This window comes from Lethenteron reissneri, unplaced genomic scaffold (assembly GCF_015708825.2).
Source record: "Lethenteron reissneri isolate LAM-NWPU_2019-01 unplaced genomic scaffold, ASM1570882v1 scaffold_1587, whole genome shotgun sequence".
NCBI classification, from domain to species: domain Eukaryota; kingdom Metazoa; phylum Chordata; class Hyperoartia; order Petromyzontiformes; family Petromyzontidae; genus Lethenteron; species Lethenteron reissneri.
The window spans coordinates 287-70,628 of NW_026891319.1; the positions used below are offsets into that span (position 1 = coordinate 287).

General features: G+C 52.1%; 4 protein-coding genes and 1 pseudogene across 6 annotated transcripts; 3 read left to right on the forward strand and 2 right to left on the reverse strand.

The window, feature by feature from the left end:
- The first annotated feature begins 3,932 nt into the window (after positions 1-3,932).
- On the forward strand, positions 3,933-11,667 carry LOC133362715 (inward rectifier potassium channel 13-like; annotated as a pseudogene).
- Positions 11,668-17,498: 5,831 nt separating this feature from the next.
- Positions 17,499-25,278, reverse strand: LOC133362718 (uncharacterized). Its single transcript, XM_061581645.1, has 3 exons — positions 25,260-25,278; positions 21,923-22,311; positions 17,499-20,372 (listed from the first exon to the last, which is right to left on the reverse strand). Exons 2-3 carry the CDS (start codon positions 22,234-22,236, stop codon positions 19,466-19,468), a joined length of 1,221 nt encoding a protein of 406 aa, XP_061437629.1. The 5' UTR covers positions 22,237-22,311; positions 25,260-25,278; the 3' UTR covers positions 17,499-19,465.
- Positions 25,279-28,142: 2,864 nt separating this feature from the next.
- On the forward strand, positions 28,143-43,985 carry LOC133362714 (uncharacterized). 2 transcript variants are annotated; one of them, XM_061581638.1, is made up of 8 exons: positions 28,143-28,785; positions 29,297-29,438; positions 30,250-30,437; positions 31,563-32,140; positions 32,470-32,632; positions 41,307-41,458; positions 41,751-41,817; positions 42,896-42,959. In XM_061581638.1, exons 1-8 carry the CDS (start codon positions 28,710-28,712, stop codon positions 42,922-42,924), a joined length of 1,395 nt encoding a protein of 464 aa, XP_061437622.1. In that variant the 5' UTR covers positions 28,143-28,709; the 3' UTR covers positions 42,925-42,959. The 2 variants fall into 2 exon arrangements, with proteins under 2 accessions (XP_061437622.1, XP_061437621.1); XM_061581637.1 differs by having other exon boundaries at positions 28,145-28,785; positions 41,307-41,501; positions 42,896-43,985.
- A 3,841-nt stretch (positions 43,986-47,826) lies between these two features.
- On the reverse strand, positions 47,827-53,036 carry LOC133362711 (RNA-binding protein 47-like). Its single transcript, XM_061581634.1, has 3 exons — positions 52,462-53,036; positions 49,196-50,021; positions 47,827-48,825 (listed from the first exon to the last, which is right to left on the reverse strand). Exons 2-3 carry the CDS (start codon positions 49,865-49,867, stop codon positions 48,184-48,186), a joined length of 1,314 nt encoding a protein of 437 aa, XP_061437618.1. The 5' UTR covers positions 49,868-50,021; positions 52,462-53,036; the 3' UTR covers positions 47,827-48,183.
- A 106-nt stretch (positions 53,037-53,142) lies between these two features.
- Positions 53,143-57,597, forward strand: LOC133362712 (zinc finger protein OZF-like). 2 transcript variants are annotated; one of them, XM_061581635.1, is made up of 3 exons: positions 53,143-53,247; positions 53,565-53,631; positions 54,308-57,597. In XM_061581635.1, exon 3 carries the CDS (start codon positions 54,348-54,350, stop codon positions 55,647-55,649), a length of 1,302 nt encoding a protein of 433 aa, XP_061437619.1. In that variant the 5' UTR covers positions 53,143-53,247; positions 53,565-53,631; positions 54,308-54,347; the 3' UTR covers positions 55,650-57,597. The 2 variants fall into 2 exon arrangements, with proteins under 2 accessions (XP_061437619.1, XP_061437620.1); XM_061581636.1 differs by having other exon boundaries at positions 54,338-57,597.
- Positions 57,598-70,342: the final 12,745 nt, after the last annotated feature.

Below are 70,342 nucleotides of genomic sequence, written 5' to 3' on the forward strand. Positions count from 1 at the left end.
CCATTCACCCTCTCATTGTGTGCCATAACAGCCCGTGTGATGAACTTGGTAAACTTTTTCACTATATCATGCATATCTATGAATAAGTATAGACGTGTAAGTCACGTGTGACTGTGTATATATGCATTCCGCTGTGCCTCGATACTGACGTGTAGATGGTGTGGATATTCTTTTTTTCTGTCTGCAGCTGTCGCTTCCTCTGTAGAATTGGTCTGATGGAGCAAAGGCACTCGGCGCAGCTCGGTGCGACAAGGCATCAATGCGACCGGTGTGCATACAGCACGGATCATACTGGACATTTGACACGGCACCAGAGAACTCACACAGGAGAGAAACCCTTCAAGTGCAGTGTGTGTGGGGAGGGCGTTTGCACAGTCATCAAATCTTGTAATACACCAGAGAACTCACACGGGAGAGAAACCCTTCAAGTGCAGTGTGTGTGGGAGGGCGTTTGCACAGTCATCTGATCTTGTAATACACCAGAGAACTCACACGGGAGAGAAACCATTCAGGTGCACTCCGTGTGGGAAGGCGTTTGCACAGTCATCTACTCTTGTAAAACACCAGAGAACACACACGGGAGAGGAACCCTTCAAATGCAGTGTGTGTGGGAAGGCGTTTGCACATTCATCTGCTCTTGTAGAACACCAGAGACACACACGGGAGAGAAACCCTTCAAGGTGCACTGTGTGTGGAAGGCGTTTGCACGTTCATCTGCTCTTGTAGAACACCAGAGAACACACACGGGAGAGAAACCCTTCAAGTGCACTGGTGTGGGAAGGCGTTTGCACAGTCATCAAATCTTCATACACACCAGAGAAGACCAAGCATCAGAAGATCCACCAGGAGTGGAGTCTGAAATCAGCTTGTGAAAGTCAACGTGCTGCAATGAGCCATCTGTCATCAAACAAGAACCGGAAGAAAATCCCAGCTTGGACACTTTTAGAGAAAGCAAGGTGGAATATGAAGAGGTGAAGGTGAAATGTGAAGAAGTGATGGTGAAGAGCGAAGAGTGAAGGTAAAATGTGAAGATGAAGATTCAACTTAAAATGGGGACCTTCACATCGATGGAGGCAATGTGAAGCAGGAGGATAATTCTGACTGTGAGGCAGAGCGAGGCAACTCCCAGCAGTTTGTGGAAGTGGAGGTGTGGGGTGGACTTCCTCCGAGACAACACGAAGTCAAATGGAGACCCGGTAGATGTTTAAGCCAGAGACAATGTCGCTCCAATAGATGCACCTTTGTCACAGGCCTTTAATGACAAGAATGTGAAGTTGAACACTCAGTTTCCTAGGTTCAACCGCAGGGTAAGAGCGGCCAGTCTTTGTGGACCTGTGTCTTGGTAGATCTCTAACCAGGAGCGAGAGCCAATAAGCTCCCAAGCATTCACTATGTTCTCATCATAATTGCATTTACATGGTGCTTGCTTAAACGCCTCTGGCAACTCGGAGTTTTAAATCGTATCTCGTCTCAAACACTCGAAACATCCCCAAGTGGCAGCTGCCCCTGTGGCACAAGGTGGTGGCCCTGCACCGGCCTGCGTGTGGACAAGAGCCTGTCTGGGGGGCGATGGTTGATGTGGCATCTCAGTTGTGGAGTTTGTAGGTAATGTTTAGAATTTGCTACATTTTTACCCAGATGCCAGCATGCAATGGCCGACTCGTTTTGAATGGTGCATTAGTATGTTGTACATACACTGTTAAGCAGACGGTGCGTATTTTTTAAATTAGCTTCTTGTTAATAGGATGTAAACTATAAAGCATATTTCAGTGCAGTCATTCAATTTTGTTCTTATGCCTGTCAATATTTAGACTGAATACTTGTCTGATGGTGGTGCGTACATGTAACCTTTTGTCTATAAGGGTCAAACATTGAATAAGTGATGTTATGACACAGTGTGTGTTTTGCAAGTAACCTGTACAGATAACTCAGGTGAGGACTCATTGTGCTGTGATACAGGTCAAAGGGTATTTTTGTGTTTTCAGGAAGCATCTCCCTCTGGAGCAGCAACTCATTGTCTTTGAAATAGCGAGCACGCTCGGATCATTCATCAGTTACAAGGCATACACTTAAAAGTTACACGTAGAGGAGATAGATTCTCTACAACACCGAATTATAATTTGTATATGTGTTGACGTAGATTTTGTCGAATTAGAATAAGAAATGCTCCTTGCTGATTAACGTCTGGATGTTCACAACCATGGGGTTGAAGCAAGCCTGACCGCCTGCAGCCCCCTCACGACCATTCACGGCCTTGGGCCAGGAAGTCACGAAAAAATTGCACACGAACGACGCATCCACGCAAACTCCCGATGCTCCGTTTTAAAGTTTGAAAATGAAACAACTTTGAATTGTATTTATGTTTTGAATTTGATGATTGTGTTTATTCATAAAAGCTTGTTATTTTACATCTGGAAGACTTCATTGAAAACGACATTTAGTGTGAATTTTCTCTCGTCGTGAAGTAGATGGCCTTGCCGGGGTTCTGTTTGATGCGGACTTTCAACTGGTTGGGGTCGCGGGGTTGAGATGAGGCGACACAGAGCTGCTGGCCGTGCCAGAAGACCGCCGTCTGCAGATCGATTCCAACGCGATCGAACGTCTGTCCCTGCGCCTCCGTCGTTCATGCAGGGGGCGCGTAGGTTTGCATCGCCCCCTGCATGAAAGCGATGGAAAGTGCAGCGTTCGTCACAGATAAATGAAGTCGTGTGCTTGTATATTTACGTATAAATTGTACACCACAACCGGTCCACAGTTGACTTGCACTGAATGCTGCAGTAATTATATTTTGTGTAAAACATTCCTTTGTTTCGCGGAGACACTGTTAGATGAAAGACGTCTTGTCTGCTGATCTTGTTCATATCTGTGTACATCGATATCCCACACTGCTTGCACTACACACCACACAGGGAATAGAAACTAGAACGACTTCCGGGGATGGGCAAAGATCGAGGAATCTCTGTCAATGGAGCGAGTTCAGTGTGTTCGATTCAACATCTCTCAGTCCCTCTGTGTCTCTGTTCGCCTCTGTGTGTCTCTCTCTGCCTCTCTCTGTGTCTATGTCGTCTCTCTGTCTCTGTGTTCCTCTTGTCTGTGTCTGTCCGCCTGTCTTGTCTGTCTGTGTGTGTCTGTCTATCAGCGTCTGTCCCACCGCAGTCAACGACTGTCAGTAGCAGCAGGCGCCCGTTCAACTCCCACGACTACACGCCACTCAAACTTGCTCCCAACACACAGACTGTAGGGGCAAGTGCTGTTAGCGAGCACCTATTAAGGGTGGGACGGCACACGAGGGGGTGGGTGGCCAGCACCACGCCCGGCCGCCTTGTCTCCCCAGTGCTGGCGATGTTGACACACCGCACCGGGTACTCGTTTGAGGCTGAGTCGACGTAGGGGAGGCTCAGGACCGGCTCAGAAAGTGGCCACTGGCGGCGTTGGCCACGAGCGGGAATGGAACTCGGCTGGTCGGTGCGGAGCGCAGCGCTCACCACGTCACTGCCAACAACGACAAACTTGAACTCTGACCCCGCTCTCTGACGTCACCGCGCAGCGTGACCTCATCGGCGACAAACGCCAGGGGGCGGTGTGCCTCGCAAGTGACGTCATGTCACCCACTCCCGACCGCGAAGCTCTTGGGCGTGACGTCACCTCCATCCCAGTGCCAATCCTTATTTGGGCAAAGCCACGCCCGGTGACTGGGGGCTCATTAACATAATTTATTTAAGTTACAGAGCCGCTCGTTGCGGGAGGGGAGTATTCACTTTAAGATGTTTCTAGTGCGTGTTCATGTTTCCTGTTTGTTGCCGTTGCACCCGATTCAAGAGCCGAATGGCTCCCGGGGCGACACCGAAAACTTGAACTTGAATCCCGGAAGTGACGTCACGGCCTGTGCCGCGTGACGTCACGAGGCAGCAGCAGCAGCTGCTCCTGCCGCCTCGTGTGAACTGCAACCCGAGGTGAGAAATTCTCATCGCGGTTGTGGTGGTTGTGGTTGTTGTGGTGGTGGTTGTGGTGGTGATGGTGGTGGGGGTGGTGGTTGTGGTGGTGGTGGTTGTTGTGGTGGTGGTTGTGGTGGTGGTTGTGGTGGTGGTTGTGATGGTGGTGGTTGTGGTGGTGGTTGTAGTGGTGGTGGGTGTTGTGGTGGTGGTTGTGGTGGTTGATTGGATGGGGGTGGTGGTTGTGGTGGTGATGGTTGTGTGGTGGTTGTTTGTGGTGGTGGTTGTGGTGGGTTGTGGTGGTGGTGGTTGTGGTGGTGGTTGTGATGGTGGTGGTTGTGGTGGTGGTTGTAGTGGTGGTGGTGTTGTGGTGGTGGTTGTGGTTGTGGTGGATGGTGGTTGTGATGGTGGTGGTTGTGGTGGTGATGGTGATGGGGTGGGGGTGGTGGTTGTGGTGGTGATGGTTGTTGTGGTGGTGGTGGTGGTTGTGGTGGTGGTTGTGGTGATGGTGGGGGTTGTGGTGATGGTGGGGGTGGTGGTGGTGGTTGTGGTGGTGGTGATGGTGGTGGTTGGTTTGGGTTGTGGTGGTTGTGATGGTGTTGTGATGGTGGTGGTTGTGGTGGTTGTGGTGGTGGTGGTTGTGGTGGTTGTGGTGGTGATGGTGGTGGTTTGTGGTGGTTGATGATGGTGGTGGTTGTGGTTGTGATGGTGGTGTGGTGGTTGTGATGATGGTGGTTGTGGATGGGTTGTGATGGTGGTGTTGTGGTGGTGGTTGTGATGGTGGTGGTTGTTTGGTGGTTGTTGTGATGGTTGTGATGGTTGTGATGGTGTGTGGTGGTGGTGGTTGTGGTGGTGGTTGTGATGGTGGTTGTGGTGGTGGTTGTGATGGTGGTTGTGGTTGGTAGTGGTGGTGGTGGTGGTTGTTGTGGTGGTGGTTGTGGTGGTTGTGGTGGGGATGATGGGGGTGGTGGTGGTGGTTGTTGTGGTGGTGGGTTGGGTGGTGGTGGTTGTGGGACCTTGTCTGTGTCTACCTTCATAGTGCTGCTACTCGCTACTAACAGCACTTGCCCCTGCGTCTGTAGAGGCTACACGGGGGATCTTTGTCTGTGTCTACCTTCATAGGTGCTGCTGCTACTCGCTACCATCACCACAACCATCATCACCACCACCCATCATCACCATCATTATCACCATCACCATCATCACCATATCGTCACCATCATCACCATCGCCACCATTACCACCATCATCACCATCATCACCATCGTCACCATCATCACCATCATCACCATCATCATCACCATCGTCACCACCAGGGTACCATCTCCACCACCAGGGTACAATCACCATCGCCACCAGGGTACATCGCCATCATCACCATCATCACCATCATCACCACCAGGGTACAATCACCATCATCACCATCGCCACCATCACCACCATCACCACCATCGCCACCAGGGTACAATCACCATCACCACCATCATTACCATCATCATCATCACCATCGCCACGAGGGTACAATCACCATCGTCACCATCATCGTCACCATCACCATCGTCACCATCACCATCGTCACCATCATCACCATCGCCACCAGGGTACAATCACCATCGTCACCATCATCGTCACCATCACCACCATCATCACCATCATCATCGCCACCAGGGTACAATCACCATCATCACCATCATCGTCACCATCACCACCATCGCCACCAGGATACATCGCCATCGTCACCATCATCGTCACCATCACCACCATCGCCCACCATCATCACCATAGTCAACATCACCATCATCACCATCATCGTCACCATCATCACCATAGTCAACATCACCATCATCACCATCATCGTCACCATCATCACTAATCATCGTCGATGTGTCTCTGTGTCTCTCCCCGTGTCTCTGTGTCTCAGCGTGTCTTTGTGTGTATCTGTGTCTCTCCGTGTCTGTGTGTCTCTGTGTCGCAGCGTGTCTCCCCGTGTCTCTGTGTCTCTGTGTCTCTGTGTCACACCGTGTCTCTGTGTCTCAGCGTGTCTCCCCGTGTCTCTGTGTCTCAGCGTGTCTCCCCGTGTCTAAATTCCTCTTGATATGCAGATTCCTTTGTCAAGGCGCCCCTTCCCCCCTCCAACCCAGCTTAAATATACGCTGCCAAGCCTGGTGGTGTTTCATTCAGACGCCGTCTTCCCGACAGACCTGTTCTTCACCTGAGGACGGCTGCTTGCGTTGTGGCCGAAACGTCGTGAGAATTGTATTTTATTATGTTAAATTTGTCGCCAGGGCGTGCAACCCAGACGGGGCACTGACACCACAGCGAGCCAGACTCGCAGTGCAGGCAAAGCCGAGAAGACCCCCGACCCGGATGAGAAGCAGCGAGTCGGTGACTCGACCCAGTCGCCTGCGGCGCCTGTGTCCCTGGCCGTGGAGGCCGGCCCCGGCTCCCCCCTCCCCAGGCGGACACCGGCCCCACGGCGTCCCCGGGGGGGGCGGCGGCGGCCGTCTGATCGGCCGGGACGGCTCGAGCCGCCGGCGCTGGGCTCCGCGGGGTCCCCGCGCCGCGCTGCGCCGCCTCGGCGACCTGTGGACGTGGCTGCTGGAGCTGCGCTGGGGGCTGGTGCTGCTCGCGTTCGCCGCCAGCTTCACGCTCTCGTGGCTCCTGTTCGGCCTCGCCTGGTACGCGCTGGCGCTGCTGCACGGCGACCTGGGCCCCCCGCCCCCCTCGGGCGCCGTGTGCGTGCGGCGGCTCACGGGGCTGCTCGCCGCATTCTCGTTCGCCCTGGAGACGCAGCTGACCGTGGGCTACGGGGCCATGCACCCCGACCCCGAGGCGTGCCCCGCGGCCGCCGCGCTGCTGGGCACGCACATGGTGCTGGGACTCATGCTGGACGCGTTCATGACCGGTGAGAGAGGCAGTGTGTGTTAGTGTGTGTTAGTGTGTGTGTGTGTTAGTGTGTGTGTGTGTGTTAGTGTGTGTGTGTTAGTGTGTGTTAGTGTGTGTGTTAGTGTGTTAGTGTGTGTTAGAGTGTGTTAGTGTGTGTTAGTGTGTGTTAGTGTGTGTGTTAGTGTGTGTTAGTGTGTGTGTTAGAGACAGTGTGTGTGTGTTAGTGTGTGTGTGTTAGTGTGTGTGTTAGTGTGTGAGAGACAGTGCGTGTGTGTGTTAGTGTGTGTGTGTTCGAGACAGTGTGTGTGTGTTAGAGATAGTGTGTAAACACCACCACCACCACACCACGTGTGTAAACACCACCACCACCACACCACGTGTGTGAACATCACCACCACCACTCCACGTGTGTGAACATCGCCACCACACCACGTGTGTGAACATCACCACCACCACTCCACGTGTGTGAATATCGCCACCGAGGAGACGGAGGCTGACGGGTGTGGTGCTGGCCATCCATCCCTTCGTGCTCCTCCTTCGTATGTGCTCGCAAACAGCACTCGCCCCACAAGTTGACTACGGTTACACCGAGGACATTTGTCTCAGCGTGCGTGTGAGCGAGTGAGACGCGGCGGTGTGAGCGGGAGGAGGGAGTGTGGCACAGACAGAGTTGCCGTCGTTTTGCTGCCCATACTCCGCTACCGTGGTGGTTTTACTGCCACCGCGACCCGCACCGTTGGGGGTTGCGTGGCTATAATCGCACTCCTCCGTGGCTTCCGAATTCCAGCGTCCATCGCAGGCACGGGCTCCCACAGTCTCTCGCACGCTCCCTCACATTCGCGCGGGATGCAGTCCTCTGATGAAGCTTTCCTGCCAACGTTCAAAGCGCTCCTCTGTCAGCCGTGTGTGTGGCCCCGTGGAGCGGGGGGCGGCTGCTGAGCCGATCCCAGCGGGACTCCTTGCGCGCACGTTGCCACTCGGGACCTCTCCTGGAGATGAGCGGCACAGTTGATGTGAGGGTTGGCCAGAAATGAGCATCTTGACCTCAAGCTTCCGTGACTGTAGCAATTAATAAGCTTGGGTCTACGGGACGTTTCATCTTGTGTTGCGATCGAAGCGTCGTCGTTTTTTGTTGTTTTTTGTTATTTTCTTTGAGCCTATCTACGTGACTTTACCCATTGACCCAAGAATATCAATGAGCACGATGTGATTTGAAGCTTTCGTGACTGCTGGAATCCACACCCCTTTGGTTCTTTCGGTAAAGTCAACACAAGCGGCCGTCCTCGGGCGGGAAACATATAATCCAGCAGTGGATCTGAGCTAGTTCACGTTGATTACCACGAGTGACCCGACCAGCAATGGCCGCCCATTGTAATCTGCGTGCATTCGTTACTTTCCCCTCTTCGCACGCGAAGGGCTCGCGGCGTGTGACGTCGTCGCATCTATCCCTCCAAGGAACGAAACGGGACGGATTTCTCGACAAATCTTGGCCGTCCACTCGACGACGCTAGTTTGTAATTACTGGCGAAGCGTCACACTCCCCTTGTAAATGTTGTGGCTTTGCTCTCCTCCTCCCCGTGGATTCGGCGTCCGGAGCAGCCCCCCCCCCCCCCCCCCCGCCCGTGGCTAGAGCCGTGCCCGGACACGTGGGGGGCTCCTCTGAGTTTCCGCGCCACGTGGCCGCCGGATTCATGGGGGTTGGCGGGGGGGGGAAGTAAAACGCCCGTTTCAATGCTAGTGATGCGAGGATAGACGCAGGTCACCTACAACGCGCACAACAGGCACTCGGCCTCTGTGCATTAGGCAGAAACCGTCCACGGTTCCTGTAGAACTGCTTTGTGGTCCGCTTTTCTTAGGGTCACTATCAGAATACATTTGGATAAACCTCATCAAGAGGTCACCGTCTCCCAAGTTTGTGAGCGACCTACGACGGGAGTGCGAGTCCCCAACGGCTTCTCGGTCTCGTGGTTTGGCACCGAGAGCGCCCTCGGGGGTAGTGGTCAAGTTGTGACGTTTGACAAGTGAAACTAAGCGGTGCTCGCGAGAGTGGAGATGATGAGAAATGGAGCGGAGACGAAAGCTTCAGGTCGGTGTTGAGCACAATCGCAGTTTGGCTTCATTGGGTGAATGCGGCCCCCCTCAGCCCAACATCCCGACGTAGCGGGACCCTCCCGGGTCTCTTGGGACGCGCTGTGCGCGCGACAATTATTAATTGACCCCGGCGGCCGAGCCGCCCCCGTGCCGCCCCCAGGAGCGTTCGTGGCCAAGATGGCGCGGCCCAAGCCGCACACGGGCACCATCCGCTTCAGCGACGTGGCGGTGGTGTGTTGGGGGGGCCGCGGCGGGGAGCGACGCCGCCGCCGCCCTCGCGTTCCGCGTCGCCAACCTGCGCCCGTCGGCGCTGCTGGACGTGGCCGTGTCGGCCGTGCTCTACCGCTCGCGGCCGGGCCGGCCTCTCCGCCAGAGCGCCGTCGACTTCTGGCCGGACCAGCTGGGGGCCCGGCCCTGGCCCTACTTCCTCTTCCCGCTGACCTTCCACCACGAGCTGGGCCCCGACAGCCCCCTGCTGCCACTGCTGCTGCGAGAGCCGAGGTGGCCGGACGAGCACGTGGAGCTCGCCGTGTTCCTGCAGGCCACCTGCGAGGGCTCGGGCACCGTCTGCCGTCAGAGGACCTCGTACCTGAGGTCGGAGGTCCTGGCCGGTCGGCTGTTTGCGCCGATCGACGTCGATGTGGAGCGCGGCGTCGTGGACCTGTCTTTGTTCGACGTGACGGTGGCGGAGGTGGAGAGTGGTGTGTAGTGGATGCTCGCGGAGTCTCGGCGACGACACGAGTCGACGCGGTATAAAGGGGGACTGGCACCGCTTGATCCGGCTACGAATCCAATCGCCTCCGCCATCGCCATCATCGGTGCGAGGAGTCGCCTCTCATCGTTGACAAGGCAGCTTCGCTACTGCGCGCAGAATAGCAGCACGTGGCACAGTGAAATCACTCGGGGATGTTAAGAGCAAAGTTCAAAATTACTCCAGCGGTTGTCTGCTAATGAACTGGCCCAAAGCGAAGCACTAACTGCGTACAAGTGGCATTTGCTGTGTACCTTGTGTGTTGCTTAAATGAATGTGATCTGTAGGTTTCGTCGCGACTGACCGAGTGCCCACATGCGATCGTGGCACCTGTGGCTCGCCCTGAAATGCAATTAAAGTCTCGAGTGTTGTCCAGTCCAACCTTGCTGCTTCCTCGCGTCGTGCAGAGCCACCTTGCTGCCAATCCACTCTCGAGCGGGGGATCTTCAGCCACATTTTCCAGAGCCACGTAAAAGAAAGCTGACATGTGCTGGCGGGTCATGTAACATGTGTGTGCTTGTGACCACTAATCTGTATGTCTATAGCTCTCCAAACTCTACCGCTTATTCATCTCTCATCTCACTGGCCTGTGTCTTGTCTCCAGGTCTCTCATCTCACTAATCTACCACTTCATGTTTTGGTGGACAGGGTCCTTTTGTTGATGGCACACGAGCCATCAACAAACTATACACTACACTATACACTACACTATACACTACACTATACACTACAATACACTACTATACATTACCATACATTACTATACACTACACTATACACTACTATACACTACTATACACTACACTATACACTACTATACACTACACTATACACTACACTACTATACACTACACTATACACTACACTATACACTACACTATACACTACACCAGCGGTCGGGAACCTATGGCTCGCGAGCCATATATGGCTCTTCCGGTGACGGCATATGGCTCCCAGACAATTTTGAGTTGAAAAAAATAATAATAATTTTAAAAAATCAGTTTGGAACTGATTTTTAAATACTTGTGATATTGCTTAATAATACTGTGTCATTTTAAAGTAAACAGAAATTAGTTTTGAAGATAAATTTCACGGGTCACGGGCCCTGTGACCCGTGACCCGTGGGTCGGGTCGGGAACCAATGGCTCGCGAGCATGTGACGGGTTATTGTAAAGGTGTAGAAATCCATTTGATCAGATAGCCAACTAGTTTATCCGCTTCAACCCTTGTAACGGAAAAGATGGCGAAAATAAAAAAGACAATGATTACCGTGCATTCCAGGCTGCGTGGGCAGAGGAATTTGCATTTGTGGAGAGAGCAGGATCTGCGGTATGTCTAATATGCAATGATAAAATTGCATTGATGAAACGGTCAAATATAAAGCGGCACTTCGATACGCACCATGCTTCATTTGCATCGAAATATCCAGCGGGGGACAGCAGGAAAAAGGCATGCGAAGAGCTACAGCGGAGAGTGCAGACGAGTCAGCAGCAACTACGTGTGTGGACCAAGCAAGGTGACGGGAATTCCGCTAGCTTTGCGGGTGCTTTGGCAATAGTAAGGAATGGAAAGCCATTCACAGATGGCGAGTATGCCAAAACATTCATGCTTGATGTGGCCAATGAACTGTTTGATGACTTCCCAAATAAAGACAAGATAATCAAACGAATAAAAGACATGCCTCTGTCAGCAAGAACTGTTCACGATCGTAGCATCATGATGGCAAATCAAGTCGAGGAAACACAAATTAAGGACATAAACGCCGGGACATACTTTTCTCTCGCGTTAGATGAGTCAACAGACGTTAGCCATCTATCTGAGTTCAGTATAATTGCCAGGTATGCTGCAGGTGACACACTGCGTGAGGAAAGCTTGGCTGTTTTGCCAATGAAAGGGACAACAAGAGGAGAGGATTTATTCACGTCTTTCATGGAGTTTGCTAAATAAAAAAAACTACCGATGGATAAACTTATTTCTGTCTGTACTGATGGTGCACCCTGTATGTTGGGGAAGAACAAAGGATTTGTAGCGATTCTCCGTGAACATGAAAAGAGAGCCATCCTAAGTTTGATTTTAAGAATATCTTTTAACTGTTGAATTCCTATTGGGAAATAATTTGCCTAGTTCCTTTCCTGTTTGAGCAAGCGTATTAATAAAGATGTCGATACGAGTGTAATAATCCTTCTGAGACGGCTTCGGAATCGGTCCTCTTTATTTTCACCACAATACACTTTACTCACACACGCTCCGTTGCTGGCAGACAACAGAGAGCGGGCAGACTTCACACCAGTTCCCACCGCGCACGTGGCACCCAGAGCCCCCGTACGCGCGTGGCATCTCGCTCTGCTCGTTCCCCAGTCTGCTCTCGATCGTTCTCTCTCACTCCCTCTTAATCCCTCCGTCACGTGGTCCCCCCGGCCAATCCTTCATGGACAGCCTCGACCATTCTCGATGGTTCCCTGTCAATCCCGGGACCACGCCTCTCATCCGGCTTCCCATTAGCTGGGGCCCCGAATGGCTGGGCCAATCACTCCTGATGACATGCCGTGATCACGCCGGGGCCATGCTCCCTATCTCAACCCTTATTGGCTACAAAGCAGGATTGGCAAGCCAATCCCCACGTGAACCCTCTATGGCTGTTATTACACGAGTATTAACGTGAGTTTTCTTGCAAATTAATAAAGACCTGATTTGTTTTTAAAGATGACTGATCGTACGTTATTGCTACCATGTTTCCTTTAAAAAACACGGACGAGTTGACATACACACACGAGTGTGCATCCAAACACGACTGTATATACAGCGGTGTGCATTTACACACGAGTGTGCATGTGTTTCTACGAGTTTTAACGTTAATATACTTGCAGAACAATAAAGACCTGACATGTTAAAGATGACTAATCGTCCCTTATTGCTACAATGTTCATAGCGAACACGTGTGGAGGCGAGTTTCAGGTGAAGCATCTCCATCACACAAGTTTACCCTTACCTGGCAGCATCGTGGCAGTCCGCTGGTCACACTCATGACGTCACACTCACGAGCTGTAGGGGCCAGTGAGACTTCCCAAATCTGACTGTTGACTGATGAAGCTAGTTTTAATTACAGACGAAAGGTCGTACTCACATTGTAAATGTTGTGGCTTGGCTCTCCAACACACCGGTGTGCTGTACTAGTGACTAATATGCATGTTCTGTTTACGTGACAACCCTAACTAGTTGGCTTTGTCGGGTGGTAGTGGGTTTCAACGACACATTTGTATATTTAAGCGATCTAACCCAAAAAACCTTTAATATGGACATTATAATAAACCACGCTTACAAGCTAAACCATTCAGATGATTATTCAAAGTTCATGGCAGAGTTTTTTAATATAAAACACTCGTTTTCTAGAAGCACCCCGCTCAACACGATTGTCATTAAATATATTTATAAAACAAAGTCAGTACAGTATAAACTTGCACATTTTATTCCAAATCAAGCTCGAGATCACCAATTTTTGATATTTCAGGCTCTATGTCGCTTTATAATCCTCTAAACTTGCAGCAGTTTAGAGGACATTGGGGGGTGGTATGTACATGTTGTTAGTTTGCACATTTACAATGGCCTGTAAACTGTGATCAATTTATCGACTATGAATATAAGTATAAAATGTTGCAATGCTGATGGAGATATTCTAAGAGGTGCTTTATAGCGTGGTGACTTGATTTTATGGATATTTTTAAGGACTCTTGTTGATGGTGTGTCTAAACAACGAAGGTTATTTGTTATATTCGATCAATTAAAACGGTTACAATTGCTCTGGATACCCATCTGGATGGTATAGTTTGTAAGTGTTGTTTATTATTATAACCATCATCAGTCTATAGCAGTGTGTATTTACACTGATGTGTATGTACAGTGATGTGTGTGTTTTTATTTACCACGTGTTCTCACGGTAAGTGCATTGAATGTGGAGGGGTTACCAGCCCATCGCAACAGTCCGGAGACCTCGTGGGCCTCTGTGATGTCTATGAGCCTTCCCTCTCGGACATTGCTCACATTGACCACAGCTTTACCGCCCTGCACCGCTGATGAGGTAGGGGGTTGTTTTTACAGAACTTTACTCGTGGGCAGGGGAATGCCAAACAACAGGGAGTGTGATAATTGGTTCTTTACCCTTCTATCTGGCAACAAAACTGACACCTTTTTGCAAGGAGTCATGTTTGCATAGACCGCAATACCTGCAGTCATAAATACAAACAAAAGACATAACTCTGATAATGTGCACTGTCCTTGAAGTTGATTGGTCCACACCCGAGACAGCTTTCCTTCGAGCCTAGTCTCATATGGGTTGGACCAGATGACGCCAAAAGGCGCCTTTTGGCGTCATCTGGTCCAACCCATATGAGACTAGGCTCGAAGGAAAGCTGTCTCGGGTGTGGACCAATCAACTTCAAGGACAGTGCACATTATCAGAGTTATGTCTTTTGTTTGTATTTATGACTGCAGGTATTGCGGTCTATGCAAACATGACTCCTTGCAAAAAGGTGTCAGTTTTGTTGCCAGATAGAAGGGTAAAGAACCAATTATCATATTTTTACTGGCAAATGAGGTCCCCATAGTGTAGAAACAGGGAGTGTGGCTCTTCCTTTGAACAAAATAATGAAGGGGCCAACCGTGGCGGTGAGCTGTAGGAAGCTGTATGCCCCACGCGTGGAGTGGTGATTGTTCCTGCCTGCACTGAAGGTGAACATCAGTGTCGGGATGCGGGCAAGGCCGATTAGTCATATGCCTTTCATAATATCCAATATTAGAACCATACTGCTCGAATGAATACATTTTGTATGCATATATATATACGAACTGCGGGCTGTGGGATTTGAATTGCATTATAATCACTCGTATCACATTGCGGTCGTTATTAGATTCACACAATCCACTGCTGGATCTGCCCTCTCAATGGATTCGAGAGTAGGATGGCGACAGCGCCGCAGCTGGATGCAGTCCCAGATCGCTCTCACAGTTTATCAACCGTCACCACACCTCGTACCTTACCCACGTCCTTCTTCACTCACCACCGCTCTTCTTACTTTCATCTTCCATCATATAATTTATTTTATTATTTCATTATTACTTTGGCGTCGCCCGAGTTTTGGGTGGCGGCAGATCCCTGCACCAAACCCGGCCGGCCTGCGTGTTCACTGCACACGCCCCGCGGCGCTACAACAGCTGACAAATGCCGGCTGCGGCAGTGTCACACAACCCGCCTAAACAGCCGCATCGCACAGAAGATTGTATAATAACAAATAGTATAAAAGTGTAATGTTTAATATAATGTATAAGGTAATATATAGTATCATAATTGTATAGTGAATATACAGCAGTATGGTATACAGTAGGGTGGGTAGAATAATACATAGTGTAATATTATAATGTATAGTCTAAGGTATAGGGTGGTGTATAGTTATACAGCATATTATTTAATGTTGGGTTTGTCTATGGCAGTATATAGTACGGGGTAGACTCGTGTGATGTAAGAGAAAAAAGTGTAGCTGGAGGCATATTCTGTTTTTTGCGACGTAAAATTGTAATGTATGAATTTCTGTTAGTAGCTCAGCTTATTGGAGAGTATATTTAGTATACTAATGATACTGATGTAGTTCATATTTTAGTTTTTTACGTGGTGGTTTAGTTACTGCAGCTCCATACTATTAACATTCCTTCCCTTTATGAATGCTAACCCTACTCCCTCCCTTTGATGCTGCTAATCCTGCATAATGCACGGGCATAATATGACTTTGAAACCCCCCGCCCACCTCCTACGCATTCCACAAGTAGTGACTAATCACCTAATTGCATTTCAACATAATACGTATGTACATCTCACTGCATCCAAATCCTTTGTTCTCGCCTTGGCCTATCATGGACTTTGTCTTCAATTGTAATTTTTACATTAACAATCCGCATATCTAGCAACATAATACGTATGTACATCTCACTGCATAATTGTACACTTCCGTTTGAATAAGGATGTGCATCTCCATGCATTATTCCGTGCTTCGAGTTAATTTGCTAATATTCACCCCCCAATGTCCTCTAAACTGCTGCAAGTTTAGAGGATTATAAAGCGACATACAGTCTGAAATATAAAAATTGGTGATCTCGAGCTTGATTGGAATAAGATGTGCAAGTTTATACTGTACTGACTTTGTTTTATAAATATATTTAATGACAATCGTGTTGAGCGGGGTGCTTCTAGAAAACGAGTGTTTTATATTATAATTTCTGCCATGAACTTTGAATGCTCATCTGAATGGTTTAGCTTGTAAGCTTGGTTTATTATCATGTCCATATTAAAGTTTTTTTGGGTTCGATCGCTTAAATATATAAATGTGTCGTTGAAACCCGCCACACCCGACAAAGCGAACTAGTAAGGATTGTCACGTAAACAGAACAAGCAAATGTTTCACGAGTACAGCACACCGGTGTGTTGGAGAGCCAAGCCACAACATTTACAATCTGAGTACGACGTTTCGCCTGTAATTAAAACTAGCTTCATCAGTCGACAATCAGATTTGGGAAGTCTCACTGTTTCGTTGCTTATATTGAAGCATAGATGTGTTGACCACGCAGCTGCGCTCTATTGAAGTATGCTGCCCTTTGTCGGCATGCATTTATTTAATGTTTTATTTAAAGACACATTTATATACTTCAGCGATCTAACCTAACAACCTCTATTATGGATGATATTGGCCCCGAAATCCTACGTGTTAAACTCGTGTGTATGTGTTTAATATTTTGGATGTTTTTAAAAATAATTATTGCATTGAATTTGGAGAGGTTACCAGCGCCTCGCACCCGTCCAGAGACCTCGTGGGTATCTGTGGTGGCTACGCGCCTTCCCTCCAGGACATTGCTCACATCCACCGCAGCGTTACCGTCCGGCACCGCGGATTAGGTAGCGGATTCTTTTTTTCCGAACTCTGCTCGTGGCTGGGTAATTCCAAACAACAGGAGGTCGTGAAAAAATACTACTGTCTGTATGTACATGGATCTGTACTTCTGTGTATGTCCACTCGTGTGTTTATTTACACTCGTTGATGTGGATATGTACATGCGTGAATGTGTGTGTATAGGTATGTAAAATCATTTGTTCGCACATTTGTTCGTGTAGTAGAACGCAATCCCTTTGTACGTACACTGCTGTGTATGTACACTCGTGTGTGTATGCGCACTTGTATGCATGTGCACCCGTGTGTGTATGTATGAGGCAGTGTGTATGCACATTCGTGTATGTTTCTACAGCGCTGTGTATGTCCACTCGTGTGTGGGTGTGTGTACATGGGGGTGTATATGTGTACTCGTGTATGATTATGTACTGGAACAAATGAGTTTTAATATTGTGTCGTACAAAGAATGTAGGGGCAACGTGGTAGGAATGAGACTCCCCGCTCGTGGTGCTCAATGAATGAAAACAGCGCCACTGAGCAGACAGAGCCCCGCCCCTACAGCTCGTGCGTGTGACGTCATGAGTGTGACGTCATGAGTGTGACCAGCGGACAGCCACGATGCTGCCAGGTGAGGGTCAACTTGTGTGCTGGAGATGCTTCGCCTGAAACTCGCCTCCACACGTGTTCGCTATGAAGATTGTAGTAATAAGCGACGATCAGTCATCTTTAACCTATCAGGTCTTTATTGTTCTGAAAGTAAATTAACGTTAAAAAGCGTAGAAACACATGCACACTCGTGTGTGAATGCACACCGCTGTATATACAGTCGTGTTTGGATGCACACTCGTGTGTGTATGTCTACTCGTCCGTGTTTTTTAAAGGAAACATGGTAGCAATAACGTACGATCAGTCATCTTTAAAAACAAATCAGGTCTTTATTAATCTGCAAGAAAACTCACGTTAATACTCGTATCGACATCTTTATTAATACGCATGCTCAAACAGGAAGGAACTAGGCAAATTATTTCCCAATAGGAATTCAACAGTTCAAAGATATTCTTAAAATCAAACGCTACCAATTTAAGCAGTAACTTGCCAATTTTTAAAACCTGATACCACATATAGATTCTCAAAGCAAACGGCAATATATATATATATTTGATCTCAAATTGTATAAAGCGGTATGATTAACTTTGAATATCGACATGCGGTAAAAGGTTAACCAATTGATATCCTACCACTTTAATAGTTTAGCCTGGCAATTATTCAATAATAAAGGATTTTGGTAAACATTCAAACTTTTTTACATTTTTGTAAAATCGCCTGAAGCTGGTTGTAATCACCAGCAAAACATCATACTCAAATTGTAAATGTTGTGGGTTTACTCTCCAACACACTGGTAAGCTTAAGTAGTCACTAATTGGCACATTTTGTTTCCGCGACAAACCTTACTAATTGGCTGTCAGGTGGTGGTGTGTTAACACATTTATATTTACGCGATCTAACCCAATACACCTTTATGGATATTGGCCACGAAAGCTGATGTGTTAAACCAAATTAATTATACTGTTGTTGGTAAATAGAAAATGTTAGTTGTTTACATTTCCTCAGATACAAGCAGCACGAGACTGACCTGGAGGAGATTTTAGATCCAAATTCACTTTTAATTTCCTCATTTTTTGTTTCACCAGTAATATGGGATGTATTTTGTGAATTTTGGGTTTTCCACCTGCAATTAGAGGCTTGGAAATGTTTACCCTCCACCTCTACAGCATGCCCATGAATTTGTCTATTTTTCTGTGACACAAATGTTCGTTCATCAGGATATAGCTGCTTTGGAACACAGTGCAAGGTAACATTATTAAGCTGTTTTTGTGATAGTGGTTTTTGAGGTGTTTCATACATTTTTGCTTCACCTTTTAGTTCAGAACTAAATTTCAGTGGGTGACTTAATATTTGGCTTTCACATGCATGCTTTTTCGCCTTTTCCTCCGCTTTTTCTTTGGCCTTGCGTGCCTCTTCCTCGGCGATCATTTTCCCAGTGAGTGCTTGCAGCTCCAGCTCACTTGCAGACTGCGTGTGCTGGTGGGAGTGTTCGGGAACGGCGTTACTGCTGCCGTTTGACACATCTGGGAGCCAAATGCCACCTTGATCCACATCCACAGACTGACTTGGCACGGAGATCAAACAGAACACAGTTTCTCCCACAGCTCCTCGCTGATGCATGCCGGTCCGGACTCCAAGCAGGCTACGTGGCATCTGACCACCACTTGCTTCATGTGTCTTGTCACCCTGAAGAATACCCTCCTTTTTATCTGTATGCAACACAGATCTATGTTCACCTGCTGTTTCTTGTATGTGGCCCTTTCTTGAGTGAAATGCATGATCAGCACTTGTTGAGGTACTGTCCGGATATTTTAACTGCATGTACGTTATGTCATCTGAATGCATTTTATGCTTGTTGATTTCATGGTTTGACTGCGAATTTCTCCAAAAATATGAATCCTGATTTAGTACAGGTAACACAAGTGATGGAGGTGGTATTTGCTTTGAGTACAACAATTGTTTGTCTAGGCCTTCTTTTACATGAATGTAGTTTACAGAATTGTTGTCATTTGTAGACTTCCTCACACTGTGACCATTGTCTTGATTTTGGCGCTCAGTTTCCCAGTGTGCCTTGGGGACAATTCGCACCCATGGGTCTGTGAATGGAATGTATTCAACACGAGCTGTTCTAAGTTTTTGTTTGCTTTCACCAGTAGAGTCAATGCTGTTTTCATTGCTTGCATGTTGATTTTGACGAGATGTATTCTCTTTATATTGAGGAATGTAATCTGGTGGTTTGATGTATGTGGGCAGCTGTACATTTTGATATTTCATTTGTGATTCAGGAGGCATAAATCTGTCTGGGGAAATTCTGCTGATGACTTGTATTGCCCATTTTCATGTGTACTCGTATGACAACACACGTTTTTCAATTGAACTTGTGTTGTTGGTCCCTTGTAGCAATCTTTGCTTCTCATTTGGTACATCTCGTATGTTGGCGGTGGAGGCCTGAATGTTTGAGGTTTTTCAATCTTCTCTGTTGGTAGGGGAGTTGCTTCAAAGTATTGTTTTCCTGTGTACAATATTGCATGTGCATCTGATGTTGCCTGGAGGGAAGTGCTTCCTTTGCCTGGATTCACCAACATGTCCTTGCTGTCCTGACCACACTGACTTGAGGAGTAATACATCCCTGACATGTCCTGGTAGTCACTACAGCAATGGCTTGATACATATTTGGAATTCCCTTTTTCTCTGCTATTCCTGTGCATATTTTTACTTTGATCGGTCAATAACGCGTAGTCTGGATTTATTTTACTTTGTTGCAGCTGTGTAGTCTGTGGTGCAGAGTTCTGAGATAATTCCAGGGTCGGAGGTTCAGCCTTGTATGGTGGAGGCTGTGGGTAGGTGCTGGGGCGTGGGATTGTGTCTGCATTAGCTGGGTAGCCGTGCAATCCAGAGTATTCCGAGGGAAGAGTCGAGTCACGAGACACTGCAGGGTACGGTGGGGGGGTTGCCTCGCGAGACACTGCAGTCTGGTTGAAAGGGCCATGCTGCACTGTGTTGTGTGATGGGGCTTGATCTCGTAACCCTGCAAGGTAGGCAGGCGGAGGGACGTCAACATGAGGCGGTTGGTGGATTGCGTAGTCCAGCAGCACGCTGAAATCCTGCCCACGGCGCCGCCAGTAACTCACGCTTTCATCGGATCCCTCCAATAATGGAAGCTGGTTTTCAAAGTTCCTGCAGAACAAAATAAATATTGTGACCAAATTGCATCAACACTAGAACGCTTTTAGCATTTGTAACTTTCTGCTTTTTCTTTTCAATGAGCCATTGCTTAAATCCTGGGTCAGGGGTAGACATCAATCATGTGCGAGTGTGTGTTTTGTAGAGCATGCTGTTTTGTATTCATTTTTTATACATGTTTTTGAAACATTTAGGACATCTTAAAGAGTTTAACTATTGGAACAATATTTTAAGTGCTGGTGACTAATTAATCATATTCAAAAGGATTACAGTGTCTTTGTGAACGCCTTATACAGTGTATACAGCATCGCATCCCCTTAAGAATTTTACAACACTGTCTTTTAAGCAGTTTCTCTGCCAATTCGTAATCGGATGCAGACCATTCATTGAAAACAACGACGGGCCATTTCAAATCAAGACATGCCCTTTGGCTCAGTCTTTGTATTATATTTGCCATGTCTGTTACAAGGGTGACAACATTTTATTGGTATTTCATGGGTTTGGAAGAAACTTTCAGTATGTGGGGTGGGGGGCATGAACATCAGCATAATAATCCCCAAAACGGAAGCCAAGACCGTGAAGTTGATGTTGCCTTGGTGAAATCCAAACTTCAACATACCATGTCTGAGCTCATATGTCTTCAGGAGTACATCTTTCACATAGCCGGTGTACCACCCTGTTGCCAGTTGATTGTGATTACTTTCTACTCACCCACATAAATGATGAGAGTGTAAAACCAAACCGTGGCCGAATGAGTTGTGGCGTAAAGTTAGCACAGCAGTGGAAAACAAACAAACAAATAAAACTGGGAACTGCAGTTGTTCCACTGAGTAACTATCCATGGCATAAATGATGCATGCAGCACTTTAAAACGAGACAAAAATAAAATAATGTGCCTGGTACGGCTGCCAGGATGCAACCACAGCAAGCTTACCAGGGATTCTCATTTCGGTCAATTATATTGTATTTTAATTGCACCAACAGTGGGCATTCATATAATCTGCCCACAGGTGTATATCTAGGCATGTAACTGCATCGATTAACATTTGAAAATGATTCTTGTGATCAGAGTACTTGCAGAGAATTGTGCACGTAAGAATTAATAGTTTAAAATGTGTGTATATTGTTTGACTGGTCAGCATAAATCCTGCAGCCTATTGATGTGTTAGATAGGGGTGTTCAAGCATCACGTAAAGGTATCTATGTGGTGTTTGGAAATCTTAACTCCTGGTTTATTGCCAGAAAGGGTGAAACCTATTCTATTTAAGTATTAATAGTCGACGTAATGCACTCTTGTCACATTCTATGCATAAGCCAGTGTTTTTTTTATAGGCATACAGTAAGTACTGTATAAGCAGCATATATGCATACATATACATTTGTGTAATCTGTTCGTTTCTCAAAGGAAATTATGTTACAGCTGTTCAAACAGAGTACAAGCACATTTCATTTCAGGCAAATGACACAGCAGTCAAAGAAAGGAAATGATGTCTAAAAATGCTGAACTTTTTTGACGGTGCGTTTTTCTCCAGCGAGCTCCTCACCTTATGGTCACAGGGGGGCTTTGGGGCTGCATTTGCCCCTCTTCATAGTTCGCCTTTTCACTTACGAGCTCTGCCCTTTCCCTGGAGGGCTCGGCCCTTGCGGGGTGCTCTTGTAGTGGCAGGCTGGAGTGACGTGTGGCGCGGGGAGCGGGCGGTGCGTCGTGCCACACATCCTGGCCAGGAAACCCCTGCTCCAGCCCTGACCGGGGCGGCTCCATCCGGAGTGGAGGCTGTGTGCTGCTGCTGCTGCCGGATGTCGGCCTCCTGCCCGACCTGAAGCCATGGGAAGCCAGCAGGTCGGCAACGCTGTACATATTCTTCAGTAGCCGGCGGTTTTGTTCAAGGCCACTGTCCTTCACTGCGCGCACACTCCCACTCTCCGCTTCCTGCTGAACGGTTATTCAGGATGAGAGTGCCTGATTTGCAACAACAACAAAACATATTTAATTATTCTTGTAATTGTTTTCGGAATAAAGTACTTCACGAAAATGAATGTACCACAACAAGAAATGGAGTTGAAAATATATTTCATAGTCTAAATACAAAGTAATTTAAACACGTGGCATAATACCAGCAAGCTAAGCAATTACATGAATCGGGATCATCTCTACATTGTCTAAATGCCCTCTAAGTGAAACAAGTATGGAAATTAATGTAATGGAAATGGATGATAAAGACACGTGCCTTTTTTATCCCCACTCTTATCTGTGCCATCTCGTACCGCTTAAAAGTATATTTTTCAAGAGTTAAAGAAACATTGTATTCAAAGATCATTTTAAAACTCTTGTTTTTATCAAACTTAACTCCTCCTTTGCCATTATCTTAGCTCTACGCACATTTCATGGTGCACATTTCTCTGTAAATACTTTTTGACAGCAATGTGAATTTAAATGAAAGGTTCATCTGGAGAAAGGTTCACTCTGGCAAGCGTTCCCATTGTGCAAACACATGGACATTCCACACTGCCGATTTTTTTTCGTTTGAAAAATACTTAAGGTGGTGCCGTCCCACGCTGCAGACCCAGATTTAAAGAGCAATCTGGCCCAAGATTGCTGGGGTTTTTTCACCAACACAAGTCTGTAAATATGGGCAAACATTTTAATTACGGTATGTGCCGAGAATGCAGCCATGGCTTAAATCCCACTCCTCGTGCCATTAATTTCTTCAGACCCAGTGTGTGAATGTGTACAACAAATAGGACTGTGTTCAATTGCCAGCAGCCTTCCTCAGGCTGCACCTGTACCAACTGGGGGAACTGCTTTCACCCGAGAGCCGTGACCTGCTATGCTGAGAATTTGATACATCTGGAGATTGGGGAAAGATGGAGGTTGGTATGGTTTAGTCATTACTACACCCATGATGCAATTTCAAAGCATTCCCGTAGAAGGAATTAGAAGCAAGGCCAATCATCTGGTTTTCATGTGCATGGTGGAAAATGTACAAAAAAGTCCTCTAAAAGCTATTCGTACTTTACGCACAAATGTAAGATATTCTAAAACGCTAGCTTTTTTCAGGAAGCAGATTAAAAAGGTGGGTAATTAAATTACAGTACTACATGAAGTGTTATTTGGCGGTAAATCCATCAATGAATATACATTTTAGAATTCCCTTGTCATCCGTTTTTGCTTCGGTGCCAATATAAATGTAAACTAATCAGACACAGGTGCATAATGGTACTCATACGTGAACTTCAAAGTCACAGTGGCAGGTGCAACTCTGAACCAGGTGTGGCACTGCAACAAAGTACTGGATGATTTACTGCAACACTCATTCAATAAACAGCATTGGTAAAGAAGCTCTCCTAACCGCTCATGGCCATTTACATCGTTGGAGAGTTGTATTTAAGTCAAGGAAATCCAAACAGCAGTTTTTAGATGTGTTGTTGCTGCCCTTGTATTACGTTCATAAAATAATTTGGTAGGACATAAAGACAAACTGTACAGTTGTCTGCCTTAAGGCTTTAACACAGGATATGAGACATCGTGTCTCTGGACCTTGCAGTGTACCTCAAGGGTGGGGTATGACATAGTTGTTGGGAGTATTTGGCCGAGATAACCTCAAACACCCACATTTAATACTTGTGCCATTATTGCAATGCGGAAAGACACACCTAAACTTTGAATCATGTTTTAAAAAGTACTCTGGAGTAAAATCATTAATGTCGACATCTTAGTCTGTGAAAAGTCTGCCTTTGTTTCATTGTCAGACGGGATATTGTTCTCACACAATAGGCCATTGTAGATTGTACAAAATCAGTATATTCGTGCCTGAGAGTAAACTTATGAGCATACACACACCAATGTAAAGCTATGTGGTAGGCAAACTTACGTGCCAAAGTGTGCGTCTTTGTGGGCTCTTAACTTTGTTTGCATTTGGGTGAGTGTGTGTCTCTTGATTATTCACCCAGCACACCATTACCTCATTCCTGCGGAGGGAGCTGGTAGGAACGTCGGGTTGCTCGCTCAATGGCCTGCAGGGTCAACGGCGGCGTGGTGTATTCCGCAAATATGCCCGACTGTGAGGGCGTGCACAAGCCGGCGTGAGTAGGTGAAACGTTGAGTTTTATAAGGGCACCACGGGGTGACCAGCCCCTCCCCACCCAGCCCCACCCCTCCCATTTCTGGATGCACGACGGACGGACGGACGGACACAATAATCCCCTGTGGGCTGGTGGAACCAGGAGGTTTCTAGCGGTGACATTAATGCTGCGTCACTCCACCAAGTAACGAATGGAGGATCAACCGACACAGCCGAGGCGCTCCCCGTGTCTCTCCTTCTCCCCGTGGCGGCGGCGTGGATTTACCTCCTGCCCCCCCCCCCCGCGGTGCCCCCCTCCACTCGTTCAGAGTGAACAGCGGCACGCGGCGCTGAGCGCCTGTGACCCACAGACACCGACTCGCGGTGCCGCGTCCAGAGTGAACAGCGCCACGTGTTGACAAGCCTCGCCTCGTTGTTGTTGTTGTGGTGGTTGTTGTTGTTGTGGTGGTTGTTGTTGTTGTTGTGGGCAGGGCGCTTCTGTAAACGAGAGCGGTACAGCAGCTCAAGCGGGCTTGGGCTGATAAAAAACACGAAAAAAAACTGCGTTAATATCTACAGTGAACCAAAGTTACAGAGTAGCGAGCCGGGAGAAGACAAATTTATCTTGAGCGAGAGAATTAAACTTGAACGCCATCAGGCGAGGGCAGGAGGCAAGGCCCCGCGGGGCAAAGTTCCAATCTGGACATCGATTCCAACACTCGCTGCTACTCAGTTGACATCCCTGAGAGAGAGAAACAGCGAGGCTCTACCTTGGTACACAACAACAACAACAACCACCACAACGATGAGAAAATCTCACCTCGGATTTCAGTAAGCACGGAGAGCAGCAGCAGCTTCCTGTAACCTCGTGACGTCACGCGGCAGCAGCAGGTGACATGACGTCACTTCCGGGTTACAAGCCACGCTCCTCCCACAACGAGCGACCCCGCAACTGAATAAATTATGTTAATGAGGCGGCCCACACGTCGAGGGATGGGGGCGGGGCTGCTGAACCCGTCGCAACAGGCGGGTGGCGGTTGGAGTTGGCGGTTTGTTGACGTCACCGAAGACCAATCAAGGAGCTCGCTTGGCTTGGACGGGTGTGGGGGGGCATGGAGGGTGGAGGGGGCAGGGGAGGGGGCAGGGGGCAGGTGGGGGGTGGGGGGGCATGGAGGGTGGAGGGGGCAGGGGAGGGGGGTAGGGGGGGCAGGGGAGCGGTGGGGGGTGGGGGGGTTTGTGGGGGGGGGCATGGAGGGTGGTGGGGGCAGGGGAGGGGGCAGGGGGCAGGGGGCAGGTGGGGGGTTGTGGGGGGGGGGCATGGAGGGTGGAGGGGGCAGGGGAGGGGGCAGGGGGCAGGTGGGGGCTGGGGGGGTTAAAATGCGTCAGACCCGACAGTGCAAGTTGGTGACGTCACCTGCCCATGCAGTGCGCGCGCTGCGCGTGTCGCCTTGCACAGCTGCTGCTGCTGCTGTTGCTCCGTGTTTGGGGCCGTCCATAAATGACGTCACGCGATTTTGGACGATTTTAGACCCCCCCCCCTTCGTCACACGACGTCACAAAAAGTCAGACCCCCCCCCCTCAAATATGACGTCACAAAGCTCTGCCCCACCCCCCCCAAACAAACAAACCCCACGCTTCAAATCGCTTTAGACTATGGTCATTGTAGTGCGTGTTTAATGTGGCGTGTCACTCTGATGTTGTAGGAGAAAACATTTATTTAAAAGTCTATTTAATTAAGGAGAACGTGTCGTCTATATTTATTGAAAGTTTCTCAAACCCCCCCCACCGTCGTCACACATCGTCACAAATGTCTGACCCCCCCCCCCCCCCAGGTGCGTGACGTCATTTATGGACGGCCCTATAGCCGGCACGAGTCGTGAAGCTGCCGCCACTGCCGACGCACGTGGCCTTTGGTCAGTTCAATTAGGGGCCGTCCATAGATGACGTCACGCACCTGGGGGGGGGGGTCAGACATTTGTGACGATGTGTGACGAGGGGAGGGGGTTGAGAAATGTGACGTCACATCAAAATGCGCAACTTTTTAAATAAATATAGACAACGCGTTCTACTTAGTTAAATAGACTTTGTAATAAATGTTTTCTCCTACAACATCAGAGTGCAGCGCCACATTAAACACGCACTACAATGACAACAATTGTTTAAAGCGATTTTAAGCATGTTTTTTTTTTGGGGGGGGGGCAGAGCTTTGTGACGTCATATATGAGGGGGGGGGTCTGACTTTTTATGACGTCGTGTGACGAAGGGGGGGGGGGTCAAAAATCGTCCCAAATCGCGTGATATTGCAGATTCCACCCACGTGCAAGATGTGCACACACAAGTACACACAGACATCGACTTACACACACATATAAACTTACAGACATCGCCTTTAGATACACACACATGGACTCACTCACACACACGTACACACAGACATCGACTTACACACATATACAAACTTACACACACAGACATCGACTTTACATACACACACATGGACTCACACACACACACGTACACACAGACATCGACTTACACACACATACTTCATAATCAACGATTTTTGGGTTTAGATCGCGTTTATTTATAAATGTGTCGTAACCCTCCACCACCCGACACGGCCAATCAGTAAAAATGTGTCACGTTGACAAAGACAAATAGTTCACTGCTTTAGCCCACCGGTGTGTTGAAGCAACAACATTTACAATTTGAGTACGACGTTTCGCTGGTAATTGCAACCAGCATCATCGGGCAATTCGCCAGAATGGTGAGGCTCTCCTGTGTCTCCCGTTCTTATATAGAGCAGCAGCAGGGTGACGTCATCATTAACTCATTAACTCATCAGGTGCAAAGATTCAAGGGGGGGAGTGATTGTAATTATATACTAGATTAGTAATCAGGCTATTGTTACGATGCGAGTTGTAGATTAGTAATCATTTGGAATGTGTTTTATTGTGATTATGCTACATTAGTAATCAGTTAGTGGTTGTTTCCCTTATAAGTAATTGTAATGTATCTTATTTAATAATACGCTTCCAGGCCGCACTTATAAGGGACAATTACTTATAAGGGAAACAACCACTAACTGATTACTAATGTAGCATAATCACAATAAAACACATTCCAAATGATTACTAATCTACAACTCGCATCGTAACAATAGCCTGATTACTAATCTAGTATATAATTACAATCACTCCCCCCCTTGAATCTTTGCACCTGATGAGTTAATGAGTTAATGATGACGTCACCCTGCTGCTGCTCTATATAAGAACGGGAGACACAGGAGAGCCTCACCATTCTGGCGAATTGCCCGATGATGCTGGTTGCAATTACCAGCGAAACGTCGTACTCAAATTGTAAATGTTGTTGCTTCAACACACCGGTGGGCTAAAGCAGTGAACTATTTGTCTTTGTCAACGTGACACATTTTTACTGATTGGCCGTGTCGGGTGGTGGAGGGTTACGACACATTTATAAATAAACGCGATCTAAACCCAAAAATCGTTGATTATGAATAACATTGGTCGCGAAAGCCTACGTGTTAAACTTACACACACATATAAACTTACACACACACAGACATCGACTTTAGATACACACACATGGAGTTACACACACACACAAGTACACACAGACATCGACTTACACACATATACAAACTTACACACACAGACATCGACTTTACATACACACACAGGGACTCACACACACACGTACACACAGACATCGACTTACACACACATATAAACTTACACACACACAGACATCGACTTTAGATACACACACATGGACTCTCACACACACAAGTACACACAGACATCGACTTACACACAAGTACACACACACAGACATCGACTTTAGATACACACACATAGACTCACACACACACAAGTACACACAGACATCGACTTACACACACACATATAAACGTACACACACAGACATCGACTTTAGACACACACACATGGACTCACACACACACAAGTACACACAGACATCGACTTTAGACACACACACATGAACACACACCCACGATAGCCTATTCCCATGTTATCTCAACGGAAATCGATTCCAATAGCTTAATCAACTATAAATCGATTCCCATGTTATACCAATAGAAATCGACTCTGTAAATCCACTACAAGAATCGATTCCTAATGTTATCCCATTAAGAATCGACGCAAGTGGAGTTAATCGAACCGGGAATCGGATTTCTCTGCACCACGTGACTTGAGAAACGGAAACACGTGGGTCCCAGGTGGGTGTCATGGCGGTGCGGGAACTCTTCTCGAGACTTGGCCTACTCTTCCTCCTCCACCACCACCTCGTCACGTGCACACACGGTGAGCACAGCCAGAGGTGGTTGATACATCGGGTACCAGGTTGTGGTGGACGTGGGGAGCGGTGGTGCAGTGGTTAGCGCACTGTGTGTGTGTGTGGGGAGCGGTGGTGCAGTGGTAAGCGCACTGTGTGTGTGTGTGGGGAGTGGTGGTACAGTGGTTAGCGCACTTGTGTGTGGGGGTGGGAGTGGTGGTGCAGTGGTTAGCGCACTGTGTGTGTGTGTGGGGAGCGGTGGTGCAGTGGTTAGCGCACTGTGTGTGTGTGGGGAGCGGTGGTGCAGTGGTTAGCGCACTGTGTGTGTGTGGGGAGCGGTGGTGCAGTGGTTAGCGCACTGTGTGTGTGTGGGGAGCGGTGGTGCAGTGGTTAGCGCACTGTGTGTGTGTGTGGGGAGCGGTGGTGCAGTGGTTAGCGCACTGTGTGTGTGTGTGGGGAGCGGTGGTGCAGTGGTTAGCGCACTGTGTGTGTGTGGGGAGCGGTGGTGCAGTGGTTAGCGCACACTGCCCATCTCCCCAGCTGCGACTCCCCCTCTGAATGTGCGCGTGGAGTCTCGCGACCTGCTGACGCAACTCCGCTGGGACCACGACGCTCAAGTGGACGTCGCCACCAGCAGCAGTTCACAGATCCTGGACGTTGCCTACAGGGTGGACAGCAAACTGTGAGATGCTTGCTCACTCGCTCACCCACTTACTCTCCCATCCACTCACTCACTCGCTCACTCACCCATCCACTTGCTCAACCACTCTCTCACTCACCCACTCACTCACCCACCCACTCACCCACCCACTTACTCACCCACCCACTCTCTCACTCACCCACTCACTCACCCACCCACTCACCCACCCACTTACTCACCCACCCACTCTCTCACTCACCCACTCACTCACCCACCCACTCACCCACCCACTTACTCACCCACCCACTCACTCACCCATCCACTCACCCACCCACCCACTCACCCACCTACTCTCTCACCCACCCACTCTCTCACTCACCCACTCACTCACCCCATCCACTCACTCACCCATCCACTCACCCACCCATCCACTCACCCACCCACTCACCCACCCACTCACTCACCCACTCACACACTCAACCACTCACTCACCCACCCACCCACCCACTGACTCACCCACCCACTTACTCACCCACTCACTCACCCACTCTCTCACTTGCCCACTCACTCACTCACCCACCCACCCACTCACCCACTTACCCACCCACTCTCTCACTTGCCCACTCACCCGCTTGCTCACTTACCCACTCACTCACTCACCCACTCACTCACCCACTCTCTCTCTCACTCACTCACTCACCCACTCACTCACTCACCCACTCACTCATTCACCCACTCACCCGCTTGCCCACCCACTCACTCACCCACTCACTCACCCACTCACCCACCCACTCACACACCCACTCACACACCCACTCCTCACCTCCTCCTCCCCGTGTCTCTGTCTGTGCAGCTATGGACGAGCCCGCTGGCGGACCGTCTGCGCTGCCACCGCAGAGACACGGTGCGATGTCTCCTCAGCGCTGCGACATCCCGGCGACCGCTATCAACTTCGCGTCAGATCCACCGTCTCATCACCACCACCAACACCACCATCATCGTCACCCTGGGTCGTGGTTGAGGTCTTACCCTTGAAGACAAGTGAGTGGCATTGTCTGTGTCTCTGTGTGTGAGTGTCTCTGTGTGTGTCTCTGTGTGTGTGTGTGTCTCTGTGTGTGAGTGTCTCTGTGTGTGTGTGTGAGTGTGTGTGAGTGTCTCTGTGTGTGTCTGTGTGTGTGTCTGTGTGTGTGTCTCTGTGTGTCTCTGTGTGTGTGTGTGTCTGTGTGTGAGTGTTTCTGGGTGTGTGTGTCTCTGTGAGTGTCTGTGAGTGTCTCTGTGAGTGTCTCTGTGAGTGTCTCTGTGAGTGTCTCTGTGAGTGTCTCTGTGAGTGTCTCTGTGTGTGAGTGTCTCTGTGAGTGTCTCTGTGAGTGTCTCTGTGAGTGTCTCTGAGTGTCTCTGTGAGTGTCTCTGTGTGTGTCTCTGTGAGTGTCTCTGTGTGTGTGAGTGTCTCTGTGTGTGAGTGTCTCTGTGTGTGTCTCTGTGTGTGAGTGTCTCTGTGTGTGAGTGTCTCTGTGTGTGTGTGAGTGTCTCTGTGTGTGTGTGAGTGTGTGTGAGTGTCTCTGTGTGTGTCTGTGTGTGTGTCTGTGTCTCTGTGTGTCTCTGTGTGTGTCTGTGTGTGAGTGTCTCTGTGTGTGTGAGTGTCTCTGTGTGTGTGAGTGTCTCTGTGTGTGTGAGTGTCTCTGTGTGTGTGAGTGTCTCTGTGTGTGTCTGTGTGTGTGTGTGTCTCTGTGTGTGTCTCTGTGTGTGTGTGTCTCTCTCTGTGCGTGAGTGTCTCTGTGTGTGTCTCTGTGTGTGTGTGTGTCTCTGTGTGTGAGTGTCTCTGTGTGCTCCTCTTGCACCAACAGTCTGTTCAGGCTAGGGGGGTGAGTGAGATGACGTCATCTCCTCACCAGGTGAGTGAGATGACATCATCTCCTCACCAGGTGAGTGAGATGACATCATCTCCTCACCAGGTGAGTGAGATGACATCATCTCCTCACCAGGTGAGTGAGATGACATCATCTCCTCACCAGGTGAGTGAGATGACATCATCTCCTCACCAGGTGAGTGAGATGACATCATCTCCTCACCAGGTGAGTGAGATGACATCATCTCCTCACCAGGTGAGTGAGATGACGTCTCACTCACCCCTGCCCACCACCCACCCCCCCCCCCCCCGTGTCTCAGCCGTGCTGAGTGCTCCCACTGTCACCTTGGTGTTGCACAAGAAATCGACGGAGGAGGAGGAGGACGGTGACGATGACGATGATGAGGAGGAGGAGTGCCGTCATGAGGATGAGGGCTACGAAGACGATGACGACCACAAAGATGACTACGACGATGACGACGATGACGACGACGACGATGATGATGACGGTGACGTCGCTGATGGTGTGGACCGTGTCAACAACCACCACAGCGATGACGATGATGATGATGACGGTGACGTCGCTGATGATGACGGTGACGATGATGACGGTGACGACGACGATGATGACGGTGACGATGATGATGATGTGGACCGTGTCAACAACCACCACAGCGATGACGACGATGACCACGACGATGACGACGATGATGACGATGATGACGATGATGACGACGGCGATGATGATGATGAGGAGGAGGAGGCGGAGTGGTGGGAGCTCTCCGTGGGGATCTCCATGAGGAGTGCATGGAGGAGGAGAATGGCGCTTCGCGACGTGGTGCACCACCAGGAAGCAGAGATCTCCACGAGGGGGGGTGGCACTACCAGCACGATGAGGGTGGGTGGGTGGGTGGGTGAGTGGGTGGGTGAGTGGGTGGGTGGGTGAGTGAGTGGGTGAGTGGGGTTGGTGGGTGGGTGGGTGGGTGAGTGGGTGGGTGGGTGGGTGAGTGGGTGGGTGGGTGAGTGGTGGGTGGGTGGTGAGTGGGTGGGTGGGTGGGTGGGTGAGTGGGTGGGTGGGTGGGTGAGTGGGTGGGTGGTTGGGTGAGTGGGTGGGTGGGTGGGTGAGTGGGTGGGTGGGTGGGTGAGTGGGTGGGTGGGTGGGTGATGCTGCTACTACTACTAATGCTGCTACTACTATAATGATGTTACTACTACTAATGCTGCCAGGATCACTTTGTGGGATGTCGCTACCACCACGCCGTGCCCCCGTCTGGAAGCGAGGTTGAATACTGCGTCCGCGTGAGAATCGTGGCTGACTACCCCCGGTGGAAGACAGGGGAGTGGTCTCCACTGTCCTGTGTCTCCGTCCCTCCACCACACAGCACCGTGGGTGAGTGGGTGTGTGTGTGAGTGAGTGGGGGAGTGAGTGGGTGAGTGGTTGATTGGGTGGGTGAGTGGTTGATTGAGTGAGTGGGTGAGTGGTTGAGTGGGTGGGTGAGTGAGTGGATGTGTGAGTGGTTGAGTGAGTTGGTGGGTGAGTGAGTGGGTCGGTGAGTGCGTGAGTGAGTGGTTGAGTGAGTGGTGGGTGATTGGGTAGGTGAGTGAGTGAGTTAGTGGATGAGTGAGTGAGTGTGTGAGTGGGTGGGTGAGTGAGTGAGTGGGTGAGTGAGTGAGTGTGTGAATGGGTTAAGTGAGTGGGTGAGTGTGTGAGTGGCTGAGTGGGTGGGTGAGTGAGTGAGTGAGTGGGTGGGTGAGTGAGTGAGTGGGTGAGTAGGTGAGTGAGTGAGTGGGTGAGTGAGTGAGTGGGTGTGTGAATGGGGTGGGTGAGTGAGTGAGTGAGTGGGTGAGTGAGTGGGTGTGTGAGTGGTTGAGTGAGTGGGTGAGTGAGTGGGTGAGTGGTTGAGTGAGTGGGTAAGTGGGTGAGTGGTTGAGTGAGTGGGTGGGTGGGTGAGTGGGTGGGTGAGTGTCTCAGTGAGTGGGTGAGTGGGTGGGTGAGCGGGTGGGTAGGTGAGTGGGTGGGTGAGTGTGTGGATGAGTGGGTGGGTGGGTGGGTGAGTGGGTGGGTGAGTGGGTGGGTGAGTGGGTGAGTGAGTGAGTGGGTGTGTGAATGGGTTAAGTGAGTGGGTGAGTGAGTGAGTGAGTAGGTGTGTGAGTGGTTGAGTGAGTGGTTGAGTGAGTGGGTGAGTGGTTGAGTGAGTGGGTGGGTGAGTGGGTGAATGGGTGGGTGAGTGTGTCAGTGAGTGGGTGAGTGGGTGAGTGGGTGGGTGAGTGGGTGGGTGAGTGTCTCAGTGAGTGGGTGAGTGGGTGGGTGAGCGGGAGGGTAGGTGAGTGGGTGGGTGAGTGTGTCAGTGAGTGGATGAGTGGATGAGTGGGTGAGTGGGTGGGTGAGTGGGTGGGTGAGTGGGTGAGTGAGTGAGTGAGTGGGTGTGTGAATGGGTTAAGTGAGTGGGTGAGTGAGTGAGTGAGTAGGTGTGTGAGTGGTTGAGTGAGTGGGTGAGTGAGTGGGTGAGTGAGTGGGTGAGTGGTTGAGTGAGTGGTTGAGTGAGTGGGTAAGTGGGTGAGTGGTTGAGTGAGTGGGTGGGTGGGTGAGTGGGTGGGTGAGTGGGTGAGTGGGTGGGTGAGCGGGTGGGTAGGTGAGTGGGTGGGTGAGTGTGTCAGTGAGTGGGTGGGTGGGTGGGTGGGTGAGTGGGTGAGTGAGTGAGTGGGTGTGTGAATGGGTTAAGTGAGTGGGTGAGTGAGTGAGTGGGTGTGTGAGTGGTTGAGTGAGTGGGTGAGTGAGTGGGTGAGTGGTTGAGTGAGTGGTTGAGTGAGTGGGTGAGTGGTTGAGTGAGTGGCTGGGTGAGTGGGTGAATGGGTGGGTGAGTGTGTCAGTGAGTGGGTGAGTGGGTGGGTGGGTGGGTGAGTGGGTGGGTGAGTGGGTGGGTAGGTAAGTGGGTGAGTGGGTGGGTGAGTGTGTCAGTGAGTGGGTGAGTGGATGAGTGGGTGAGTGGGTGAGTGGGTGGGTGAGTGGGTGGGTGAGTGGGTGAGTGGGTGGGTGAGTGAGTGGGTGAGTGAGTGAGTAGGTGGGTGGCTGAGTGGGTGAGTGAGTGGGTGGGTGAGTGAGTGGGTGTGTGAATGGGTTAAGTGAGTGGGTGAGTGAGTGAGTGGGTGTGTGAATGGGTTAAGTGAGTGGGTGAGTGAGTGGGTGAGTGAGTGGGTGTGTGAGTGGTTGAGTGAGTGGGTGAGTGAGTGGGTGAGTGGTTGAGTGAGTGGTTGAGTGAGTGGGTAAGTGGGTGAGTGGTTGAGTGAGTGGGTGGGTGGGTGAGTGGGTGGGTGAGTGTCTCAGTGAGTGGGTGAGTGGGTGAGTGGGTGGGTGAGCGGGTGGGTAGGTGAGTGGGTGGGTGAGTGTGTCAGTGAGTGGGTGAGTGGGTGAGTGGATGAGTGGGTGAGTGGGTGGGTGAGTGGGTGGGTGAGTGGGTGAGTGAGTGAGTGGGTGTGTGAATGGGTTAAGTGAGTGGGTGAGTGAGTGAGTGAGTAGGTGTGTGAGTGGTTGAGTGAGTGGGTGAGTGAGTGGGTGAGTGGTTGAGTGAGTGGTTGAGTGAGTGGGTGAGTGGTTGAGTGAGTGGGTGGGTGGGTGAGTGGGTGAATGGGTGGGTGAGTGTGTCAGTGAGTGGGTGAGTGGGTGGGTGAGTGGGTGGGTGAGTGGGTGGGTGAGTGGGTGGGTAGGTAAGTGGGTGAGTGGGTGGGTGAGTGTGTCAGTGAGTGGGTGAGTGGATGAGTGGGTGAGTGGATGAGTGGGTGAGTGGGTGTGTGAATGGGTTAAGTGAGTGGGTGAGTGAGTGAGTGAGTGAGTGGGTGTGTGAGTGGTTGAGTGAGTGGGTGAGTGGTTGAGTGAGTGGTTGAGTGAGTGGGTAAGTGGGTGAGTGGTTGAGTGAGTGGGTGGGTGGGTGAGTGGGTGGGTGAGTGTGTCAGTGAGTGGGTGAGTGGGGTGGGTGAGCGGGTGGGTAGGTGAGTGGGTGGGTGAGTGTGTCAGTGAGTGGATGAGTGGGTGAGTGGGTGGGTGAGTGGGTGGGTGAGTGGGTGGGTGAGTGGGTGAGTGAGTGAGTGGGTGTGTGAATGGGTTAAGTGAGTGGGTGAGTGAGTGAGTGGGTGTGTGAGTGGTTGAGTGAGTGGTTGAGTGAGTGGTTGAGTGGGTGGGTGAGTGGGTGAGTGGGTGGGTGGGTGGGTGAGTGGGTGGGTGAGTGGGTGGGTGAGTGGGTGGGTGAGTGGGTGGGTGAGTGGGTGGGTGAGTGGGTGGGTGAGTGTGTCAGTGAGTGGGTGAGTGGGTGGGTGAGTGGGTGGGTGGGTAAGTGGGTGAGTGGGTGGGTGAGTGTGTCAGTAAGTGAGTGGGTGGGTGAGTGGGTGAGTGGGTGGGTGAGTGTGTCAGTGAGTGGGTGAGTGGGTGGGTGAGTAGGTGGGTGGGTGAGTGGGTGAGTGGGTGGATGAGTGGGTGGGTGAGTGGGTGGGTGGGTAGGTGGGTGAGTGGGTGAGTGGGTGAGTGGGTGAGTGGGTGGATGAGTGGGTGGGTGAGTGGGTGGGTGGGTGGGTGGGTGGGTAAGTGGGTGGGTAAGTGGGTGAGTGGGTAAGTGGGTGAGTGGGTGGGTGGGTGAGTGGGTGAGTGGGTGGGTGGGTGAGTGGGTGGGTGAGTGGGTGGGTGGGTGAGTGGGTGGGTGGGTGAGTGGGTGGGTGGGTGAGTGGGTGGGTGGATGGGTGAGTAGGTGGGTGGGTGAGAGAGTGGGTGGGTGAGAGAGTGGGTGGGTGAGAGAGTGAGTGGGTGGGTGAGTGGGTGGGTGAGTGGGTGTGTGGGTGGGTGGGTGGGTGGGTGAGTGGGTGGGTGGGTGGGTGGGTGGGTGGATGAGTGGGTGGGTGGGTGGATGAGTGGGTGGGTGGGTGGATGAGTGGGTGGGTGGGTGGGTGGGTGGGTGAGTGAGTGAGTGGGTGTGTGAGTGGGTGGGTGGGTGAGTGGGTGAGTGAGTGAGTGAGTGGGTGTGTGAATGGGTTAAGTGAGTGGGTGAGTGAGTGGGTGAGTGAGTGAGTGGGTGTGTGAGTGGGTGTGTGAGTGGTTGAGTGAGTGGTTGAGTGAGTGGGTAAGTGGTTGAGTGAGTGTGTGGGTGGGTGAGTGGGTGAGTGGGTGGGTGAGTGTGTCAGTGAGTGGGTGAGTGGGTGAGTGGGTGGGTAGGTAAGTGGGTGGGTGGGTGAGTGGGTGGGTGAGTGGGTGGGGTGAGTGGGTGGGTGAGTGGGTGGGTGAGTGGGTGGGTGAGTGAGTGGGTGGGTGAGTGGGTGAGTGGGTGGGTGAGTGTGTCAGTGAGTGGGTGGGTGAGTGGGTGGGTAGGTAAGTGGGTGAGTGGGTGGGTGAGTGTGTCAGTGAGTGGGTGAGTGGATGAGTGGGTGAGTGGGTGAGTGAGTGGGTGAGTGGGTGGGTGAGTGAGTGGGTGTGTGAATGGGTTAAGTGAGTGGGTGAGTGAGGGAGTGAGTGGGTGAGTGAGTGGGTGTGTGAGTGGTTGAGGTGAGTGGGTGAGTGAGTGGGTGAGTGGTTGAGTGAGTGGTTGAGTGAGTGGGTAAGTGGGTGAGTGGTTGAGTGAGTGGCTGGGTGAGTGGGTCAGTGAGTGGTGAGTGGGTGGGTGAGTAGGTGGGTAGGTAAGTGGGTGAGTGGGTGGGTGAGTGTGTCAGTGAGTGGGTGAGTGGATGAGTGGGTGAGTGGGTGGGTGAGTGGGTGGGTGAGTGGGTGAGTGAGTGAGTGGGTGTGTGAATGGGTTAAGTGAGTGGGTGAGTGAGTGAGTGGGTGTGTGAGTGGTTGAGTGAGTGGTTGAGTGAGTGGGTAAGTGGGTGAGTGGTTGAGTGAGTGTGTGGGTGGGTGAGTGGGTGAGTGGGTGGGTGAGTGTGTCAGTGAGTGGGTGAGTGGGTGAGTGGGTGGGTAGGTAAGTGGGTGAGTGGGTGGGTGAGTGGGTGGGTGGGTGGGTGGGTGGGTGAGTGGGTGGGTGGGTGAGTGGGTGAGTGGGTGGGTGAGTGTGTCAGTGAGTGGGTGAGTGGGTGAGTGGGTGGGTGAGTGGGTGGGTAGGTGAGTGGGTGGGTGAGTGTGTCAGTGAGTGGGTGAGTGGGTGAGTGGGTGGGTGGGTGGGTGGGTGGGTGGGTGAGTGGGTGGGTGGGTGGGTGGGTGGGTGAGTGGGTGGGTGGGTGGGTGGGTGGGTGGGTGGGTGAGTGTGTGAGTGAGTGGGTGAGTGGGTGGGTGAGTGGGTGGGTGGGTAAGTGGGTGAGTGGGTGGGTGAGTGTGTCAGTGAGTGAGTGGGTGGGTGAGTGGGTGAGTGGGTGGGTGAGTGTGCAGGTGAGTGGTTGAGTGGGTGGGTGAGTAGGTGGGTGGGTGAGTGGGTGAGTGGGTGGGTGGGTGAGTGGGTGGGTGGGTAAGTGGGTGAGTGGGTGGGTGGGTGAGTGGGTGGGTGGGTAAGTGGGTGAGTGGGTGGGTGGGTGAGTGGGTGGGTGGGTGAGTGGGTGGGTGGGTGAGTGGGTGAGTAGGGTGGGTGGTGGGTGGAGAGTGAGTGGGTGGGTGAGAGAGTGAGTGGGTGGGTGAGTGTGTCAGGGAGTGGGTGAGTGGGGGGGTGAGTGGGTGGGTGGGTGGATGAGTGGGTGGGTGGGTGGATGAGTGGGTGGGTGGATGAGTGGGTGGGTGGGTGGGTGAGTGTGAGTGAGTGGGTGTGTGAGTGAGTGAGTGGGTGAGTGAGTGAGTGAGTGGGTGGGTGAGTGAGTGAGTGGGGAGTGAGTGGGTGTGTGGGTGGGTGAGTGAGTGGGTGAGTGTGTGAGTGGGTGAGTGGGTGGGTGGGTGAGTGGGTGAGTGGGTGGGTGAGTGGGTGAGTGGGTGGGTGGGTGGGTGAGTGGTGGGTGAGTGTGTGAGTGGGTGGGTGAGTGTGTGAGTGGGTGGGTGAGTGGGTGAGTGGGTGGGTTAGTGATTGGGTGAGTGTGAGTGGGTGAGTGGGTGAGTGTGAGTGGGTGAGTGGGTGAGTGTGAGTGGTGAGTGAGTGGGTGAGTGAGTGGGTGAGTGAGTGGGTGGATGAGTGAGTGGGTGGGTGAGTGAGTTAATGAGTGGGTGAGTGAGTGAGTGGGTAGGTGGGTGAGTGAGTAGGTGGATGAGTGCCGCACCCATTTAGCCCCCTCTATCCGGCCAAACAAAAGCTGTTTAGGCATGCGGTGGCTGGGCATGCGGTCTACATGACCCAGCCAACGCAGCCTTGCCTAGCGGAGGAGCTCACCGATGGGACTTTGTCCAGATCTTTCTGGGATTTATGAGCTCCTCACACAATCCAGCCTGGTTAAACCCAGGATGGATCGTAGGCAGGCCAGCCTTAATGTTTTTAAGCGGCGAATATGTTCCATTAGGGGGGTCCACTTTTCGCAAGCGTAGAGAAGGGAGGGAATGATTGTGGCCGAGAAGATCTGAAGCTTCGTGCGGAGCGACAGACCAGGTAGCTTCCACACAGCGTTACGCAGCCGATGAAAAGATATTGCCGCTTGACTGATTCGGAGTGAGACCTCTGCTGTTAAACCGGAGCCGGCCATGATCACACTGTCCAGGTATGGGAAATTCTCCACTCTCTCCACAACTGCCCCATCACCGATTGGGAGTTGTGGGGGTGGAGTGTCCGATGATACAAAATACCCAGGCAGGTGCTTAGTTTTGGTGGGTCTGATGGTAAGGCCCCACCTCTTAGTGGCAAGCTCCAGGTTCAGCAGCAGCGCCTCCAACTCCTCTTTCTGAGTGAGCAGCAATTATCAGATCATCGGCATACGTAACGTGGTTGAGCAATAGGGAGCCATCCCTTGACCGCACCTGGGCATCGATCAGCCTCCCATTGTATCTGTACCAGATGGAAATTCCTCTGGTACAGCCATCGAAGGCTTCACGAACTCCGTGGTCAAAATAGATGTTCAATAATGTGGGAGCTAGAGGACATCCCTGTTGCACCCCAAGGTAAAAAGGGAATGGCTCTGACTCCCAGCCACGTAGTTTTACCCGGGCCCGCTCACCATCACGAAGGTCCTTAATAATCGTGAGCAGAGGGTCAGGGACTGCAAAAGCACGAACAGTGACCCAGAGCCCAGTCCTACTGATGGTATCATAGGCCTTAACCAGGTCAATAAAGCAGAGATGTAGGTCTTGTTGGAATTCCCTACACCTCTGCTGTAGCAGACGGACAGAAAATATGGCATCTGTGCAGGACCACCCTTTTCTTAAACCACATTGGGGCTCCGCAAGCCTGTCCTCAGTGTGCCTGGCAAAGCGATGTTGAATAGACACACATAGACAGACACACACAGACAGACACAGACAGATAAAGATCCCCCGTATAGCCTTAACAGACTGTAGTGGCAAGTGCTGTTAGCGAGCACCTATGAAGGCCAGAACGGTACATACACAGCCACACACAGACAGACACAGACAGACACACACAGCCACACACAGACAACAACAACCACCATTTGCCACTAAGTGGTGGTGACATCACCACGACGCTTGTGCCAGGCCACACACACAGACAAACAGACAGCCACAGACACACACAGACACACACGGACAGACACTGCCACACACAGACAAACACAGACACACAGAGACGCACACAAGACAGACAGAAAAGTGATGAAGACCAAAACCTCATCACTAACCTCATACAACAACACTGCTCAGCATCCCACTCTGTCTGTGTCTCTCTGTTTCTCTCTCTGTCTCTCTGTCTGTATCTGTCTCACTGTGTCTCTCTGTCTGTGTCTCCCTGTCTCTCTGTATCTGTCTCACTGTGTCTCTCTGTCTGTGTCTCCCTGTCTCTCTCTCTGTCTCTCTGTCTGTATCTGTCTCACTGTGTCTCTCTGTCTGTGTCTCCCTGTCTCTCTGTCTGTATCTGTCTCACTGTGTCTCTCTGTCTGTGTCTCCCTGTCTCTCTGTCTGTATCTGTCTCACTGTGTCTGTCTGTGTCTCCCTGTCTCTCTGTCTCTCTGTCTGTATCTGTCTCACTGTGTCTCTCTGTCTGTGTCTCCCTGTCTCTCCCCGTCTCTCTGTCTGTATCTGTCTCACTGTGTCTCTCTGTCTGTGTCTCCCTGTCTCTCTGTCTGTATCTGTCTCACTGTGTCTCTCTGTCTGTGTCTCCCTGTCTCTCTCTGTCTCTCTGTCTGTATCTGTCTCACTGTGTCTCTCTGTCTGTGTCTCCCTGTCTCTCTCTGTCTCACTATGTCTCTCTGTCTGTGTCTCTTTGTTTCTCTCTCTGTTTCTCTGTCTGTGTCTGTCTCTCTCTGTCTGTGTATCTCTGTCTCTCCCTGTCTCTCTGTCTGTATCTGTCTCACTGTGTCTCTCTGTCTGTGTCTCCCTGTCTCTCTGTCTGTATCTGTCTCACTGTGTCTGTCTGTGTCTCCCTGTCTCTCTGTCTCTCTGTCTGTATCTGTCTCACTGTGTCTCTCTGTCTGTCTCTCCCTGTCTCTCTCTGTCTCTCTGTCTGTATCTGTCTCACTGTGTCTCTCTGTCTGTGTCTCCCTGTCTCTCTGTCTGTATCTGTCTCACTGTGTCTCTCTGTCTGTGTCTCCCTGTCTCTCTCTGTCTCTCTGTCTGTATCTGTCTCACTGTGTCTCTCTGTCTGTGTCTCCCTGTCTCTCTCTGTCTCACTATGTCTCTCTGTCTGTGTCTCTTTGTTTCTCTCTCTGTTTCTCTGTCTGTGTCTGTCTCTCTCTGTCTCTCTGTCTGTGTATCTCTGTCTCTCCCTGTCTCTCTGTCTGTATCTGTCTCACTGTGTCTCTCTGTCTGTGTCTCCCTGTCTCTCTCTGTATCTGTCTCACTGTGTCTCTCTGTCTGTGTCTCCCTGTCTCTCTGTCTGTATCTGTCTCACTGTGTCTCTCTGTCTGTGTCTCTCTGTTTCTCTCTCTGTTTCTCTGTCTGTGTCTGTCTCACTGTGTCTCTCTGTCTGTGTCTCCCTGTCTCTCTCTGTCTCTCTGTTTGTATCTGTCTCACTGTGTCTCTCTGTTTCCCCGCGTCTCACCATATCTCCCCGCGTGTGTCCCCAATCCCGTAGCCACCACCGCCACCACCACCACCGCTGCCGCCACCACCACCACCACCACCGCAGTGTCTACGGGAGACGAGGCGACGCTCCCCGCCGGTGGCGGCAGCGCCTCCATCAGCTTCATGGCGGCCATAGCGGTGCTGGCGATCCTCCCCTTCGTGGTGTGCACCGCGTGGGGCACACGGAGCGCCGGCAAACGTGGCGGTGAGCGTTGTGGTGGCTATGAGATGATGACGGTGAGTGTTGTGGTGGCTATGAGATGTTGCCGGTGAGCGTTGTGGTGGCTATGAGATGATGACGGTGAGTGTTGTGGTGGCTACGGAGATGTTGACTGCCTCGCCTGGTACACAGGAGGTCGTGGGTTCGATCACGACCCTGACGACGCCTGCTGCTGCTGCTGCTGTGTATTTGGAGTTTGCTCTCCGCAGTCTGCGCGATGTTCTCGTTCCCCAGCGGACGAGCAAGGAGGGAGCTCCCCGAGCCTGGTGCCCGAGAGAGATGCCGTCTCTGCCGAGTGCAGGTAGCCACCAACACTAACACCACCAACACCACCACCGCCACCACCATCATCATCACCACCGCCACCACCACCACCATCACCACCACCGTCACCACCGTCACCACCACCGCCACCACCACCGCCACCACCGTCACCGCCACCGCCACCACCACCATCATCATCACCACCGCCACCACCACCACCATCATCATCACCACCGCCACCACCACCACCATCATCATCACCACCACCGTCACCACCACCACCATCACCGCCACCATCACCGCCACCACCGCCACCACCATCATCACCACCGCCACCACCACCACCACCACCATCCCAGACACTGAGAGTTCTTGACCACCTCGCCTGGTACGCAGGAGGTCGTGGGTTCAATCCCAGAAACTGAGAGATGTTGACCACCTCGCCTGGCACGCAGGAGGTCGTGGGTTCAATCCCAGACACTGAGAGATGTTGACTACCTCGCCTGGTACGCAGGAGGTCGTGGGTTCAATCCCAGACACTGAGAGATGTTGACCACCTCGCCTGGCACGCAGGAGGTCGTGGGTTCAATCCCAGACACTGAGAGATGTTGACCACCTCGCCTGGTACGCAGGAGGTCGTGGGTTCAATCCCAGACACTGAGAGATGTTGACCACCTCGCCTGGCACGCAGGAGGTCGTGGGTTCAATGCCAGACACTGAGAGATGTTGACCACCTCGCCTGGCACGCAGGAGGTCGTGGGTTCGATGCCAGACACTGAGAGATGTTGACCACCTCGCCTGGCACGCAGGAGGTCGTGGGTTCGATCCCAGACACTGAGAGATGTTGACCACCTCGCCTGGCACGCAGGAGGTCGTGGGTTCAATCCCAGACACTGAGAGATGTTGACCACCTCGCCTGGCACGCAGGAGGTCGTGGGTTCGATCCCCACCCTTGACGACGCCCGCCGATGTTTATTCGGTGGTCGCGCGACGTCTTCCGAATTAGAAATGTTTAGTCTACGAAACGGGCGCGAATAAGTTCCACTGTCCGTGCACTCTCACGCGCTGCCCGGTACGTGCGCATCACCCTCGCCTACTTTCTCCGCTCCCTCCAGCGACGAGGAGGCCGCCACGGCGCGGATGACGGAGCGGCACGCGGAGACGGAGGTGTAAGAGGAGAAGAGGTGGAGGATGAGGTGTCAAGAGTCGGAGTCGGAAGTTTGTGTGTTTGTGGGCAAGGCGGCCACTGTAGTAGTACCGTCCTTGTTGCTGTTGTTATATTGATGGTGAAAAGTTATTTCTCACCCACCCCCCTCACCCCGACTTTATATTGAAGCTTTTAGTTGTGTGATGTCCGGTACTCACACAGAGACCCAAAGACTCGCCACACAGAGACCCACAGACTCACCACACAGAGACCCAAAGACTCGCACAGAGACCCACAGACTCACCACACAGACACCCATAGACTCACCACAAATAGACCCACAGACTCATCACACAGAGAGCCACACAGAGGACCCACAGACTCACCACACAGACACCCATAGACTCACCACACAGAGACCCACAGACTCACCACACAGAGAACCACAGACTTATCACACAGAGACCCACACAGAGATCCACAGACTCACCACACAGAGACCCACAGACTCACCACACAGCGACCCACAGACTCACCACTCAGAGACCCGTAGACTCACCACACAGAGACCCTTAGACTCACACACAGAGACCCATAGACTCACCACACAGAGACCCATAGACCCACCACACAGAGACCCACAGACTCATCACACAGAGACCCATAGACTCACTCACACAGAGACCCATAGACTCACTCACACAGAGACCCATAGACTCACTCACACAGAGACCCATAGACTCACTCACACAGAGACCCATAGACTCACACAGACCTATAGACTCACTCACACAGAGACCCACAGACTCACCACTCAGAGACCCGTAGACTCACCACACAGAGACCCACAGACTCACCACACAGAGACCCACAGACTCACCACACAGAGACCCATAGACTCACCACTCAGAGACCCACAGACTCACCACTCAGAGACCCACAGACTCACCACACAGAGACCCACAGACTCACCACACAGAGACCCACAGACTCACCACTCAGAGACCCACAGACTCACCACTCAGAGACCCACAGACTCACCACACAGAGACCCACAGAGTCACCACACAGAGACCCACAGACTCACCACACAGAGACCCACAGACTCACTACACACAGACCCATAGACTCACCACACAGAGACCCATAGACTCACCACTCAGAGACCCACAGACTCACCACTCAGAGACCCACAGACTCACCACTCAGAGACCCACAGACTCACCACTCAGAGACCCACAGACTCACCACACAGAGACCCACAGACTCACCACACAGAGACCCACAGACTCACCACACAGAGACCCACAGACTCACCACACAGAGACCCACAGACTCACCACTCAGAGACCCACAGACTCACCACACAGAGACCCACAGAGTCACCACACAGAGACCCACAGACTCACCACACAGAGACCCACAGACTCACTACACACAGACCCATAGACTCACCACACAGAGACCCATAGACTCACCACTCAGAGACCCACAGACTCACCACTCAGAGACCCACAGACTCACCACTCAGAGACCCACAGACTCACCACACAGAGACCCACAGACTCACCACACAGAGACCCACAGACTCACCACACAGAGACCCACAGACTCACACAGCAGAGTCCCACAGACTCACCATACAGAGACCCACAGACTCACCACACAGAGACCCACAGACTCACCACACAGAGACCCACAGACTCACCACACAGAGACCCACAGACTCATCACAGAGACCCACAGACTCATCACAGAGACCCACAGACTCACCACACAGAGAGGGTGGTGGGTGGTGGTGGGTGGGTGGTGGTGAGGGTGGTGGTGGTGAGGGTGGTGAGGGTGGGTGGTGGTGAGGGTGGTGGTGGGTGGGTGGTGGTGGGTGGGTGGTGGTGGGTGGTGGTGGTGAGGGTGGTGGTGAGGGTGGTGGGTGGTGGTGAGGGTGGTGAGGGTGGTGGGTGGTGGTGGTGAGGGTGGTGGTGAGGGTGGTGGGTGGTGGTGAGGGTGGTGAGGGTGGTGAGGGTGGTGGTGAGTGTGAGCGTGCGTTGTTGAGGGCAGGTCCATGACATATTTTCCAGAACTATCCGAGAGAATCGACAGAAAAGCATCGTCCGTTCGACTCGGGGGGGGGGGGGGTGGTCGCTTTGCCCATCGCGGTTCTGTTTGTCGTCGCCACGTGTCCCAGCGTTGGAGACGTGGCCTCGTCTCTCGCTGCCTGGCTGCCTGCCCCGTGAGTGAGTGACGCTGCCTGCCCAGCTGTTTTGTTGTTTGCTGGGGGAGACATTGTGGTGCTGGTGGTGGTGCTGGTGATGGTAATAAAAGTGGCAAGTTCACTTACCTGGGCTGGAACTGCTCTGAGCAGGTGGGCGCATCGTGATGATGCTGTTGTTGTTGTGCACGAGACTTGAACTAGAAACTAAACCGCGTTTTATTTTTAGCGGGCAAGGGCCTCATTGAGATGCTGTGTGTGTGTGTAAGCTCTCTTTTAGAAGGCCCTGACCTGGCCATTACCGATTATAGTTCTACCAATGAGGTTCATCATCATCATCACGTGAACCTTTATAGCAGTTGGCAAAGACTCTAGCAACTCACGGCTCTCAAATGTGGAGGGGAAAACCAGAGGGCCCGGAAAGAAAATCCACTCGACAACAGAGAGACAGAGAGACACAAACTCTATGCAGCAGCTGCAGCAACAGCAGCAGTAGCAGCAGCAGCAGTAACAGCAGTAGCAGCAGCAACAGCAGCAGCAACAGCAGTAGTAGCAGCAGCAGCAGTAGTAGCAGCAGCAACAGCAGCAGCTGCAGCAGCTGCAGCAACAGCGGCAGCAGTAGCAACAGCAGCAACTGCAGCAGCAACAGCAGCGGCAACAGCAGCAGCAGCAACAGCAGCAGCAGCAACTGCCGGTCTCTGTGCGTGTCTGTAACGGTGTGTCTGTGTGTCTATGTCTCTGCGTGTCTTTGTGTCTCTGCGTGCATGTCTCTGTGTGTCTCTGCGTGTGTGTCCATGTCTCTGTGTGTGTCTCTGTGTGTGTGTCTGTGTCTCTGCATGTGTGTCTCTGCATGTCTGCGTGTGTGTCCATGTCTCTGTGTGTGTCTCTGTGTGTGTGTCTGTGTCTCTGCATGTGTGTGTCTGTGTGTGTGTCTGTGTCTCTGTGTGTGTCTGTGTCTCTGTGTGTGTCTGTGTGTGTCTCTGTGTGTGTCTGTGTGTGTGTCTATGTCTCTGTGTGTGTGTCTCTGCATGTGTCTCTGTGTGTCTCTGCGTGTGTGTCTGTGTGTGTCTCTCTGTGTGTGTGTCTCTGTGTGTGTGTCTATGTATCTGTGTCTGTGTGTCTCTGCGTGTGTCTCTGTGTGTCCATGTCTCTGTGTGTGTGTCTCTCTGTGTGTGTCTATGTCTCTGTGTGTGTGTCTGTGTGTCACTGTGTGTCACTGTGTGTCTCTGTGTGTGTCTCTGTGTGTGTGTCTGTGTCTCTGCATATGTGTGTGTCTGTGTGTCTCTGCGTGTGTGTCTGTCTCTGTGTGTGTGTCTATGCCTCTGTGTGTGTGTCTGTGTCTCTGTGTGTGTGTCTGTGTCTCTGCATGTGTGTCTCTGTGTGTCTCTGCGTGTGTGTCTGTGTGTCTGTGTGTGTCTCTCTGTGTGTCTGTGTGTGTGTGTCTCTCTGTGTGTGTCTATGTCTCTGTGTGTGTCTCTCTGTATGTGTGTCTGTGTGTGTCTCTCTGTGTGTGTCTATGTCTCTGTGTGTCTCTGTGACAGTCGAGTACGGAAACTCGTGATGTGCACCGACTCTGTTCATGTGCGACACAACTTCACGCCACGTGGTCCCACGGGGAAAGAGGGCGGCACAAGTAAATACAAACACGAACCGGTAAACCATTGGCAATTGATCAAAGCTACAAAGGCGATGATCCAGGAAAATTATATGATGATGCTGCATGAAAAGGTAATAGGTTACTCTGAAGTTCCTGGCCATTGGAACGTTGGTAACGATCAGGAACATGCCGTGACAAAACAGGGAAGTCTGAAATATGCTGGGTGTAAATCAGCACATCAAATTAAATCCGCAGAGGAGGGAAAGAAAGGTCCCAAGCATGCGACACTCGGCCGAGAGAGTGGGGAGAGAGAGAGGAAGAGACTTTTCACGACTTTATTTCCACTAAAACATTAACAAAAAACCATTACAGGAAAACACACGTAAATTGTGAATCAACAAAACATCAAACTCTTAACAGCTGTGTGTGCACGAACTACACGTGGCACAGGGATAGAGGCTGTGCAAACGAGGCGGTGCACGGACCTCTCCGTGTGTAACAAAGTCGCTACGCTGAAGAGTTTTTCAATTTGATAAAGAATCAAATGTTTTGACATCAGAATGCGACGTGAACAAAATACTTTTTTCTCCCCGACATTTTCAAAACAAAATGGCGTTGACGCGTCAAACACCTGAAATCATTTTGTCTTTACGGATTCAGTTGTCGGTCGTCATTAGAGTGTAATGACAGGGTGACACCTGGTGTGACGAGGACGTGTGCGGGGCCACGGGGTGACGAGTCAAATGAGGCACAACGTGAAGTCAGGGCTGGTCCCGCCCAACGAGGGAAACAGGAAAGGGGCGGACGGCTGAGTGGAGAGCGAGCGGCAGAGGTCGCAACCGGGTACCCGGTACCCGTACCCTACCCGATACCCGTACCCTACCCGATACCCGGCTACCCGTACCCTACCCGATACCCGTACCCTACCCGATACCCGTACCCTACCCGATACCCGGCTACCTGTACCCTACCCGATACCCGTACCCTACCCGATACCCGGCTACCCGTACCCTACCCGATACCCGGTTACCCGATACCCGTACCCTACCCAATACCCGGCTACCCGTACCCGGCCGGGTACGGGTAAGCCGTGAGTCACTGGTGAGTCACCGTGTGTCACTCATTTGCCAACGTCTTGTCTCTTCTCACAATTCAAGTTCCTAGAATCAACCCACCCGCGCCTGCAACGTGGCTTCATCCCAGAGGTCGCAATCGGGTACCCGATACCTGTACCCTACCCGTACCCGGCCGGGTACGGGTAGCCGGGTATCGGGTAGGGAACGTGTACGGGTACCCGATTGCGAGCTCTGGCATGCGGCAACGTGACCATGTCGAGTGAGCGGCCGGGCAACTTGCAGTTTGACGGTGAACACGGCAGAACGGATGTGAGCTTCAAGCGGTAGGACACCGTCCGCGGTCTGACGAACGCCGCCACGACGGCCACGCGGCACTACGGGTGCGTGCCGCTTGTCGGCAGGCGCGCGGCGACCGGCTGCCGGGGCACGGGGAAGTCGCCGGGATACGCCGAGAGGTTCCGGACGGGGCGGCCGGGAGGCGCCGTCGCGACGGGGGCCGGGCCAGCCCTCGGGTTCGCGTCGCCGAGGATTTCGTGGAGGAGCTCGCTGGCAACTTCGCGCGCTCCCTCCACGCTGGAGCTCAGCACCGCGGGGAAGAAGCCGCTGCCTTCCCGCATCATCCCGGGAACGGAGACCTTGTACAGGAGGCCCATGGGCCTGCCGGGCTCCGAGTGAGCGTGCAGTTCGAAGGTCGCGTGGCCCACGCCGGCGCTCCGTAGCAGCGCCTGCAGACGCGTCTCCCACGACAAGACGGCCGCCTCCGGCAGTTCGTCCAGACCGACGGGCGTGGGCCGCGAGTGGCGGGGTGCCCGCCAGAGCTGCGTGCGCGCCGCCCAGCCCACAAACAGGCTGTGCGGGACCTTGCCGCAGACGGCGCACTCCGGCTGCGGGAGGCCTGGGACCGCCGCCACCTCCTCCTCCTCGTCTTCAATTGCCTCCTCCACCTCCTCCTCCACCACCTCCTCCTCCTCCTCCTCTACCACCTCATCCTCCTCCTCCTCCACCACCTCTTCCTCCTCATCTTCAGTTGCCCCCGCCTCCTCCCCCTCCTCCTCGTCTTCCGTTGCCTCCTCCTCCCCCTCCTCCTCCTCCCCCTCCTCCCCCACCTCCTCCTCCTCCACCACCTCTTCCACCTCCTCCTCCTCCACCACCTCTTCCTCCTCATCTTCAGTTGCCCCCGCCTCCTCCTCCTCCTCGTCTTCCGTTGCCTCCTCCTCCTCCACATCCTCCTCCTCCACCTCCTCCTCCCCCCCCCTCCTCCTCGTCTTCCGTTGCCTCCTCCTCCCGCTCCACCACCTCTTCCACCTCCTCCTCCTCCACCACCTCTTCCTCCTCGTCTTCAGTTGCCGCCTCCTCCTCCCCCCCCTCCTCGTTGTCTTCCGTTGCCACCGCCGCGGCAGCAGCAGCGGCCGCCGCCCCCGGCTCTCGCTGCGGGATGGCCCAGTCCATGTTGATGTCCCGGCCCCACAGCCGGAAGGAGTACGGCAGCAGCACCCTGCGGGCCACGCAGGCCGCGCGGTGGCTCTCGTATTCGACGAGCGCGTAGCCTCGGCTGAGGCTCCTGTCGTGGCGACAGAAGCGCATCTTGACGCCCACGACGCCCTCCGTGGCGTCGCTCATCGCCGCCATCACCTCGGCCCGCGTCTTGACCTTCGGCAGCCCCGCGATGAAGAGGCGGCGATTGTCGACGCTCACGCGGACCGCGATCCGTCGCCCCGGGCGGATCTCCGACTCGTGGAGTCTCCTGACGGCGTCCGCGGCTTGCGAGCGCGTCGCGAAGGTGGCGAACGCGTAGCCGCGGTTCTTTCCGCGGTACGTCGTCATGAGGCGCAGCTGGTACAGCCGCCCCACCGCCTCCAGCACGGGCACCAGCTCGTCCTCGTACAGGTCGCGCGGGATCCTCGCCACGAACACCTCGCAGCCGCGGGCGGGAGGGGGGCCCTGCCAGTCGGGCGGCGGTCCCAGCTTCCTCTGTCCGTTCTCCTGCACGACGTTGTACCCCGTGCGCAACACGAGGTCCAGAAGGTCCCTCTCCACGCAGCTCATGATGTCGAGCATCGGCGCTTTGTCCACGGCGGCGGTGACGACGGGGCAGCGGTTTGGGGCCCGTTGGAGCCCTTGACACTCACCGGCGCAGAAGCCTCGTGCCGACAAAGCCACGGCGGGGGGCGGAATCAACTCGTGAAAAGGCGGGAACTCGCTCGGGCCAAGCCTACAGGCCCAGCAGTGGAGAGAGGAAGAGAGAGTGGAGAGACGGATGGAGAGAGACGCGTTCAAGCAGAGCTACCTTTGTAAACTCGGAAAATCACAATAAAATAGAAACCCAAGAAACTGTGTCTTGACCTTTGAACCGCCCTGTATAATGACCCCTCACCCCCAGTAGACGACCTGGTACCCCTCCTCACTCATCCACTCACTGACCCATCCACGCACCTCACACACCCAGTCGCTCACACACTCACCCACCCACTCACCCGCACACCCACTCGCTCACACACTCACCTCACACACTCACCCGCACACTCACCCGCACACCCACTCGCTCACACACTCTCTCACACACTCACCTCACACACTCACCCACCCACTCACCCGCACACCCACTCGCTCACACACTCACCTCACACACTCACCTCACACACTCACCTCACACACTCACCCGCACACCCACTCGCTCACACACTCCCTCACACACTCACCTCACACACTCACCCGCACACCCACTCGCTCACACACTCACCCACCCACTCACCTCACCCACTCACTGATGATGATGAGAGAGAGAGAGAGACACGCAGACTCCAAATATACAGCAGTTGGCGTCGCCAGGGCCGGGATCGAACCCACGACCTCCTGCATACCAGGCGAGGTAGTTAACATCTCCTAGCCACCGTGATGATGATGAGAGAGACACACAAACTCCAAATATACAGCAAGAATCTTCAGGATCGAGATCAAACCCATGACCTCCTGTATACCAGGCGAGGGAGTTAACATCTCCTAGCCACCGTGATGATGAGAGAGAGACACACAAACTCCAAATATACAGCAAGAATCTTCAGTATCGGGATCAAACCCACGACCTCCTGCATACCAGGCGAGGTAGTTAACATCTCCTAGCCACCGTGATGATGAGAGAGAGACACAAACTCCAACTCCAAATAAAGTTTGAATGTATGCGTGTCGTTAAACCGGCCATCAGCCGACAGCCGATTCGCAAGGTTTATCACGTGACATACCGTGCCAATCTGTCACTGGAGCAGCACTAACCGGTTGTGTGTTGGAGTGTCTGTGTGTACACTGTGTGTGTCTGTGTGTCTGTGTGTGTGTGCACTGTGTGTGTCTGTTTGTACACTGTGTGTGTCTGTGTGTGTGTCTGTGTGTGTGTACACTGTGTGTCTGTGTGTACACTGTGTATGTGTGTCTGTGTGTGCACTGTGTTTGTGTGTGTACACTCTGTGTGTGTGTCTGTGTGTGTGTACACTGTGTGTCTGTGTGTACACTGTGTGTGTGTACACACTGTGTGTGTCTGTGTGTGTGTCTGTGTGTGTGTGTGTATACAGTGTGTGTGTGTACTGTGTGTGTACACTGTGTGTACACTGTGTGTGTGTGTACACTGTGTGTGTACACTGTGTGTGTCTGTGTGTGTGTGTCCACTGTGTGTCTGTGTGTACACTGTGTATCTGTGTGTACACTGTGTATGTGTGTCTGTACACTGTGTGTCTGTGTGTACACTGTGTATGTGTCTGTGTGTGCACTGTGTGTGTGTGTACACTCTGTGTGTGTACACTGTGTGTGTGTGTACACTGTGTGTGTGTGTACACTGTGTGTGTACACTGTGTGTGTACACACTGTGTGTGTACACACACTGTGTGTGTCTGTGTGTGTGTGTCCACTGTGTGTGTGTACACTGTGTGTGTGTACACTGTGTGTCTGTGAGTACACTGTGTGTGTGTACACTGTGTGTGTGTGAGTACACTGTGTATGTGTGTCTGTGTGTGCACTGTGTGTGTGTACACTCTGTGTGTGTGTCTGTGTGTGTGTACACTGTGTGTTTGTGTGTACACTGTGTGTGTACACACTGTGTGTCTGTGTGTGTTTGTCTGTGTGTGTGTACACTGTGTGTGTGTACAATGTGTGTGTGTACACTTTGTGTGTGTGTACACTGTGTGTGTGTGTGTACACTCTGTGTGTGTACACTGTGTGTGTGCACTGTGTGTGTGTGTGTACACTGTGTGTGTGCACTGTGTGTGTGTGCACTATGTGTGTGTGTACACTGTGTGCACTGTGTGTGTGCACTGTGTGTGTGTGTGTACACTGTGTGTGTGTGTGCACTATGTGTGTGTGTACACTGTGTGTGTGCACTGTGTGCACTGTGTGTACTGTGTGTGTGCACTGTGTGTGTAGACTGTGTGTGTGTACACTGTGTGTGTGTACACTGTGTGTACACTGTGTGTGTGTACACTGTGTGTACACTGTGTGTGTGTGTGTACACTGTGTGTGTGCACTATGTGTGTGTGTACACTGTGTGCACTGTGTGTGTGCACTGTGTGTGTGTGTGTACACTGTGTGTGTGTACACTGTGTGTGTGTACACTGTGTGCACTGTGTGCACTGTGTGTGTGTGTGTACACTGTGTGTATGTGTGTTCACCACGCCCGGCGGACCCGTTATTCGATCCCGACTCCTGCCGGGGGAGGCGCTCCGGGCGCGGCGGGTCCGCTAGGAAAACTCGGGATGGCCCGAGGCCGACTAGGCCGCAGTCTTCCCTCCCCTCTGTTCTAGATGGTGACGGTGTTGCTGATGTTGTTGTTGTTGATGCTGATGATGTTGTTGTTGTTGTTGATGATGTTGTTGTTGATGTTGTTGTTGTTGATGCTGTTGTTGATGCTGCTGATGATGTTGTTGATGTTGCTGATGATGTTGTTGTTGATGCTGCTGATGTTGTTGTTGATGCTGATGATGTTGCTGATGTTGTTGTTGTTGATGCTGATGATGTTGTTGATGTTGTTGATGCTGATGATGTTGTTGATGCTGATGTTGATGATGTTGTTGTTGATGCTGATGATGTTGTTGTTGATGCTGATGATGTTGTTGTTGATGCTGATGATGTTGTTGTTTATGTTGCTGATGATGTTGATGATATTGCTGCTGATGCTAGGGGTGGTGATGATGTTGATGTTGTTGTATATGATGGTGTAAATGATGTTTATTGATAATGTTGATGATCGCCACATAAACATAATTTATTAATTTATTCAGTTAGGGTAGCCTCTCATTGTGGGAGGGGAGGGTCTTGTACCCCAGAAGTGACGTCATGTCATCTGCTGCCGCGTGACGTCATGTCATCTGCTGCCGCGTGACGTCATGTCATCTGCTGCCGCGTGACGTCACGAGCTAACAGGAAGCTGGAGGTCCGCGCGTGAACTGCAATCCGAGGTGAGAAATTTTCATCGCGGTTGTTGTTGTTGTTGTGGTTGTTGTTGTTGTGGTTGTTGTTGTTTACCAAGGTAGAGCCTCGCTCTCTCTCTCGTAGGGATGTCACTAGAGCAGCAGCAGCAGCTTGTGAATCGATGTCCAAGTTGGAACTTTACAACGCGGGGCCTAGACACGCGGGGCCTTGCCTCCTGCCCTCGCCTGGTCGCGTTTGCTTTAATTCCCTCCCTTAAGTTTAATTTGTCTTCACGCGGCTCGCTACTTTGTCACTTTGGTTTACTGTAGATATTGACGCAGTTTTTTTTTCGTTTTTTTACCAGCCCATGCCCGCCTGAGCTGCTGTACCGCTCTTGTTTACAGAAGCTACCTGCCCACAACAACAACAAGGTAGGTAGGTAGGTGGGGTTTGTCAACGCGTGTGTCAGTGTTTTGACTTAAAACTTTAGTAACTGCAGCAATTAATATTCTTGGTTCTTTCGGTAAAGTCACGGAGATAGAAAATTTAGTAAAAATAACATAATAAAATGAATAAAAGTAAACAAAATTGTAAATAAATAAAAAAACCCACGACGTTTCGATCGCAACACAAGTGTCCTTTATTTGATGTCATTATCTGTTGTTATTGTCTATCTACGTGACTTTACCGAAAGAACCAAGAATACGTGTGGAAATGTGTCGTTTTCAATGAAGTCTCTAAATGTGGAGGGCAAACCCGGGAGATTCGGAGGAAAATCCACGCGACCACGGAGAGAGACACGCAAACTCCAAATATACAGCAGCAGGTGTCAGGGTCGGGATCGAACCCACGACTTCCTGTATACCAGGTGAGGTAGTTAACATCTCACCACGGAGATACGAGGGCTTCCAGGCATATTTATGACCATTTGCCCTCTCATTGTGTGCAATAACAGCCTGTGTGATGAATTTGGGAAACTTTTTCACTACATCATGAATATATGAATAAGTATAGACGTGTAAGTCACGTGTGACTGTGTTTTTGCTTTCATCTGTGCCTCGATACTGACGTGTAGGTGGTGTGCATATTCTTTTTTTCTGTCTGCAGCTGACGCTTCCTCTGACGCTTCCTCTGCAGAATTGGTCTGATGGAGCAAAGGCAGGCAGCGCAGCTCGGTACGGCAAGTCAACAATGCGACCAGCGTGGATACAGCACGGAGCGGACTGGAAATTTGACACAGCACCAGAGAACACACACAGGAGAGAAACCCTTCAAGTGCACTGTGTGTGGGAAGGCCTTTGCATGGCCATCAGTTCTTCAGATCCACCAGAGAACACACACGGGAGAGAAACCCTTCAAGTGCAGTGTGTGTGACGAGGCATTTGCACGGCCATCTGCTCTTAAACGACACCAGAGAACACACACGGGAGAGAAACCCTTCAAGTGCAGTGTGTGTGGGGAGGCATTTTCACAGTCATATAATCTTAAGACACACCAGAGAACACACACGGGAGAGAAACCCTTCAAGTGCAGTGTGTGTGGGATGGCGTTTGCACTTTCATCTACTCTTGTAACACACCAGAGAACACACACGGGAGAGAAACCCTTCAAGTGCAGTGTCTGTGGGAAGACGTTTTCAGATTCATCTGATCTTGTAAAACACCAGAGAACACACACGGGAGAGAAACCCTTCAAGTGCAGTGTGTGTGGGAAGGCGTTTGCACTTTCATCTACTCTTGTAAAACACCAGAGAACTCACACAGGAGAGAAACCCTTCAAGTGCAGTGTGTGTGGGAAGGCGTTTGCACTTTCATCTACTCTTGTAACACACCAGAGAACACACACAGGAGAGAAACCCTTCAAGTGCAGTGTCTGTGGGATGGCGTTTGCACTTTCATCTACTCTTGTAACACACCAGAGAACACACACGGGAGAGAAACCCTTCAAATGCAGTGTCTGTGGGAAGACGTTTTCAGATTCATCTTATCTTGTAAAACACCAGAGAACCCACACGGGAGAGAAACCCTTCAAGTGCAGTGTCTGTGGGAAGGCGTTTGCACAGTCATCTGATCTTGTAAAACACCAGAGAACACACACGGGAGAGAAACCCTTCAGGTGCACTCCGTGCGGGATGGCGTTTGCACGGTCAGCACATCTTCAAAACCACCAGAGAACACACAAGCATCACAAGATCCACAAGGAGTGGAGTCTGAAAGCTTGTGAAAGTCAAAGTGCCGCAATGAGCCCATCCCTCATCAAACAAGAATCGGAAGAAAATCCCAGCTTGGACACTTTTAGAGAAATCAAGGTGAAATATGAAGAGGTGAAGGTGGAATATGAAGAAGTGAAAGTAAAATGTGAAGATGAAGATTCAACTCCAAAATGGGACCTTAGCATCGATGGAGGCAACATGAAGCAGGAGGAGAATTCTGACTGTGAGGCAGAGTGAGGCAACTCCCAGCAGCAGTTTGTGGAGGTGGAGGTGTGGGTGGACTTCATCTGAGACAATACAAAGTCAAATGAAGACCCGTTAGATGTGTAAACTTGAGATGATGTCGCTCCAATAGATGCACCCTTGTCACTGGCCTTTAATGACAAGAATGTGAAGTTGAACACCCAATTCCTAAGTTCAACCTGCAGGGTAAGCGGCCAGTCTTTGTGGACCTGTCTGTTGGGTAGATCTCTAACCAGGAGCGAGAGCCAATAAGCTCCCAAGCATTCACTCTGTTCTCATCAATTCCATTTATATGGTGCTTGCTTAATCGCCTCTGGCAACTCGGAGTTTTGCATCGTATCTCGTCTCAAACACTCGAAACATCCCCAAGTGGCAGCTGCCCCTGTGTGGCACAAGGTGGTGGCCCTGCACCGGCCTGCATGTGGACAAGAGCCTGTCAGTAGGGGGCGATGGTTGATGTGGCATCTCAGTTGTGGAGTTTGTAGGTAATGTTTAGAATTTGCTACATTTTGACCCAGATGTCAGCATGCAATGGCCGACTCGTTTTGAATGGTGCATTAGTATGTTGTACATACACTGTTAAGCAGACGGTGCGTATTTTTTAAATCCTTTATATTAAGTTCGCGTGCTTGCTTGCTTGCTTGCGTGCTTGCTTGCTTGCTTAGGACCGTGCAAATCTTTCGGTCGTTTTTTAACCCACTTCCTGTGATCCAATCGAGCTGACATTTTCCACACAGACTCGTCGTGAAAAAAAATTCCCAAAATTTTACACTTTTTAGGTAAAAAATTATTTTGCATATATTCAAATAGAACGCATTCATGGCTTTGGCTGAACGTCAGAGTGTAAGAGCCCAGAGCGTAACCCCTCCACAGGCCGTGGCGGAGTAGCGCAGTTGGTAGCGCCCTCGCTTCCCATGCCAAAGGTCGCGGGATCGATCCCCGCATCCTCCACAGGCGAATATATTTTTTAATCCTTTATATTAAGTTTGCTTGCTTGCTTAGGACCGTGCAAATATTTCGCTCGTTTTTAACCCACTTCCCGAGATCCAATCGAGCTGACATTTTCCACACAGACTCGTTGTGTGACAATTTTCGTGAAAAAAAAAATCCAAAATTTTACACTGTTTAGGGAAAACAAATTAAATATTTAATTACCAATTGCTTAATGGTGGCAGACAATCATCTGACCCATAGGTGGCAGCCATCTCAAGCCAGAGGACGAGAGGACTCTAGCCGCCACGCATATAAAGGATTTAGAGTGAAAAACTTTGTTTTTACGGGTTTACTTGTTTAAATTAGCTTCTTGTTAATAGGATGTAAACTAATAAAGCATATTTCAGTGCAGTCATTCAATTTTGTTCATATGCCTGTCAATAATTTAGACTGAATACTTGTCTGATGGTGTGCGTACATGTAACATTTTGTCTATAAGGGTCAAACATTGAATAAGTGATGTTAGGACACAGTGTGTGTTTTGCAAGTAACCTGTACAGATAACTCAGGTGAGACTCATTGTGCTTGTGATGCAGGTCAAAGGGTATTTTTGTGTTTTCAGGAAGCGTCTCCCTCTGGAGCAGCAACTCATTGTCTTTGAAATAGCGAGCACGCTCGGATCATTCATCAGTTACAAGGCATACCACTTAAAAGTTACACGTAGAGGAGATACATTCTCTACAACACGAATTATAATTTTGTATTACGTGTTGACGTACATTTTGTCGAATTAGGACAAGAAATGCTCCTTGCTGATTGGAAAGTTACAAAAAGAATTGCACACGAGCAACGCATCCACACAAGCTCCCGATGCTCCGTTTTGAAGTTTTAAAATGAAACAACTTTGAATTGTATTATGTTTTGAATTTAATAATTGTATTTCTTCATTAAAAGCTTGTTATTTTACATCTGGAAGACTTCATTGAAAACGACATTTCGTGTGAATTTTCTCTCGTCGTTAAGTAGATGGCCTTGCCGGGGTTCTGTTTGATGCGGACTTTCACCTGGTTGGGGTTGCGGGATTGAGATGAGGCGACACAGAGCTGCTGGCCGTGCCAGAAGACCGCCGTCTGCAGATCGATTCCAACGCAATCGACCGTCTGTCCCTGTGCCTTCGTCGTTCATGCAGGGGGCGCGTAGGTTTGCAGCGCCATTTCATCCGCACCAACTTTTGGCGGGAACGGCCATCACCACGTGGCAGCGGTTCTCCATGCGCGCCCGCTGACGTCACCAACGCGCGCGGCGGACCGCCATGACACACCCGCCACTGGGGCCGCCATCTTACACACCGACGGGGCGGCAGAGAGGAAGCACGAGGAGGAGGACGACTTCATCTTTCAGCAGCGCCTTCCCACGTTGTCAGCCTTCAAGGCGGAAGGCGGGGATTGGAGCCAATTTCAGCGCAGATTTTTGGCGCATCAGGAGATGTCCGCCTGGTCCGACGCTACGGCGCTGCGGGCACTGCCTGCCATGCTGGACGACAACGCGCTCGCGGCCTTCACGTCCGCACGCAGGTCGGACCGCTCCACGCTCAAGGATGCGCTGGCCCTCATGGCCAAAGTCTACGGTCCTCCCTCGGCGTGCCGCCATCATTTTTATGCAAGACGGAAGGCGGACACGGAGACCGTGCTCGCCTACCGCACGGCGTTGCTTGCTCTCGCCGACGCCGCGTTCCCTCGTATGGACGAGGAGGGCCAAGATGCGATGGTTTTGGAGCAGCTGCTCAAGTTGGCGCAGGACCTGGGGGTCCCCATCAACACGGCCGACGAGACCGATATTTCTTCCTTACGGGTCGCCACGAGCATACAAGCGCACGAGGTCCTTCACCGTAAGCAGGGGGTCGTCTGCAACGCTGCCGTGGCCTCAACTCCGGGTCCGGTTGTCACCGTGCCCCAAGTCGTCAGCCCACCAGAGGAGGCGTTCATCGCGGGACGAGCGGGGGACTGGAGGTCGGGGGGGTCGTTCGCCTCTGCGAGCGGCCCGCAAGCTGGAGCAACCGAGATCTCCGACCACTGTCATCACGTGCTATAACTGCGGCCTCCGAGGCCACGTGGCCTCCGGTTGCCGCGCCCCACGTCAGCGCGCCATGGGACCTCGGCTGGACGACGACCAAGGCCCCAAGTCATCACCGCAAACCCCGGCAAGTCGCGGCACCTCACATGCTTGGCCCGCATACTCGACACGTATGGGTCGTCGCGTTGCGACGAGGGAGAGCCGAGTAGAGTTCGGGGATTCGGTTCGGAGAGGGGGGTTCGGCCGGGACCGGGGAGACATTAAATGGGCGGAATTGGGGCACAGAATAGTGGCTGCCTCAGCGGGTTCATCCGTCGTTACCGGATCTATTGATGGGGTCGAGGTCAGGGTGTTAGTGGACACGGGGGCATCGGCGACTATTATTTCGGACCTCATTTATAACATTCTCCCGGTACAATGTCGTCTGCTTCTTCCGGTGGATGTGCCGTTTTACGCCGCTAACGGGGGATCGTTGGGCATTATCGGTCAGATTAGGGCGTCCATTTGCATTGGTGATATCAAATTGTCGGGACCCGTTTTCGTTTCATCTTCCCTGGCGGTTCCTTGCCTATTGGGCACTGATTTTTTGGCAAAAATGCCCATCAAAATTCTCATTGATCAACGTTGCATTGAACTACCATCGGGTCGCCGTATTTCATTTTTGACGAGCCCTAATGTAATTCGGACGGCGTGCGCTACCATACAGGCGTTAGCGACACAGACCGTGCACGTACCCCCGGGTTCACAAATGTTGATTCCCCTCCGGTTGCGGAAGCCATGGGGGAAGGAGGCCTTGGAACAGGCCATGCTTTTGGGTCCTTCTAATAGGGCTGTTGGAGGTCTCGATTTATCGGTGGCTCACACTTTGGTTGGGGCAGACAGGGATCCGTTTGTGATGGTTTTAAACGCTGGGGCGCGGCCGGCCGTCATTCAGCAGGGCACCGTGCTGGCTCACGCGGCACGGGTCCCTGCGGAGGAGGGGCTGGTTGCGCAGGCTGATTCGAGCCCCACGAATAACGTAACATCGAAGGAGGACCTCGATTGGATTGATATGCTGTGCGCGGACTCTGACGATTTGTCAGCGGTACAGTTGGGTGCGCTGCGCGGGTTGCTGATTGAATTTTCGGATGTCTTCAGTAAACATAAGTATGATATTGGGTGCACGGACCTGCTACGCCACCACATTGAAACGGGCGACGCGGCACCGGTCAGGCAAAATCCCTTCCGACTGAGTCCTGCTGAGAAGGAACATGTTCAGTCGGCAGTTAACGATATGCTGGAAGCCGACATTATTTCGCCTTCTTCCAGTCCTTGGGGAGCACCTATTGTGCTCGTTAAAAAGCAGGACGGGTCCCTGCGATTTTGCGTCGATTTCCGCCGCCTGAATAAGATCTCGGTGGCCGACGCGTATCCGCTCCCCAGGATGGACGAGTCTCTCGACGCATTGTCCGGTGCGCGATACTTTTCGACTCTTGATTTATTGTCCGGATTCTGGCAGTTGCCACTCGACGAGGAGTCTAAGCCTAAGACTGCATTCCGGACTCCAGGGGGCCTGTTTCAGTTTAACCGGTTACCCATGGGACTTCACTCCTCTCCTGCGACGTTTCAGCGTCTTATGGAATTGGTTTTGTCGGGCTTGCAGTGGGATACGTGCCTCATTTACCTTGACGATGTCATTGTTTTCGGTAAAACGTTTGAAGAACACCTCCAGCGATTGAGAGGGGTGTTCTTGCGAATGCGATCGGCTAAATTAAAGTTTAAACCGGCCAAATGCCATCTTTTTCGTAAATCCGTGAGGTACTTGGGTCACATTGTCGACTCTTCGGGGATTTCTACCGATCCTGCGATGACGGACTGTGTCAGTTCGTGGCCGACGCCCACGTCCGTGTCAGACGTGCGCAGTTTCATCGGTTTTGCTTCGTATTATCGCCGATTCGTTGAGCACTTCGCCACCATTGCAAAGCCCTTGCACGCTTTAACGGCAAAAGGAGTGAAGTTCCGGTGGGGACCGGAGGAGGAGGCTGCATTCTGCTCCCTCCGGGACGCCTTGGTAAGGGCCCCACCCTTGCGCTATCCGGACTTTGCGAGTCCCTTCTTGCTAGACACGGATGCTAGCAACACGGGCATTGGGGGAGTGTTGTCCCAAGTCGTTGGAGGGGTCGAACGGGTGGTCGCTTATGGTAGCAGGGTGTTGTCGCCGGCAGAGCAGCGCTACTGCGTCACCCGTCGTGAACTACTTGCCATTGTCTTTTTTGTACAACAATTCAGGCCATATCTCTATGGTCGTCATTTCACGGTCCGGACGGACCACGCGGCGCTCCAGTATTCATTACGGGTTGCCCAGCCCTCGGGCCAATTGTCGCGGTGGTTGGAAGTCCTCCAGGACTATCAGTTCACGACTACGTACCGTAAAGGGTTGCGACACACGAATGCCAAAGCCCTGTCGCGGTTGTTGCCTTGTCACAAATGTGCGTGCTTATCGGGATTGGCGCGCTGTAAACCTCCGGTTACGGAAGGTAGGGAGGCGTTGGTTGCGACCGCGAGCACACCAATTGGGGATGGTCCCGCTACCCCAGGGGGTCAGGACTCGCTGCTCTCACTGTCGTTGATTGAGTGGGGCCGTCTCCAAATGGCGGACAGCTCCCTGCTGGCATTTCGCCGGAAGACGGAGGGTTCCGAAGGTAAACACGACCGAACTGGCTCCTACGAGCTTAAGCAAGGCCTGTTGATGAGATGGGACAGTTTGTCCCGGCGGCATGCGATTGTGGTGCCTTCTGCTGTGAGGGGAAGGTTGTCTTGGCCGCACACGAACGCCTCTTGCATTTGGGAGTTAACAAAACGCTTGCCCTGCTTCAGCGTGACTATTATTGGCCGGGAATGGGGGGTGACGTGGTGAATATTCTGAAGGGTTGTGTTGAGTGCGCCAGACGGAAACCACCGCCCGTGGCAGCTAATCCACCGCTGCAATCTATTCAGGTCTCGCGCACTAACGAGCTCGTTGCACTCGATATTCTGGGGCCCTTTCCGGTCACGCCTAGGGGTAATAAGTACCTGTTGGTGGGGGTCGAATATTTTACCCGGTGGCCTATGGCGTGGCCACTCGCCAACCAGTCGGCGGCGGCTGTGACGGACGCCTTTGTCCAGGGCTACGTCCTGGACAAGGGGGCTCCCGAACGCTTGCTTACTGACCAAGGGAAAAATTTTTCGAGTAAATTACTGCAAGAGGTGTGCGACCTGTTGGGTACCAAGAAGGTGCGTACCTCCCCGTACCACCCGCAGACGGACGGGATGGTGGAGAGGCTTAACAGGACATTGACCTCTATGCTGTGCCAGCAGGTATGTGAGTCACATGTTGATTGGGACCTGCAGGTCCCTGGGGTCCTTGCCGCGTATAGAATGGCCCCCCATGCAGCAACGGGATTTTCCCCGTTTTATCTAATGTACGGTCGGGAAGCCGACCCGCCCATGGAAACGCAGCTGGGTCTGCCCGCACCACGAACTAATTCGAAATTGGCAGAGCATATTAAATTTAATATTCATAAACTGACAGAGGCAAGGGAGGCCGCACGGCTTAATTCGCGGGCTCGCCAAATTGCGAACGAGCGGTTGCGGGCACGGAAGGTGTCCGTGCACAATTGGGAACCAGGTGACAGGGCCTGGCTGCATTGCCCTCAGGCACCTTTGGCCACGTCGCCTAAATTGTTGAAGCCGTGGCGGGGACCCGTGGAGGTCGTGCGGGTTGCACGCCCCCAGTGCGTTCAGATAAAATGGGAAAAACGCCGTTGGTACGTCCACCCCTCCCGACTGAAACCGTTCTCGCCTCCGTATGGCCTCCCCTTGTGTCGTGAGGGCCGAGCATGTGACGTGACCAACGACCCTGAGGGGGAATTGTCCTTGCCTGCTCCTCACATGTCTCCGCCTGATCCGCTCCCAGGTGTCTCGGAACTGACAGCTGCCGACCACCGGCGGCCGGATCTTCGCGGCGAGGACGGTCCTTCCAGGCCCGATCCGTGCCGTCTAGAGCTGCCGGAGACACCGGACGGTCGCCAACGTCCCGTTCCATACGACGGACCGGCCAGACGGACTCGCGCTAGGTCGCGCTACTTTGTGTAACCTGCCACGTGCGGAGTCGAGGCAGCCGGAGCGCCTCGGCACTGCGTGGGTCACAGTGACACTTGGCGCGTTCGTTTTACGGTGTTCGCTTTTATTGTGTTGTTCGTCGGGCTGTATATTGCTTCGTATTTAAGGTTGTGTTATGTTGTTGTTGTTGTTGTGTTACGGGGCACACTGGGATGTGGAGTTCTTTATTACTGCGTTGACGTTAGGTTGGGTTGTTGGTTAACAGCCGGGCCGGCTGCAAGCTATGTGGGAGGGGGTGATGTAGAGGTGATACGCGCTGGGATTAGGGATCGTATGCCAGCGCGTAAGGATTGGCTGTGTAGGTGGTGGCGCGCGCTGACGGTGGAGGATCAGGGGTCAGCGCGGGGTCGTGGGTTACGGGGTACCGATTGGCTGTGGGCCGGTGACGCGCTGAGAGGGAGTGATCAGGTGGCTGCGCAGTGTGATTGGTGGAGTAATGTTAACACGCGCTGGGGAAAGCGGATCGTAGAGAGAGTGCGTCGTGATTGGTTCATTAAGGAACGACGCCACGTCGACGTCCGCATCAGCTCCGTCTCTCGTGAGCAGGGGCTATAAAAGGGGATGCACACAGGCGTAAGGGCAGTGTGTGACCAGCGAAGAATGAAGACGGGATGAAGACCTAGAGCCCTGCGGTACCTAGCCCCGCTGTCCTAAGGGGACCGGGACTCTGTGTAACCCAGAGGCGAGTGTAGTGTGTGTAGCCTTAGGCATAAGGTCTACACGAGCCGAATGCATTGTGTGTAGCCAGGGCATAGGGTCTACACGAGTCGAGTGTATTGTGTAGCCAGAGGCATAGGGCTTACACGAGTCGAGTATATTGTGTGTAGCCAGAGGCATAGGGTCTACACGAGTCAAGTGTATCGGGTGTAGCCAGAGGCCTAGAGTTACACGAGATTAGTGGAGTGTGTCGTAGAGAGAAGGAAGACCACACGTTGTATTGTGACACGTAAAGATTTAATAAAAGTGTGTTACCCGTCAAGAAGTTCCTGCCGTCAATTCCCATACTTCATATGTAAGGTGTTGTTAGTATATATACCTACGAGGGGTAAAGATATTTTTTGAGGGGGGGGGGGGGGGGAGACCACAATTTTCGGAAACATTTTGACATCAACTATTTACCCCACACTTTCTACAACTTTTTGGACTTGTGAAAGCCTCTTATATATTTGTTGGTGGAGAAATGTACAAACAGCCCACCGGGCTTTGACAATACCTTAGTATCTGTGTATATATATGTAAGGTTTTTAAGAAATATATTTTTCACCCGGGCAAAGCCGGGTACTTCCGCTAGTGGTATATATATTCTTGGTTCTTTCGGTAAAGTCACGTAGAAGGGAAATAATAAAATAATATAAATAATAAAGGCACGTAGAAGGGAAATAATATAATAAAATATAATATAGAACAATAAAAAATTTCCCTGCAGTCACGAAAGCTTTAAATCAAAACAGCATTAAATCAAAACAGCATAATGACTTTAAACCCCTCGCCAAACCTACACATTCCACAAGTAGTACTAATCGCATATCTGCATTTCCCATAAATATGCTAAATTCCTCTTGATATGCAAATTATTTTGTTAAGACGCTCTTCGCCCCTCCATCCCAGCATAAATAGTCGCTCCAAGCCTGGGGCGTGACATTCAGACTCTGTCTTCTCGACAGACCTGTTCTCTACCTGAGGACGGCTGCTTGCGTTGTGGCCGAAACGTCGTGAGAATTATTTTATTACGTTTTATTTATTATTATTTTATTACTTCCCTTCTACGTGACTTTACCGAAAGAACCAAGAAGATGAATCCCTGCAGTCACGAAATAAGCTTTAAATTGAAAAATTGTGTAATCAGGTTTGTTTATTATCTTTCTTCCACAGCTCCCACCATACGGACTCCTCTGCTATCTGACTCCGTCACGCTGTTGACAGACAGCGTGAGAGGGAGGGATAGAGAGAGAGAGACTGTGGCAGGCTCTGGACCCCCGTTCCTGCGTGGCGTCTCCCTTCGTTCGTTTCAGTTCTGACCACGTGTTGCCCGTCTCCACCCCTTTTAATCCCTGGGTCACGTGGTGCCTTTCAGCCAGTCCTGGGTCACCTCCCTGGAATCTTCCAGATTCCATCCTACGGGCCCAGGACCACGCCCCTGACTCGTCCCCCCATTGGCTGTGGCTAAAGCCAGCAGATCCAATCATCTCCTTCCACGTGTCACCTTCCCATTACGTCAGGGCCACGCCCCTACTCCTCTCCCCATTGGTTATGGGCCTGGACCGGTAGATCCAATCATTATAAACGAGGTGTGACCATTCAACCAGCCAGGTGTACCCTCACCTTACACATTGATAGCAGCCAACTCCTCTCAATGCGGAGGGACATATACAGGCATCAGGGTCGGGTTCGAACCCACAACCTCTTGAATACCAGGCGAGGTAGTTAACATATCACCACCATGGCAAATCCACTCTGACTCTCCCACCCACCCACCCACACACCCACACACACACACCCACACACCGACCCACACACACACACCCACACACCCACCCACACACCCACCCACACACCCACACACACACCCACCCACACACCCACCCACACACACACCCACACACCCACCCACCTACCCACACACCCACCCAACCACACACCCACCCACACCCCCACCCACCCACACACACACCCACACACCCACCCACCCACACACCAAACCACACACCCACCCACACACCCACACAACAACAACAACAACCGCCATTCGCCACTAAGTGGCGGTGACGTCACCACGACGCTTGTGCCAGGCCAAGTGCACCTTGAGGCCACGTGAAGTGTCGAACGCCCGCTGGCAGGAGGTTACACCTACACACACACCCACACACACACACCCCCCCACCCACACACCAAACCACACACCAACCCACCCACACACACACCCACCCACACACCCACCCACACGCACTCTGCGTGAGGCTAACAGTCTTTGTGAAAGTGAGTCAACACGAGGCGATCTTCGAGTCAGGGCTTTATTGCAATTCATGACACTCCAACCCATGAGCTCTTTTTCAAAAGCGACCAGGCCACAAATTACATTTCAGCGAAGTGGCTTATCATGTGGAAATGGATGTGTGGTGTGTGCGTGCGTGTGCCAAGCGGGTGCAGGATGGTGGTCCAGTGGGGCCCATTTCTCCACAACAACACCACGTGGTGACCTCAGTACGATTACCTGTCATTGCTAACATCAGTGGCGAGAGATATTTGAACTGGTCCCAAACCTCCCCTAGTTCGACTCAGCTTTAAAACGAGTTACTGGTACTGTGCGTAAGCATCAGCATCATTGGGGAGACGGACAGCCGGATGTGGTGCATGTCACATCCCTTGCATTGTGCAATATTTATATTTAAATAGGAGCTTGCTGACAACACTTTTCCTCAACAGCCTTGATCCTAGGGCCAATAACAAAACGTCGCCTATTATTATCTTTTATTTTAAGGCCACAGTATTACCGACTGTCGCACACGTCAGCGGGGCGCGTTGGTTCTAGACGCAGATGGAAGTTTGTGCAGTCATCTGATGATGTTGAGATCAACCAGGGCTTCAATATAGCCACGTCTGTCCAGTTCAGTGACGCGTCAACACCCATCACACCACGCCCAGAACACCTCTCGTTCATGGCTCTGGCTACTTGCCAAGTGCCTTGACAAGGTCTAACAACCTTAACATTAATGCAACTTGAACTAAACTTGTCATCTGTAAGATGCGCCTGCCGTTCTTCCACTCCGGTGGTGGGTGTACACCCAGGACCCCATTCCAACCTAAGGTGACCTGGTCTCAACTAGCTGATGAAAGTTGCAAGCGAGAATTTCATCATCGCTTGCGGCTGGGGTTGGCATCATCCCCCACTCCTCCAGATGTCGAGCGGAAATGGGCGAGGTTTAGGACTGTGGCTCATGCAGCTGCAATGGCTGCTTTGGGTACACGGTCCAGAGTGGAGAGTTTCCCATACCTGGGCAGTGTGCTCATGACCGGCTCCGGTTTAACAGCAGAGGTCTCGCATCGGTCTAGCAGCATTATCTTTTCATCGGTTGCGTAACACTGTGTGGAAGCTACCTGGTCTGTCGCTCCGCACGAAGCTTCAGGCCTTCTTGGCCATGGTCATTCCCTCCCTTTTCCACGCTTGCGAAACGTTAGAAACATTTAGGCTGGCCTGCCTGGGTTTAACCTGCAGGCTGGATTGTGTGAGCTCAAAAATCCTTGAAAGATCTGGATAAAGTCCCATCGGTGAGCTCCTCCGGCAGGCAAGGCTGCGTTGGCTGGGTCATGTAGCCCGCATGCCCAGCCACCGCATGCCTAAACAGCTTTTGTTCGGCCGGATCGAGGGGGCTAAACGATGCGGCACGGGCTAGAGAAGAGATGGAGTGATGTGGTACAGGAGGATATGGAGCTGAGTGGACTTGCCGATGACTGGTACCAGCGGTGTCAAGATCGGCCTCTGTGGAGGAGGCTCGTGAAGGACGCTACTGGGCAGTTGGAGGCAGTCGCCCTCCAACAACAACGAAGGGCGGAAGAGCGACGCTCACAACAACGAGCGGAGCGCCGGGTGGCTAAAGCACAGAAAGTTGGCACAGTAGGGGGCACAGGTGGTGCATCAGCCAGTCATCTCGGTCATCTCGGTCAGTCGACCCGTGGCACCTGGGTCTGCCCCGTGACCTCCTGCCAGCGGGCGTTTGACACTTCACGTGGCCTCAAAGAGCACGTGGCCTGGCACAAGCGTCGTGGCGACGTCACCGCCACTTAGTGGCGAATGGCGGTTGTTGTTGTTGGGCGGGTGTTTGTGTTGGGCATGGGACTGATCAGAGACTCGTGGGAGCGAGACTCCTGGAGCCGGGACATCCCATGGGACCTGCAAGAGACACCCACGGGAAAGGTCACAGGCGGGAGGTCAGGGACGGTCACGGGAGGTCACTGGGAGGGTCACGAGGGTCAGGGAGGGTCACGTGGGTCAGGCAGGGTCACGTGGGTCAGGGTGGGTCACGCGGCTGTTAGTGATGAGTAGCAGCAGTAACACACAGACAAAGGTCCCCCAGGTAGCCTCTAACAGACTGTAGGGCAAGTGCTGTCAGTAGCGAGTAGCAGCAGCTATACACAGACAAAGGTCCCCCAGGTAGCCTCTAACAGACTGGAGGGCAAGTGCTGTTGGTAGCGAGTAGCAGCAGCAGCTACACACAGACAAAGGTCCCCCAGGTAGCCTCTAACAGACTGCAGGGCAAGTGCTGTCAGTAGCGAGCCTATGCCACCCAAGGCCAAGGGGGAGGGGGGAGACCACGTGGTGCCTCCCCCCACGTGCGGATCGAGGAGGAATCGTCTGCCGACGATCCGAAGTCGATCTGCGGATCGATCCGACAGCCCTCGGCGGGAACGCAAAGCGAATGTCAATGGAGAGAGAAGTTGACAGCCCCCGACTCGGCGTGGAGTCGCCGCCTCGCCCACCTCCTCCTGCACCTCCTACTCTACCTCCTCCTGCACCTCCTCAGTGCCCTGGCGACGACAACAACCCCACAGCGGCAGCAGCGACTACGACAACGCCCGCCGTTGAGGCCTACACCGCCTCGGAGCCTGCGGCCTCTGCCCACGCTGCGTCGCATTCGGCGGGGGAGATTCAGGCGAGGGGCGGCGAGGAGGAGGGGAGGAGGGGGGGGCGGTTGGGGGAAAGGAATGTGATGATGATGATGATGAGGAGGAGGAGGAAGATGAGGAGCAAGCTGAAGAGGACTATGAGGAGGAGATCCTGCAGCTGCTGATGGCCGTGACCGCTGCACGTGCAGCAGCTCCACAAGGTTCAGCGGCAGCAGCAGGAGGAGGAGCTCCGGCTTCAGCCGGCGGCGCCGGAGATCCTGCACGGCGGGTCGTGGGCTGGGGCCGCCCGCCCACGCCCCAACCCGGCGGTGGTGGTGGTGAAGATGGTGGTGGTGGTGATGGAGACGGTGCTGGTGGTGGTGGTGATGGTGGTGGTGGTGATGGTGGTGGTGGTGATGGAGACGGTGCTGGTGGTGGTGGTGATGGTAGTGGTGGTGATGGAGACGGTGCTGGTGGTGGTGGTGATGGTGGTGGTGGTGATGGTGGTGGTGGTGATGGTGGTGTGGTGATGGAGACGGTGCTGGTGGTGGTGGTGATGGTGGTGGTGGTGATGGTGGTGGTGGTGATGTGGTGGTGGTGATGGAGACGGTGCTGGTGGTGGTGGTGGTGATGGTGGTGGTGGTGATGGTGGTGGTGGTGATGGAGGACGGTGCTGGTGGTGGTGATGGTGGTGGTGGTGATGGTGGTGGTGATGGTGGTGGTGATGGTGATGGTGGTGGTGGTGATGGTGCTGGTGGTGGTGATGGTGGTGGTGGTGGTGATGGAGACGGTGGTGGTGGTGGTGGTGGTGGCGCAGGCGGCCCGGCTGGTGAGCATGTGCGGGACCTCCATCTTGGAGCTGCTGGGGCGCGCAGGCTGGGTAAGGGTTGTGACGCCACCGCCAACAACGCTAGCACCGCCACCAACAACACCACCAACAACACCACCACCATCTCCACCACCGTCTCCACCACCATCTCCACCACCATCTCCACCACCATCTCCACCACCACCATCACACCACCATCACCCACCATCTCCACCACCACCATCACCACCACCACCATCACCACCACCCAGAGGTGGGTCCAAGTCATTGTTATGCAAGTCCAAGTCGAGTCTGAAGTCATCAAATTCATGACTCGAGTCTGACTACGAGTCCAAGTCACATGACTCGAGTCCACACCTCTGCCACCACCATCACCACCATCTCCACCATCACCACCACCATCACCACCATCTCCACCACCATCTCCACCACCATCTCCACCACCATCTCCACCACCATCTCCACCAGCATCTCCACCAGCATCTCCACCACCATCTCCATCACCACCACCACTATCTCTACCACCACCACCATCACCACTATCTCCACCATCTCCACCACCATCTCCACCACCACCATCACCATCTCTACCACCACCACCATCTCCACCACCATCTCTACCACCACCACCATCTCCACCAACATCTCTATCACCATCACCACCATCTCTACCACCACCATCTCCATCACCATCACCAACACCACCATCTCCACCAACGCCAAAACGCGACCAGCACAGGACAATGCCACACGAATCAGCAGACATTTATAGCTCCGGGTGGAGCAGCAGCAGCAGCAGCTGTGTGGCAATGATGATGGTGGTGATGATGATGGATGGTGGTGATGGTGATAATAATGATGGTGGTGGTGATGATGGTAATGATGATGGTGATGATGGTGGTGATGGTGGTGATGGTGGTGATGGTGGTGATGGTTATGATGCTGATGGTGGTGGTGATGATGATGATAATGATGATGGTGGTGATGGTGATGATGGTGATGGAGGATGGTGATGATGATGGTGATGATGATGATGATGATGGTGGTGGTGATGGTGGTGATGATGATGATGGTAGTGATGATGATGGTGGTGATGGTGGTGATGGTGATG

Bases quoted from the DNA above. Each gene is read 5' to 3' on its own strand.
- LOC133362718 (XM_061581645.1), bottom strand. From the start codon at position 22,236: ATGTACAGCGTTGCCGACCTGCTGGCTTCCCATGGCTTCAGGTCGGGC. The intron at 20,373-21,922 runs GTGAGGAGCTCG...TTTGTTCTGCAG, and splicing joins AGCCCCCCTGTGACCATAAG to GAACTTTGAAAACCAGCTTC.
- LOC133362714 (XM_061581637.1), top strand. From the start codon at position 28,710: ATGGCGGTGCGGGAACTCTTCTCGAGACTTGGCCTACTCTTCCTCCTC. The intron at 30,438-31,562 runs GTGAGTGGCATT...CCCGTGTCTCAG, and splicing joins GGTCTTACCCTTGAAGACAA to CCGTGCTGAGTGCTCCCACT. The intron at 41,502-41,750 runs GTGAGCGTTGTG...CTCGTTCCCCAG, and splicing joins GAGCGCCGGCAAACGTGGCG to CGGACGAGCAAGGAGGGAGC.
- LOC133362711 (XM_061581634.1), bottom strand. From the start codon at position 49,867: ATGCTCGACATCATGAGCTGCGTGGAGAGGGACCTTCTGGACCTCGTG. The intron at 48,826-49,195 runs GCAACGGAAGAC...ACTGAAGATGAG, and splicing joins CTGCTGCTGCCGCGGCGGTG to GAGGAAGAGGTGGTGGAGGA.
- LOC133362712 (XM_061581635.1), top strand. From the start codon at position 54,348: ATGGAGCAAAGGCAGGCAGCGCAGCTCGGTACGGCAAGTCAACAATGC.